Source organism: Cnephaeus nilssonii (assembly GCF_951640355.1).
Source record: "Cnephaeus nilssonii genome assembly, chromosome: 7".
Taxonomy (NCBI): Eukaryota; Metazoa; Chordata; class Mammalia; order Chiroptera; family Vespertilionidae; genus Cnephaeus; species Cnephaeus nilssonii.
Window position 1 is genome coordinate 30,675,350 of NC_137078.1, and position 72,089 is coordinate 30,747,438.

Sequence of the window (72,089 nt, forward strand, 5' to 3'; positions counted from 1 at the left end):
TGATGAGAGTCATTGATTGGCTGCCTCCTGCATGCCCCCTACTGGGGACCAGGACAACCCAGGACCAGAATTGAGCCCTGGGACCCTTCAGTCCGCAAGCCCAAACTCTATCCACTGAGCCAAACCAGCCAGTGCCTAATGTTACTTTTATCTCTAAAATTCTATTATTTTTCTAGCCAGTTTTCTTGTTCCCTTTAGTTAATTCTGCCATTATTATGACATAGATTTCTGATTTCCAGATTTGAACTTAATTCGTTAAAGTAGTTCTTGTACCCATAAATACTGACATAATTAAAGCTGGACCTGCAAAAGATGGGGTGATAGAGCAAAACTTACTTTTGCTGCTTCTACCTCCATTTCAGTGCCTTCTTTTCTATGAAAATTTTTCTCTTCTTCTCCTCCTTTAGGCATTTGTAACTTATTATCACCTCCATATTTTCCCCATAAACACTGAACTTTAAAAAGATCAGATATTATTAATATTACCATATATAATACCTTAATAAAAAAAATAGAAAAAAAATATTACCTATCTGTTGCAGAAGACCAGAGAAAAACGAAGCAACGCTTTAGAGAAAAGGAGTTACACTGTTTATTATGCCAGCGGACACAGTGGAATAACTTCCCAAATCCGAGTAAAGTAACTTTCAGGAGGCTTCTCTTTTATATCTTTCTGGGGTCTTTGTCCCTCAAATATGGATTATGCTTCTGGTCCCTTCGCAGGCTTTGCAAAAAAGGCCCCAGGTGTTGGGGGTCTTAAGACCATATCTGATGGTCTAGCCTGGTGCCAGCACTAATAACCCCCGCCCTCCAGGGTTGTGCATTGTTTAGTGTTTATGGCCTCTGTATTTAGGTAATAGGTTTTGCAAGGCCAGTTTCTGGGAAAGAGGCAGTGACTTAATTATAGGTTATCAAGAATGTACACTGGGCTTGCTGGCACAGATTCAGATTGCTACCCCCCCCCCCCCAAATATCAGGGTTATGTTGGAATTAGCCTTTTTAGCCTTCTCATATCTATTTACTTATCTATCATCTATCATCTATCTAATCTACTTATTCTCTACTGAATCCAAAAATGATTAAGCTGAACAAATAAAGCAAATAAATGTAAATCATTCCAGGGTTTTTTATTTTATTTTAACCCTAATATCTAACTGAAGGAAATGCCTGTTTTTCATGGATATAAGTAACAATTGATGAAGTAAGAATGTTTTTAGATATTTTGGGAGAGGCAGAAATTTCAGGAATCACTCAGTTAAGCAGTAGGCTGTTCTCTCCTCAATTTAAACAAAAAATCAGTCTTGGTATCTCCCTCACACTTCTGATTTTACCACATGGTAATTATGCCTATGCAGCCTCCCCTTAATATAGATCTTCTGTGTGTGTGTGTGTGTGTGTGTGTGTGTGTGTATCAGTGGCTGGTGTTGGAGTAGTTGTTTTCCCTCTGTAGAAAGCTGCAAGCTGCAGGTTTAAGTTCAATCCTCACTCTATTATAGGTAAGAAGAGATAATGAATTGGTGTTTCTAACAAAGAAGATTATTCAGAAGGTTTTTGGAACAGACAGAGAAGTGGGGCAGTAAGCTAGTCTTTTATTAAACACATCATATCCAGGATATCCCTGAAAAATATCTTCCCTAGCTTCTGTAAATTTAAGGAGAAAATATCTAAAATCTGGGAAGTCTGAAAATCCTATTGTTTTCAAGTTAAGGAACAGATCACTAGAAGCTATGAATACAATCTCTCTGCCACAAAAATATCACATGCTTTATTTGCTTAAAAACACATAGGAGGGGTTGGGTGAGAGGGTAAAAGGCAAGGCAGGAGGAAAACCATGCCAGGCAGAGTGTTGCCAATGACCTTAACAGATGCCAAGTTAATTTGGGGGCCAATTTGTCAAACATTCCCTTTGAACTGCAAATTTAAAAAACACAAGAATATCACACTGTCTCCAGGAAACATTCCTCTGATAATCACGGTTATAATTACAGTGGAGGTGATGAAACATGTTCTTTAATCTATACTCTGGCTGATGCTGTCTATTTAATTCAGCTAACATTTTTTTCTCTTTGCCCCATTATCTTTCTAAATTTTCTATAAATGTCCTGCACAAGTCAGTTATGCCATGTTGCACATGCTACTGTATAAAAGAATACTAGTGCCAAGGTCTAAAGAAAATTTGTTATCAGGGGCTGGCAGCCTACAAATCACTATGACTGGTAGAAACATTCTTGCTGTTGTTAACAAATTGTGTCAAAAGCACATACAGTGAAATTCAAATATGCTAATGCTACAAATGCAATTTGACATTTCAGAGCAGATTCATGTTTGGACCCAGAACCAGCACTGGAGTATACAGAGCTATTTATCTGTTATTTTAGTCATTTATTGGCCTAAGATGTTTTATTGGAAAGCTACCTATTAAGGTAGAGACGGGAATATGGGAGTCAGGGAGTGGGAGTGAGGCTCAACTTAAGATGAAACTATTAGTCATTCCTAAGGCACTATCTTTAGCTGAAAATATGTTCAGGGTTGTTAAAAATTGCAGTGTTTCCATGGCAGAGTTTGATAAACAATTTTGAATTAATCAGAAGACTGACTCCCTGCACAAACACTCTGTTCTCTACAATCAATCCTACTTTAAAATAAGAAACAGAATGCTGATCTTTCAAATCTGGGATAATTCCTTCTAATTCTTCAAGCCAGGATTGTACATAGATGGTTCTGTTTGTCCGAAATGTGGTCTGTACTAGGTGCAGACAGAATTGTAGACTTTGTACCCAAATAATATTTTGTACCTAAAATAATCAGGTTTTTGGAACAGGCAGAGAAGTGGGGCAGCAAGCTAGAATTTAAACACATCATATCCAGCATCTCCCTGAAAAATATCTTCCCTAGTTTCTGTAAATTTAAGAAGAAAATATCTAAGATCTAGGAAGTCTGAAAACCGTATTATTTTTAAGTTAAGGAACAGATAACAAGAAGCTATGAAAAAATTTCTCTTTGTACCTAGATAATCTGTATAAGGCATAACATAGACAATAAAATATTTCCAGGGAGTAAATAGGAAGATAATGGATAAAAGGAAATAAATATTTACTTATTCAGAACTTGTTGCATGCAAGACACTTCATGTATGAAATGCGTACCTTAGATTTATTTTAATTGTTCTTTCCTATCTCAGCCCCTGTTCTAAGTGCTTGCAATACAATGCTGAGATAAACTGTTAAAAGAAAAAAAATAATACAATGCTGAGATAAACTGTTAAAAGAAAAAAATATGAACCTGATGGAGTTTATATTTCATAATGAGAAGATAGGCCATGCAATAAATATAATAAATAACTAATTTAAATAGGATATTAGAAACCAAAATGTGCTATAGGAAAAGAAACAAACGCTAGAATAGCCTGAGAGGTGTCAAGGTAGAGAAACTGTAGTTGAAATAGGGTGTCAACGTAGCATTTGAGCCACGGCATGAAGAGATAATGCACTAGCATATGCTGTTAAGGGAAAGAGTGTTCCAGAGGGGCAGTTAGTATAAAGGTCCTAAGGGGTGTTGTGCCTAAGAATATTAAAGGGAGTCTGGGCTGGGTTGGGTGGAGTTGGGGGAGGGACGGGTGAGATCAGAAGGAAACAGGAGCCAGGCCACATGAGACTGTGTGGACCACTCTGAGAATGGTAGGGTTTATTCTGAAAAAAAAATATGGAAATGTTAGAGGGTTTTCAGTAGAGGAGTCTCGTGATCTGTTGGATAGAACCACATCATTCAGAAGGTTTTGAACACATTCAGGTAAGGATTTATGGTGACTTCAACCAGTTACCGGGGTATTTCTGTTTGGAGAAATATAAAGTGGTTGGATTTGGATTCTTTGTGGAAGATAGAGACAGCAGAATTTCCTGATTAAATCCACGTGAGATGGGAGATAAAAGGAGAAGCTCAGAATGACTCTCAAGTTTGTGTCCTGAGCAATTGGAGTTTTTATTATTTACTGAGATATGGAAACAAGTCTGACAAGAACTGAGGGTCTAATTTTTTAGTGTATTTATTTGATATACTAAACATTATCTTGGAGATTTCAAGCAAGTTGTTGGATACATACCCTGGAATGCAGGAGTATGGTCTGGACTGAATTTATGAACACACACACACACACACACACACACACACACACACACACAAATAAAATGGTACCATGAACCTGAGTGAGATAGCCAAGGAGGGAGTATTCCTACAAAAGAGAACAAAACCATGAATCAAGCCTTGAACCATTCTGAAGATAAGAGATGGAGGAAAAGAGGAGGATTCAGCAAGAGACTAAAATAAACCACTAGTAAGATAAGAGGAAATGAAATAGAGTGCATCACCTAGGACACCAAGATAAGTATTTCAAGAAGAAGAATGTGATGAACTATGTGAAACGGTGCTGATAGTTTAATAAGAGTATATTTGAATATTGGATTAAGTGAGGTAGAGACCATCAGTGACATTTACGAAATAAATTGTATAGGACAGGAGAGAAAAATCTTTGGTGTAAGCTTAAGAAAAAATGGGAAGAGAGAATTGGTAATAGCAAATAATGACTACAATTTTGAAGAACATTTTTACAAAATGGTTCAAAATGAGAGTTACGTAGAGGAATAAGTAAGATCAAAGGAAAGGTTTTTTAGAATGTTTTTAATATAGGAGAAATAATATTTTTGTGCCAGGGTGAATAATCTAATACATAAGACAAAATGATGAGGTAGGAATGAAAGGAAGAACGATGGCTGGAATGATGTCCTGGAGTAGAAGGGCAGGGTAGGATTTGGTGAACAAGTAGAGAGATTGACTGTAGACAGAAGCACAAGGAGTTCATTTTTGTTCACTGAAGCGAACACACCTTTTGTGGGTGTACATGTCAGCAGTTTGGTCCATGTTGTGTTGAAAGTCTGTGGAAGTTCTCTTCTGGGTACCTTAATTTAATAGTAAATAAGGAGCAAGATCATCAGCTGAAAATGAGGATGAGGGAGGAGTTTCAGGCAAAAGGAGAAAGTGTAAAATAGTCATTTAGAAGAGTCTAAGGGTAAACCAATTTGGGAAATACAGAATGATCATAATGAGCAATAAAGTTCATCTGAGATTGTTGGTCATGAACTAAAGGTTCAACCAGCCAGCAAGGTTGGTTTGTTTCTGGTCATGTGCAAACACAGAATAAACAAAATGTGCAGAGAATATTGTTATCCTCCTGTGTCCAATGTTTAATCTGGCCTTTTGATAGAGCCCATACTTACTTCTTAGAGCAAGGGGGGAAATATAATATTTTTTAAAAATCCAGTTTATATTGTTCTGTACTTTCCAAATATTTAGCAATCTCTTTAGGTGAGGTCTGCCTGGAATAAAAATGCCTTATCCATGGCCTTCTACCCTGCATCTCTCTCTAAAATAGCTTGGTAAATGGGGTGTGGTTTATTTGACCTCAGGACATTAGAGAAAATGTGTGCTCTTTGATAGTTCTCTGTTCTCCCTCCTGTGTTGCCCATGATCCCCTGTGTTGTCACATGCCCTGAATGGAATATTGCCATGCACTGAGTAAGGACATTTTGGTCAATGACATACTTCATATATGACAGTGGTTCCATAAGATTATAATGAAACTGAAAATTTTCTATCACCTACTGATGCTGGTATGGGTGAGGCATTACTGTGTTTGTAGTAAAACTGGTATAAACTAATTACTCTGTTGCCAGTTATATAAAAGTATAGCACATACAATTATGTACAGTAACTAATACATGAGAATGATAAATAAATGACTATGTTAATGATTTATGAATTTACTACACTATATTTTATCATTATTTTATCTTCTTTTTTAAATACATCTTTAATGATTTCAGAGAGGAAGGGAGAGGGAGAGAGAGATAGAAACATCAATGATGTGAGAGAATCATTGATTGACTGCCTCCTGCATGCCCCACACTGGGGATCGAACTGCAACCCAGGCATATGCCCGGACCAGGAATTGAACCAAGACCTCCTGGTTCTTAGGGCAACACTCAACCACTGAGCCACGCTAGCCACGCTACTCTTTCTTCTTATAAAAAGAAAGTTTTGGGGTCCTAAGTTCAATTCCGGTAGGGGGCGTGCAAGAAGCAGCTGATCAATGATTCTCTCTCATCATTGATTCTCTCTCATCATTGATGTTTCTATAATTCTCCCCCTCTCCCTTTCTCCCTGAAATCAATAAAAATATTTTTTAAAAAAGGAAAGTTTTCTCTAAAACAATGTGCTGTGTTATGTATACCAGCAGCAGCCTCACACCTCTTGAATTAACTGTGACTCTTGATTGCATCATTTCATCTTCTGTTTGATTTAGTCTCATGCTGTTTTTTACAGAAACATGCTGTACACCCTTGTAGCCTGGGAGCAATAAGCTGTAACATGTAGCCTAGTTGAGTAGTAGGCTATACCATCTAGGTTTGTGTAAGGGCTCTCTACGATGTTTGCACAATGATGAGACCACCTTAGGATGCATTTCTCAGATTGCATCCCTGTCATTAAGCAATACCTGACTCTAATAACCTTGGCCCATATGCATATACAAGTTGGAATGACCATGGAAGGGCAGTCCAAACTTACCTGCATTACGCCATTGAATGTCATACTGGTACTGGGGACATGCTTGCTCAGCTGGGAGTGTATATGTTTCATTAGCCTTCCTTAGTCACTGTAGGGGTCCTCTTGGCATGAGCACTTATTTGGGGACAAGTGGGCCAACCACATGACCATGTGGCAGTGGAAGGGGATTTTATAGTAGAGGATGATGGGCACTGGCCAATGGACTGAATGATGGACTAAGCAGAGGGTCTCCGGTGAGCCAGCAGGAGCCTAGGTGAGACTGACTCAGCTGGGAGCACTGCTAGTATCTGACCAAGCATAGGGAAAAGGAAGGCTACTCTCAGCTTCAAATGGCAGCATTCACCAGTTATTTCCAAGGACAATCTGTGAAGTAAATACATTTCTGAGGGAGAGGCATAAAAGGGAAAAAGGATGAAGTGTACAAAACTGATTAATGATACTAATAATTATAACCTACATTTGAATAGCACTTAACTATTTTTGGAGATCTTTAAATCATGTCCCCCCTTCCTACCCTTTATCTTTATGCTAATTTCACTAAAAAAGCACTGCTTTCAAGGAGCTTTTAGTCTAGTGTAAATATAGGCAGAGCTTAATACATGTTGATTAAGTAAATGAACAGGAAGACAAATGCTGCAGGAAAGATATAATGAAAAAGTCAGAATTTTGAGCGAGACTATAAAGGATAATAAATAACAATTAATGGAACACATTCATAGCAGCAGCAAAATCACAGGAGCTAGAAAATATAGAACATGTTGGAATAATATCAAGTAGTCTACTTTTTTAATCATGCAAGAAAAAGATCATAGGACTACTCAGCAGATTTTGGTTCAAATCCAACTTCTGTCATTTATTTTCTGTGTGAATCTACAAGAGATAGTTCATCTTTATGCTCCTCAGTTTTCTAAGTAAAGAAATGGAAATAAATTTATATTATCTTTCAATATTGTTGGAAAGTCTAAATGTCACAATTTAGATATATCATTTAGCATCGAGCAAATCTTCATTATCGCTACATGAGAAATAGGAAGGAAAATAAGGTTTGATTAAAGTTCAGGATGAAATTCAAAGTTACTATAAATATCCAGACTAGATGCTATGCCACGGATGGTGGTGACTTGGTGAAAACTTATGAAATGCAAATGTTACTACTGATTCAATGGTGCATATTACCCCTGATCATAGCTTTGGGTTTTTCTTCATTGCAGCAAGGGAGGAATGGGGAGTGTCACTTAGAGAATGTAAGTCCTTATTATAGAATTTGGGTTGGGTAATGTAATTTTGGGGAGGAAGTTGGGCTTTTCTCTGGATTGAATGATGTCAGGAAGTGAGGTTAAGATTGGGTATTATCTTAATGAGTATCTTAAGGAGAGAAGATAAGAACAAGGACAAATCTATAAAGCAGCAACAGTCACACATATGAACCAATACATGGGCCATTTGTTCATTTTTGTTGTTTGCACTATGCTCATGTTTTTCTCTATGTTCAGAGGAGATTGCCAAGTGGTCTTGATTTTGTCTTGTTCCATCATGGTCCAGATTAGCCTTGTGAGATGTTTTGTGGTGGTTGTGTATGTTCAATAGAATATTAAGGCCTAGCTGTGAGTGTCAGACCAGCTTCTAGCAACACCAAGACCTAAGGACTAGCATCTGGCCAGCTCCCAGGTGTCTGGGCTGTTAGTTTGTTTTTTTCCTTCTCCTTGGTAAGGTCAAAGATATGTGCTTTAGGAGATATATGCAAAATTGATGAAAGAAAGCAGAACTGGATCCTCTTACATAAAATGAATGAAAATGAGAAATTGAACTAGAGATGCATGGAAGGGTGGTGATTCACCCCCAAAATTGGATTATTTATTCATTAGAAATAGTTTAAATGGGATTCCTGGGATGTGTGGTTAGTTGGACAGGAGTTCTAAATCCTCTTTAATGCTTATGTTTCCTAACTCTATACTTTTATTAGACATATTCTATCAACGAAGGTTGTTGTTTGTTTATTGTGATGGTGGTTTTGACTACCTGGTGTCACTTAAATTGTCAATTTAGTATAAAACTTATCAAGTCTCTTTCTCCAAAGCACTGGCATCTTGCAAAACTTCCTGAGATGCCACCTCAGGCCAGCAGAGAAGAACCAGATATGGACAATCTCTTTTTCTTTCTATCATATATTATGTGTTTGTTTGTTTTATAAAACTTTACTTTAAAAATGGGCCACTGCTTACTGACATTTCATTGCATGTTGTTATCTAAAAATCGGCATCCTGGACAGGAATAATTGTAGGCAGGTCTGGCTGTTTCTTCCTAGCAGACTGTTTGAAATGTAAATGTTTGTCCTGACTCAATCTTTGCCTATGGTTATAGCAAGCCCTTGCTGAAAAGCAAATAATTTTTCAATCTCAGCATTCTTGGCAACAATCACTTTGATAGCTTTTTGCCTCATTATGCTCCCAGTACACTCCATTATTAAGCAGAATGGCTTAAATGAATAAATGATTACAGCAAGGGAAATGGCTTTTCAATAGTATTTGCTTTATAAGTTCATTGGTCTTCTAGCTTGTTACTAATATTTTATCTATTAAAAGATATATTGGGCCAAGCAGACTTCTTAAGCAGTTTAAAAATGGAACTATTATGTTGTTTTTCATGCTTTTACATTACTAACACTGAAAATGCACATAGATAAATTTTGTGCAAAAGGAATTCATTCTCTCTACTTCTGCTCCAAAGTGCCACTCATACAAAGCTTGATTGTACATTCTAGACCAGTGGTCGGCAAACTCATTAGTCAACAGAGCCAAATATCAACAGTACAACGATTGAAATTTCTTTTGAGAGCCAAATTTTTTAAACTTAAACTATATAGGTAGGTACATTGTTATTAACTTAATTAGGGTACTCCTAAGCTGGCCTTTGCTAAAAACATCCTCAATCTGATTGAGGCATGTGGCTCGCGAGCCATGGTTTGCTGACCACTGCCCTAGGTTAATCTAGCCTAGAAATGTATAGAATCAGGCTTACAAAGGTGTAGAGAGGATTAGACACACATTTTAAGGGATTAAATATGGTCAATGTTAGATTGAGTCTTGTCATGTTTGGATATTAGTCCAATACTTTGGATATTTATCTAATCCTGTAGTTTATAGGATGTTGATTCTACATGTTGGCCCTTGTGTTTTGGTAGATATAAAATGTTGGTCAAGGCTAATGCTGTATATTTAGGAACCGAGTCTATATTCCAGGAAGAAAAAATGGTGAAAGGGTGATGGACAAAGGACAAATAGAGCAGGTTTGTCCATTCTGTCTTCTTTTAAAACCTCTTGGAGCTCCAACCCTGAAACATGCACATATATCTCTTTAGCCAGAGCTAGGTCTCTTGGTCAGTATTTCTGTGAGAGAGTCTGGGCGGTAAGTAGTTTAACAAAAATTTAGGTTTTGTTAATAAGTAAAATGGGATTAATGGATACTGTGTCGAATAAAAAATTGTGTGAACAATCAATGCTTTTAGTAATATCCGGACTCATTGCAAATCTCTCATGATGGATCACAAGACAAAGAAATGTCAGGGCAAGAAGGCAAAAAGAAAGAAAATGAAAAAAATAAGGAGACACTCAGATCTAGCAAAAAATGCCAGTCCTGCATGAGATCAAAAGTAGATCTGTCTAAAATCCAACTGTGCTTTCCTTTAGTAGTGAGGCTTCTATCAAGGAAATAGACTAGTGGAGACATCTCATTGCATAAAAAGTATGTACCAAAAAAAAAAAAATTATTCTCAAAACCCCAAACATTAAATAAAATTAAGTAAAGATAGTGTCTTATCAGATCTCTAGGTACAAGTGTTTTATGTCCATCAACATCAGATTCCTTTAAGTAAGCTGCTAAGGATAATTCTCCAACTGCAGGACTTGAGCAACTCTGCCTTGGAAGCCTAAATCAATCTACACTAATAAAAGAGAAAGATGCAAATTGACCATACCTCCATGACACCCACCAGCCAATCAGAAGTGAGTATGCAAATTAACCCAACAAATATGGTGGGTTAACTTGCATACACAGGCGCCAAGCCCGCAGCCTCCCAGGACCATCCCTGCCCTAGGAGGTGAGGGCAGCTGCGCAGCTTGACAGCAGACAGCAGGGCCTGCTTGGCAGTAGCTGCAGTGTGAGCAGGCAAGCGAGCCCACAGGCAGCACCCAGGAGGGCCTTCTTGGCCATTGCCAGGGCAACCCAGCAGCAGGCAAGCGCAGCCTGCAGGCAGCACCCAGCAGGGCCTGCTTGGCTGTCACTGCAGTGACCCAGGAGCAGGCAAGCATGGCCCATAGACAGCACCCAGCAGGGCCTGCTTGCTGATCGCTGTGGTGTGTAGCAGGCAGGCCCCACAGAGAGCAGAGAACCATGGGGAGCGGGCCTAAGCCATCAGTAGGACATTCCCTGAGGGCTCCCGGATTGGAGGGGGTGCAGGTAGGGCTGAGGGACCACCCCACCCCCCATGCACGAATTTCGTGCACTGGGCCTCTAGTGATATCGTAAGAATAAATGCATGCAAGAAGCTATAATGGAACTGGAGTAAAAATGTCTCCAAGTCACGAAAGTAGGTGCTGGGAAGTGGTGAGAATTTGCTACCACATATATTCCACGCTCACTGTAGCACCAGGGCACTGGTTACTCAACGTTCAAAGAGAAACTAGAAATAAAGATATTTTGAATGTGCTAGATGAAAATAAACCCTGAAGAATGGGACTACTGCCACTGCAAATTTTTAACTCCCCACAATAGAAAGCTTATTCGAATGCTACACATGGGAGAGACTTCTTTCTCTAAGACAGAGCATTTAAATAACAACATAATTAATTCCATAGTGAGATATTTCTCCATACTGAATGTTAATTCACAAGTCTTGAAGGCTAAACCCCCCTGCAACAAAATGATTGGCAAACTGCTGAGCCTGAAACCAGGATTTTCTTGATTTTATCTATTCTCCATTGTTCAGCTATCAGGAAATCTTAGGAAGAGTAATGTGGATCTCATTTAATTGTGGTTTTGGAGCCTTCCTTTTGCTTTGGGTAACTGCTATTAGGCCTGATTTTGGGTCATTGTCTTCATATTGTGAGTGTTTGACTTGTTCCTTGTTTTCAATGTAGACTTTGGACTTTTACAAATAGGGGCATGTGAAAAGACTTGGCAGAAGTAATCCAATCTCAGAGGCATTGTAGAGCTACAGCTTCTCCAGTGAGAGGCAGATAGGGAAAGCTGCTGATATTCTTCAACCTCTCTTCAGGCATCTGATTTATCTTTTTCTTTAATTTTTAAATATATTTTTTATTGTTGATAGTATTACAGATAGCTCCCATTTTCCCCCTTTCACCCTCCTCTTCCCATCCTTTGTCCCCCCTAGGTCTTTATTATCCTATTGCCCATGTCCATGGGCTATGCATATCCTATATAATAAAAGCCTAATATGCTAAGTGTCTGGTCATCTAGTCGTCCATTCAACCAATCAAAGCATAATATGTTAATGATATGCTAAGGCCGCTCAATTACTCGCTATGATGTGCACTGACCACCAGGGGGCAGACAGTTGACCAGTTGACCAGTCACTATGACATGCACTGACCACCAGGGGGCAGATGCTCCAATCGGTAGCTTAGCTTGCTGCTGGGGTCCGGATGATTGAGATTGAGCAAGAAGGGCTGGACACACCCTGGAGCTCTCCTGTGGTCCCTCCCCAGCTAGCCAACCTCCCTGGCCCCAATCATGGACCAATGGGGTCCCTCAGCCTGGCCTGCACCCTCTTGCAATCTCGGACCTGTCGGGAGATGTCAGAGAGCCGGTTTTGGTCCGATCCCACAGGTCAAGCCGAGGGACCCCACTGGTGCACGAATTCGTGCACTGGGTCTCTAGTAAGTATATAAGTTCTTTGGTTTATCCCTTCTTGTCCCCACAACCCCACAGCGAGGTATGTCACTCTGTTAATTGATCAACAAAATAAGACATCTGATTTAGAGTTCTGCAGTCTAGTTGAGAATTAAAAACAAAACAATTGACAATGATAATTTGTGGGCTTCAACTTGAAGATTTTGGATTTTCTTTGAATTTAATATTTAAAGGCATGATACTTTTGTTTTGAAGTTTACTTTTTTGAGATATTAACCCGAATGTTTTAATTTTTATTTCTGTGAACATAGATTAGTAGGATATTTATTATTGGCCTTTATTTTTTCTTTGGGTGTATGATAATGAGAGGTGTTTATATTTAAATTTGGGATAGCTCTATGTTTCTGACATCTTGTTATTAGAATGTTTTAATGATGTCATTTGATTTAACATATAACTTATGGTGAAAGTATCTTACACAAGGTGGCTGGGTGTATTTTGAGAATAAGTGAAAAGAGAAATACTTTTTTGTCCTAGGGAACAGCAGTCTCTTCATTTGATATATGGTACTGAGCCATTTCAGATCACTGTGGTGGAAAATGCAAAACTCCTCCTAGGGGTAGAAGAAAGCCCAAACAGCAATAGTGAGTATTTGGGGGATGGACTCAGGAAAGGTGAGTAAAATGGTCTTCATAGAATGGTGCCTGCCTCCTCTTGAGGGATAGCCACACAGCCAATGGAATGCAGAACCAAAAGTTAAGTACAATGAATTTAGGAAACAACAAGATGAAATGTACATGAAGAAAAAAATTATAGGTTTCTGTCCTTTTTCTATTGGGGAGGGCTTCCACTAGCGTAACACACCTGGTTTCTCTCCCCACCTCTTACTCATTCTTCTGCATTAGAAAAATTAACTATATATTGAGGAGGCATTAGAATAAATAGATGGGCATGGCTAGCCAGCTTCTAGTGAATTGAATAGTACTCTTCCTCCCAAGTTCATGTCCACTCAGAATCTAAGAATGTGACTATTTTTGGAAATAGGTTCAGATATAATCAACTTAAGATGTTTCTCTTTTGCTCTCCCTTCCTCTATTTCTAAAATCAATTTAAAAATTAAAAAGCATGATTAAACTATACACAGATCATATAATACTAAAAGATACATATAAAATACATATTTTATATACATATAATATTCATAAATATATTATAAAATATATAATGAAACTTTATGTATATTATCTTTGTAAATTATTGCATGATATTACTTGAGTCAAAAGTTAAATTCCATCTTGCATTTTGCTTTACTAGATCTATTCAAATTAAAACTCAAGCATGACATTTGGTTCATGAAATTCTGAATAAAGTTCCTCAGTAGTAAATAACACCAAGAACAGTTCTGCCTCTTACTATAGGACCATCATATCCTATATAATAAAGAGGTAATATGCAAATTGACCACCACACCCTCGCACAAGATGGCCGCTTCCATGTGGTCACAAGATGGCCAGCAGGGGCGAGCAGTTGGTGGCAATCGGGCTGGCAGGGAGCAGTTAGGCGTTGATCAGGCTGGCAGGGGAGTGGTTAGGGGGTGATCAGGCTGGCAGGCAGATGCGGTTAGGGGAAATCAGGCCGGCAGGCAGGTGAGTGATTGGGAGCCAGCAGTCCCAGATTGTGAAAGAGATGTCTGACTGCCGGTTTAGGCCCAATCAAGGGGTCCCAGATTGGAGAGGGTGCAGGCTGGGCTGAGGGGATTCCCCCCTCCATGCATAAATTTCATGCACCAGGCCTAGTTATATTATAATTATTTAATCATTTGGTTTCCCCCTATTAAGTAAAAGAATGGATAGTGTCTCATCTTTATAATTTAGCATTATACCTTAAAGCCTACTGCAAACTAGATGTTGAATAAACATTTTGTAAATTTTGGGGTAAAACAATTAATGAATGATCTCAGCAATTCTATTTCAAATGTCTTGATTGTTTCCAGACCAGTTGATTTTAAACAGCTTTAAAATCATTGAGATGGAATCTGATAGTCTCTTCCACTGTCCACTAAGTCCAAAATTTAAATACTAAATACCAACACAGAATAAGACATTCACCATTTCACTGATGTTTACAGGCAATATCCATTTATATACATCACAAATTCTACCTAATATTTACTAAGTTTACTGTAAGATGTTTAATCCTGATTAAACATCAGGGAGAAGAATTACAAGTTGTTGTCCCATTAATGTTATTGTTGTCCATTTGTTTTGACCTAAAATATTCCATTTCTGAGGGATCAACGGGGAAGGTTAATACTAAAATAATACCTAGGTAGATGCTCTACTTAAAGCAAAGTCATTGCTTATAATCTTCATAAGATACAATTGAGGAAAAATGATCTCTGTAAAGAAAATCCATTTCCAAAACAGATTTTCATTTAAACATGAGTATTATCTGCTAAAGGGAGGCATCATCATAAGCCTTGCTAAAACTCATAACAAACAAGGATGGACTGCCAGTGCCCTAACAGGGTTGACTGGTCCATGTCTTCTAAGAGAAGACCCAGGAATGTGCACTAAGAGAATGACAGGAATAATGAGGTAAGTAGGTTGTTTGGAGATCTGAAAGCAGGAGAACTTTCTTAGGTCTGGAGTAGAACAGTACATAAGATATCAAAATGAAGAATATTAGCTGACCATGGACAAACCAACTAGGAACACCATAGGAAATAAGAACTTCTAATTGCTAATGAAAACACATACACAAAGAGCTTAAGGTGATGTTTGTGAAAGAAAGCTGAAAACAGTATAAGATAGTGGCTAAGCTCTAAGAATTAAAGTCAGCAGTCAGACTTTAAAGTTTTGCTATTTTAATGATAATATTTGAGATGTACATTATAACCTTGTGTCTTCTTCTAAACAATGGAGAAAGTTATATATGTACAAAATTATAGTCATAGTTATTGATATTGAAACTAAATGAGATAATGAATGTCAAACACTTTACATCATATCTAGTACATATCAATAGAAACATCTATATCTATATATCTGTATCTATCTATATCTATATATCTATCTATATATATATATATCTACATTGTCTATCTACATCATCTATATCTATTTATATCTATATCTATATTACTATTATATTACCATACAGTCTTAAGTCAGGAAGCTACTTGGACACCAGATTGACAAATATAAAAAAAACTAGAGGCCCGGTGTATGGAATTTGTGCATGGGGGGGGGGGGTCCCTCAGCCCAGCCTGCACCCTCTACAATCCAGGACTGCTGGCTCCCAACTGCTCACCTGCCTGTCTGCCTGATAGCCCCTAACCGCTTCTGCCTGCCAGCCTGATCACCCCCTAACCACTCCCCTTCCAGCCTGGTCACCCCTCACTGCCTTCCCCTGCTGGCCCAATTGCCCCTCACTGCCCTCCCCTGCCAGCCTACTCGCCCCCAACTTCCCTCCCCTGCTGGCCCGGTCACCCCTAACTTCCCTCCCTTGCCAGTCTGGTCTCCCCTAACTGCATCCCCTGCTGGCCTGGTCACCCCAACTGCCCTCCCCTACAGGCCGGATTCCCCCCAGCTGCTCTCCCCTGCAGGGCTGGTCCCTTCCCAACTGCCCTCCCTTGCAGGCCTGGTCCCCCCCAAACTGCCCTCCCCTGCAGGCCTGGTTCCCCCTAACTGCCCTTCCCTGCAGGCCTGGTCCTCCCCAACTGCCCTCCCCTGCAGGCCTGGTTCCCCCCAACTGCTATCCCCCACAGGGCTGGTCACCCCCCCAACTGCCCTCCCCTGCAGGCCTGGTCCCCCCTAACTGCCCTCACCTGCTGGTCTGATTGCCCACAACTGCCCTCCCTTGCCAGCCATCTTGTGTACACATGGGGGAGGCCATCTTGTATGTTGGAGTTCAATTTGCATATTACCTTTTTATTTTATAGGATAGAATAGAATTTTGCTTTCCTGTGACTAAGAGAGCCATACAGTAAGATTCTATATAGAATTGAGAGAGAAGCGAAGAGGCAGATTGAGATTTTTTAAATGTCATTAAATCCTGGACCAAATGTAAACATCTATCAGGTTAGAATGAGGAGACTGTGTTCTGTCATTCACCAATTGCAATATAACCCTTGCTTCTGTGGCCTTAATGTGAGTTCAATTGTTATGCATTCTAAGTCATGGGTCACATGCTATATAGAACAGTTCAAAAAACCTAAGTGAAATGGACAAAATTCTACCATCATATGTTTTGTTATTAAAATCCCTAAACCTTTGTAGCCACATAAGTGCAAGATAACATTATCTCTTAGCCACATATCAGTTATATTCCATTCTATTCAACCTATAGTATTTCAAGGATAAATATTACCTAACTAGAGGCCCAGCGCATGAAATTCATGCATGGGGGGAGGGTGTCCCTCAGCCCAGCCTGCACCCTCTCCAATCTGGGACCCCTTGAGGGATGTCCGACTACTGGGATTGGGCCTAAACGGGCAGTCAGACATCCCTCTCACAATCCAGGACAGCTGGCTCCCAACTGCTCACCTGCCTTCCTGATTGCCCCTAACCGCTTCTGCCTGCCAGCCTGATCACCCCCTAACCACTCTCCTGCCAGCCTGATTGATGCCTAACTGCTCCCCTGCCAGCCTGTTTGCCCCTAACTGCCCTCCCCTGTAGGCCTGGTCCCCCCTAAGTGCTCTCCCCTGCAGGCCTGGGTCCCCCTCAACTGCCCTTCCCGGCAAGCCTGGTCGCCCCCAACTTCCCTCCTCTGCTGGCCTGGTCACCCCTAACTGCCCTCTCCTGCAGGCTTGATCACCCCTAACTGCCCTCCCTTGCAGGCCTGGTCCCTCCCAACTGACCTCCCCTGCTGGCCATCTTGTGGTGGCCATCTTGTGTCCACTTGGGGGCAGCCATCTTGTGTGTTGGAGTGATGGTCAGTTTGCATATTACTCTTTTATTAGATAGGTAGAGGCCTGGTTTTCCCTGAAGGGTATCCCAGATCAGGGTGAGGGTTCCCTTTGGGCATGGGGCGGCCTGGGTGAGGGGCCTGTGGTGGTTTGCAGGCTGGTCACGACCCCCGGCAACCCAAGTGGAGGCCCTGGGATCTGGGATTTATTTATCTTCTATAATTGAAACTTTGTAGCCTGGAGTGGAGGCCTGGGCCAGCCAGAGTGTGTGGAAAGCTTGGCTTCCTCCATTGCTGGGGAAACCCAAGCCTCCCTCCTGTTCTCTGTGGCCACAGCCATCTTGGTTGGGGTTAATTTGCATACTCGCTCCTGATTGGCTGATGGGCATGGCTTGTGGGTGTAGCGGAGTGATGGTTAATTTGCATATTACGCTCTTATTAGATAGGATTCTTTGTATCCTGGTTATTTTTGTTGTTAGAAAAAAGTTGTTATCAATCTTTACCTATAAAAATATAAATAAAAGTTATTAAAATCAGGGTAAAATAATTTTGAGATTCTTATGTGTTATACCCACCACTTCCAGGTTCTGAAGAAGTGTCACACTTAGTTTTGTCTCAACCAGCAGAGTAACTTCCTCCCAACACCCTATAAAACATGGCCACTGATTCTCTCCCTTTGTTCCTACTTCGAGTCCTTACTCTGACCCAAATTCCCTCTGACTTATTGATCTTTTGCTCATGTTTCTCATGACTCCCTTTCCAATTATAGCCTATTTGTTCCCAGATTTAACCTCAGCATCAATGCCAGGGCTGTCCTTTGTTTTGTCCTGTACCAGGAGGTGTTTTTTTCTTTGTTTCAGCTGCCCTGAGTTACTCTTTGTAAACAACCTAACTGACCAGCCAGGATTAGAGACCTTATACCTCACCACCTATTCTGAAAGGCAGATGTGCATGACATTTTCAGAAGAATCAGATTATAAGGGAACCCTCAAATCAGAGACAATTTCTGGGTATAAGTTTTAACCTCAAACCTGTGTCAAACATTTATTATAGTCATAAGGCTATTATAAAGACTCCCTTTTAACACTTTTCCTTTGGTTTGGTAAAAGCCCCACATTTCTGCTATCACAGAAAGGTCCAAAATCCTCTTAACTCTTCAAATTAATGCATAATTCATAATAATTTTGTTCCTTTTACTCAAGCTGGAACCTATTGTTCCCTTGTTTGCCGTATCTGGATGGGAGAGATGTTTGAATAAACACGGATGTTTCTGGTTGTTTGTCTCTCTCAAGACCATAGGAAAGGGTGCTCTTCTACTACAGCCCAGTCTTTTCCTGGTATCGCTATCAATCATTTTTGGATTCCTCGAGTTTATATTCTTAGAACTTCCTGGAATTTCTTCTGAGAATTTTGGGTGAGAGCCAAAAGTTAAGTGTGGGGAAATCAAGTAATATCTCAGACAAAATGGTTGTGTCAATACCATCATGATGTCATTTCTGCATCATTTGATTTTATATCATCCAGCAAAGGTACTGTTTTCTTCCAGATTCCTGCCAGCCAGGTCTTCCAACCTCTGATGTTACTTATAACTATCATTTTCCTCGATTTGTATTAGTCCTCCTCATTAGCTATGGAAGTGTGGGAGCCCTAATCAGAGTACGTCGGGTGCTCAAGGCCAATTTGCCATACGCAGGTGCAAAAGCAAGGACGCAGATTGTACTGTATGCAATGCGCAGGTGTGCCTTTCTGTAGTCCAAGTATTGATGTCACTATTTGGCAAGAAGTCTCTTCTGTCTAAGTAAGTGTAAGATGTGTTACTGGCCAGCTAAGCGAGGCTGCTTTTATGTAGGGCGCGGCTGCTTAGTCTGGCTCCCGTATTTGCTACTATATTAGCAAGGGCTACTTGGTGTGCGGCTACTATGTGAGGCCACTTTGAAGAACTGTTTTGTCTGATAGCTCCCTGGTGGCAATGGCTACTGGGTCTGTAATAAACACTCTTTTCTATGCCTATGACTACTCATGTCTTCTCTGTCTAATACCCGGTGTCCATGAAGGTCCAGTTCCTAGCAGAGAAGGACCTGTGCTCCCACAGGAGACAATTATGGAAGGCAGGGACTGGAATGATGATAATGCTTCAATTCTGAAACATTACTAGTCATAAGAAGGTGAGAGTGAGAAGCCTCAGTGATTCGAAAGTAGTTTCATGGGGAAAGTACCTATGACACATTGCTACCACAGATGTTTTAAATGTGAAAAATATCTAATAATGAATAAAATGTAACATCTGTAGATTATTATGTTTTACTGGGTCAGGCACCGTGCTCGGCACATATGACATGCATTAATGCCTTTATTCTTCTACTAGTCCTCTGTTGCAATTTTATCCATTTTGCAAATGAGGAAATTAAGTTTCTTATGCTTAATAAACTTGCTCAAGTTTACTGAGTTGGTAAGTGAAAGAAAGGCCTATGTTTTTAAAGCTCAAATACAAAGTTTATGCCGATGAAATGTCCTTCCTCTCAGTATGAAGGATCACTGGATTAGACGGACATTTAGATTATTTTTTTACAACCCAATCACCTTCCCCCACAAACTCTAAGTAACTCGCTCTCAAGATTACACATTCCCACTGCCTGAAATAATTTAATCCTCAAAGCTTTTTTAATCTAAAGCCCTACTCAAACCACAGCATTGTATGTATTTACGTCTCATGTTTTCTTAATTTTACTACATAGTTTACTGATCTCCCAGGCCCCTGAGGCCCTTTGCTTTCTTCCTATGTGTCCCACGTGTGTATGCACTGTCTTTTCTTCTGAACTTAAATCCACTGACCCATCTCCACATGTGCTCTTTCACCAATAAACTTTGCTCCTCTAACCCTCTGTCCCTTGCCAATTCAACTCCTAATTTAGAATAAGTGTAATCATTTTTTTGCTCTGTCAAGCACTGTGTTCAGAAAACCATGCAACCATTCAGATTGTATCCATTAAAAATATATATTTAGTGTCCAACAACCTAACTAGACCTCCAGCACTGCTAAGAATGTATTGTGTACTGTCCCTGGTTACCTTCCTCTCACATGTCTTATCGTGGTTTTTCCTATCTCTAATTCTTCTCATTAATTCCTTACTGTAGCCTGCCTTTTTAAAAATCATTTAAAGTATTAGATATGTCTCCTTTTTCCCCCATTGAGCCCTCCCCGGCCTCTCCCACCCCCAAACCCCACTGCCCCAGTGTCCCTGTCCATTGGTTATGCTAATATGCATGCATATAAATCTTTGGTTGATCTCTTACCTCCTCTCCCCTCCACACTCCTCTGCCTTCCCTCTGAGGTTTGACGGTCTGTTTGGTGTTTCTCTGTCTCTGGATCTATTTTTATTCAGCAGTTTATGTTGTTCATTATATTCCGCAAATGAGTGAGATCATGTGATATCTATATTTCTCTGACTGGCTTATTTCCCTTAGCATAATGCTCTCCAGGTCCATGCATGCTGTTGCAAATGGTTAAAGTTCCTTCTTTTTTATAGCAGCATAGTATTCCATTGTGTAGATGTACCACAGTTTTTTAATCCACTCATCTGCTGATGGGCACTTAGGTTGTTGCCAAATCTTAGCTATTGTAAATTGTGCTGCTAAGAACATAGGGGTGCATATTTCATTTCTGATTGGTATTTCTGATTTCTTGGGATATAGTCCTAGAAGTGGGATCACTGGGTCAAATGGGAGTTCCATTTTTAACTTTTTGAGGAAACTCCATACTGTTTTCCACAGTGGCTGCAACAGTCTGCAGTACTAGCATAAGAACAGCCATATAGACCAATGGAACAGTACAGAGAGCCCAGACATCGAACCAAGCCATTATGCTCAATTAATATTTGACAAAGGAGTCAAGAGCACACAATGGAGTCAAGACAGTCTCTTCAATAAATGTTGTTGGGAAAATTGGACGGATACATGAAAAAAAATAAAACTAGATCACCAACTTACACCATACACAAAAACAAACTCAAAGTGGATAAAGGACTTAAATGTAACACAGGAAACCATAAAAATCTTAGAAGAATCCATAGGCAGCAAAATATCAGACATATATCATAGCAATCTTTACCAATACAGTTCCTAGGGCAATGGAAAGTAAGGAGAAAATAAAGAAATGGGACTACATCAAAATAAAAAGCTTCTGCACAACAAAAGAAACCATCAACAAAACAACAAGAAAGCCCACTTCATGGGAGTACATATTTGCCAATGTTATCTCCAATAAGCGTTTAATATCCAACATTTACAGGGAACTCATACAACTTAACAAAAGGAAGATAAACAATCCAATCAAAAAAATGGGCAAAGGACCTAAATAGACACTTTTGGAAAGAGGACATTCAGAAGGCCAAGAGACATATGAAAACATGCTCAAAGTTATTAATCATCCGAGAGATGCAAATCAAATCGACAATGAGGTACCATCTCACACCTGTCAGAATGGCTATCATCAACAAATCAACAAACGACAAGTGCTGGCAAGGATGTGGAGAAAAAGGAACCCTAGCTTTCCTTTTTAAAATAGATGACCTTGCTTCCTGCTTTGCAGAGAAGGTAGAAAATTGAAGTCCCTCTTTTTCAAAGCTCATTCTCCCTCATGTACTTACATCAACTTCCCTAGCTATCTATAGGACTCATTCCATCAAGTCTTTCAAGACTTGGCTTGTGTGTGTGTGTGTGTGTGTGTGTGTGTGTGTGTGTGTGTTTCAATTCCAACCACCTTATTTAATTAAAAGCATCCCTTCCTCTGCTGACTTGGTCCTACTGATTCTTCTTAAAGCAGTCACTTTCTAGTATACTCTCTAATTTATTTATAACATTTACTAGAGGCCCGAGGCATGAAATTCATGTACTTGGGGTGGGGGTGGGGGGTGTCCCTCAGTCTGGCCTGTGCCCTCTCGCAGTCCAGGAGCCCTTGGGGGATGTCCGACTGACGGCTTAGGCCCACTCCCCATGGTGAGCCGGCCTAAACCGTCAGTCGGACATCATTAGTTCTGCCCTGGAGGCAGGAGAGGCTCCCACCACCACTGCTGTGCTCGCCAGCCATGAGCCCGGCTCAGGGTGTCTGGCTGAGCAGCAAGCGTGTGCCCCCTGGTGGTCAGTGTGCATCATAGCGACCAGTCATTCTACTGTTCAGTCAATTTGCATATTAGCCTTTTATTATATAGAATTATTATTGCTTATCTCACCCAAGTAGAGTGTAAGCTCCACAAGGAGCTTTGTCTGTTTTTAACACTGATGTATTCCAAGCACCTAAAACAGTACTTGGCTCATGGTAGGTACCAATACATATATGTTGAAAAAATGAATAAACATGCACAATTGTTTTGATTGTTTGCTCTCTTCCCTGTCCTCCCAGAGAGAGGGGTTACTTAACCCCTCTCCAGCTAACACTGATCATAACTGCTACTCCAGGAGAGATCAGGAAGATTGACTCATTTGCTTGTTTACATCTGAGTTATGACATTGCAAAATGGTGTTAAGTTTGCATACTTGACACCCAGTATGAGAAAGTTTTCCTTGTCGCTCTTCTTCTACTTAAGGGCAGAGAATGCACTTGCTGATTCCCTCACCTGTGACTACCTTTCAATAAATCTGGACAGAACACATATCACTATTCTCCTTGATTTCTGTCATTAAATGCTCCCCAAATAACTGGCCTCCAGGTTGACACAAAGGGATTGACTTCTGCTGTATTTCATTTTCTTTGATAGCTTTGGCCAAGAACTTTTGTCACTGAAACTAATTTTCTGCAGATTATAGTCTACCAGAGACTTCATTGACATCAACCAGTATATGTCTCTTTGGAACACAAGATGAACTTAAGTCACAGTCCTCAGTGAATAAGAATAGTCAAGTGTAGAGCAGTAACATATATAATTGACTATCCCCCATGGCTAAACATTTTCCTGGAGTTCACAACCTATTGGAAAGTGCAATGGAAACACCAGCTATTTATGAATTTCCTGCAATAAAATATGGTTGCAAGAAATACTTTATTAGATATATAATATTTTTAAATGTTTAATTTCCAGGTTTTATCAAGAAACTCTTCTTAGAAGATCCATTGTGTCTATACTGAGTGCCTAAGTCAAACAGAACAAATGCATTTTTTCTTAATGTTTAAAAATGCTATTATTGCCTGTCTTTTTATTCTCCTTTTGATGAAGAATAAAAAAGCACTTGTAAAAAGGTACATGATTTTATTATATTTACTATTCTGGTTTCTTTAATTCTTGCATTGACTCATACCCTTACCTGGGGTTGACTTCAATTTGTCTATGTCAAAACATATTTTTCATTTGTTAAATAAAATATTGCATGAAATAGAAACTTGATTGTGGTTTCTATAATATTCTATTTTTTAAAAAAAGAAGTGATGATTCAGTCTGTAATATTTATTTTTTAAAGGAATGACTGCCATCTGTCTGTTTGCTATGGGGGTAGGGGATCAAAAAAATCTGTAGTTAAATAAATTAGTTATGAAATTGCTGTTTTAATTGTTTTCACTGAAGAAGTCCTTTCTAGCTCTGCTTTTCCCTCTTTAAATAAACGATTGGATTAGAGATCCCACTTCATTTAGGCTATGACAAGGCTGAACAAGCTGCCGGTCTCCAAATTACAAATGCATTGTGTCACTAAAATGTGTTTATCTGCTTTAGGTTTTGTGAATTCCCTAATAACTTTTCTTTTATGAAGAAATGATATGAGTTAATGTAAGCCTCCTATCATGGTATTTTTGTGTGAGAAAAGTGTAGTAGGAAATATTTCAGGGTTTTTGCTCTTTCCTAACTCTTACCTTTCAATTTTGCTCTTCTGTTTTCATTATACTTTTTTTTTAACCTTTCGGAGGCTTTTTGTCTTTTAATTCCTCCAATTTATTATTTTTTATATATTTTTATTGATTTCAGAGAGGAAGAGATAGGGAGAGAGAAACAGAAACATCAATGATGAGAAAGGATCCTAGATTGGCTGCCTCCTGCACACACATACCCCTTCTACCACCACCCCTCCCCTCTGAGATCAAGCCCGCAACCTGGGCATGTGCCCTTGACCAGAATCGAACCCTTTGGTCCACAGGCTGATGCTCTATCCACTGAGCCAAACCAGCTAAGGTCCTCCAATTTATTCTTAATCTCTGAGCCCTCTAATGTGGCTTCACTTCCTTTCTTAACAAAGGTCATCCCACTTGTCCATCAACTTCACACTCATCAGCAATTTCAGTTTCTTTGCCTAGTTCAATAAACATTTATCAATTTATCATTCCTATTCATCTATCCTGACATGTTTGTGGTTTGGACCTTCATTTGAATATGCAACACAGTTTGACCATCTCCTTTGAAAATTACATAATTTTCTTTACGTCTTTGGCTTTATTCCCATTCTTTCACTCTCAGCAAGAAATTTCTGTGTTCCTTATAGAGAAATTAATGGCCCGGTGCACGGATTTGTGTACATTGCAAGGAAAATAATTAGAAGAAATATTTTAATATTGCTATTTGCCTTTTCTCCCTCAGGGCCTGGGAGCCTGGCCCTGCCACCCACCACCCACCACTCCATCCGGTCGCCGCCTGCAGGGGCCCAATTGCCCCGCCAATTGCCCTGCCGCCATCGGCTCCCAGGCACTGAGGGAGCCAGGTGGCACCACCACTGCTGGTCGCCCTGGGATCAGCGGGACATCAGTTCCTCACCCAGCTCCCTCAGCACCTGGGAGCCCAGCAGCGCTGGGGCTATAGGGTCCCCAGCCGGTGACCAGTGGCTCACACCTGCCCTGGCCTGGCACCATCCACTCACCTGCTCCACCATCCTGCCCTGGGTCCCACTCTAATTGGGGCCCATCAGGACCTCCACTGCCATCCGCTGCCAGCATGGCAACACCAATGTCCACCATGTTCCGTGCAGCCCCCTGGAGGTCAGTGCACGTCATAGCAAGTGGTCTAACTCCCAACAGGACTCCCAGTCGAGGGGACAATTTGCATATTAGGCTTTTGTTATGTAGGATTAGAAGCCACTAAGTATGCATTCCCTAAGCTTGTCACCATTATAAGCATTTGCTCTTTTCCTCTTTTCATTTCTTTCAAAGGAAAAGTTACTCTACTCAAGTTTAATTCTTCCACCTATTCTTTTGTATTTTTCCTTCTTTTTTAAACATCTTTCTCCATTGTTGTTGAATTCAACTCATAATTTTCATCCATTTATTTTCTACAAGACACTTTTTGAACGTGTATTTGAAAGTAATCTGTGTAAAAATAAAGTCGTAAAAATAAATACATAAAAACAATTTCTAAATTTTCCTCACATTTTCTCATTTTTTTGGTCCATCCCAACCAAGCTTCTGAAAGATTAGTCCGGTGGTAGAAGAGTTTCAAAAGAAGCCAAGTTCTGGGATGTGACTGTGGGGATCAGAATGTAAAATACAGTGGAGGTGAATGGACAGGATAAGAAAGGTAAAAAAAACCCAAAAAACCCAAGAGGCTATTTTGGTAGACAGGTGGCCAAAGTGAAGTTCAAGGTCAACTAAAATAAAGGTCCAACTTAACCAGGAGAAAAAGACTCTGACCAGGTACTGCAATATTAGTAAATGAGCAAGAGTGAGCAGAAAAGTCTGTGGATAATTTATGAGGTGGATGAGTAGGGGTTGGCATAAGCATCCAAGGAGCAGGAATTTTATTCCATGGAAAAGGAAAATAGTGTAGGTTCCAGAATGGAGGTCAGAAGGATGCTGACTCTAATTCCCAGAAGTGAGTCCATGGAAATGTCAGTAAAAGAGTAGAATACAAATGAAAGAGCTACAAGGGAAAACTGGCTTTTCATGGTAGAGTCACCTTCTAGTAAAAGTAGAGAAGAGTGGGAATGCTCAATGAAGAATTGACAAATGAGGGAGAAATTAGTAGCTGTGGATCAGGGTCTCTCCCAAGGCACATTGAGGATGAGTACTGAGCAGTGAGGTCAGACCAAGTGAAATGAGCCTGAAGCAGTTATATGTATAAGAATCTAGATTGCAGATGAGTAGAAACACTCAGATATTGGGCAATGAGAAAGGGCGACAGACTAAACTGGACACAGACTTCCATGATTTGCTGTAACAGTTTCCTATTCATTTGGGAGAAATTGGCCATGGCTTCAGTAACTATAGTAATTCTGAAGGGAAAGTTACTTAATGAGGAAATTCTGACTTGAGGTCATTACACTGGCTCTGATAACAGGCTTTGGGTCTGAGGTTCTTACTACACAGAGGCTTTCTCCATTGCAGGGAGTGTCCTGACCAGTGAGGGTGGAGATGTTATCGTCAGATGAGGCCTGGTCAGAGAAGCGGAGAGAAGTTCATTATTAATCCAAGATTTATAAATCCTCATGAGCAGCCCCACTGACAATGAGCATCTCCAGTAATTGTCCCAGTCTTCTACTAATTGACATGTCATACAGTGGGTGTATTACCCAGTATTCTGTTCATAAATCCCAGAAGTCATGATTGCCACACATGCAAGTATAGAAACACTCACCATCCTTTCACCTTTGGTTTTACCCAAGTATATATATACATTACTTTTGTTTAAAATGTAGCCATTCCATGAACTTATTTGGATCTGTTCCTGGTGCATTTACTGATGGAAAACAGAATTAAGCCAGCTTTATTTCTGGGTCCGATGTGCTTTCCAGATTTGTTAGGCTTAGCTGGAAGTAATCTTACTCCCCGTAGTGTGAGATGTTTAAAAGTGCTTTACTACACCTACGGACCAAAGCTTTTCACTGTGGCTAAGTGGAAATAAGCAAAGGGGCAGATTTAAAGCTGGAAAGATGGTGAATAGAAACAAAAAAGCTTTACTTAGCTAACCTAAATGTAGAAATAAAGTAAATTAAAACCAGGATGCATGGTAGGGCTACCTGTGTTAAAATTTCCAGTTTCCATCCAGATATTGTACAACAGGTAGACCCAACATATTAAAGTCTCCTCATCTGCAAATTATGTTCATTCAGATGTTATGTGTCTTATAATGAAAACACATCCAAAGGGGGAAAGTGGTTTTCTTCAGGTCAAATGTAATAAATCCAAACCAGGTAAGTCAGTTTTGCAGCCTGGAATCCTATTTGTTTGCATTAAGTTGACTTTTCTCATATATCTTTTACCAGTAATATCAGACTGTATATCCATTCTGATGATGTATAAATGGAAAATGTTCCGTGTAAAATCACATGGGAATGTCCTCAAGATCACTCTGACATGCTTTTTCTCTTTATTTTTATCCTGCTGTGATTCTGGAAGGCTGTACTTTTCTCCTGTTAAAATGATTAGTGCTTTAAGTGAATGAGATCACTTACTGAAATAAAAGTCCAGCCAAGCCATATTCTCATATTGTGATCTCATATAGGCTGAGCCTCAAGAGAGGCCCCTTGAGAGATTTTGCAAAATTGTTCATCCAATTGTTGTATGTGGCCTCTGTTCAGAAAGGAAACGTGGTTGACAAAATCTAGTAAAAAGGGCCTCTGGATGCCAAAAACAATATAAACACATGTGTGCCTTAATATAGGCTGTTATCTTGCAAAAATAATCTTCCTCTGTTGTACATATGAAGCCCATGGTGTGTGAAACACCTGAGTACTTATGTAATCCCCACTCTCTGCCTAGTGCGAGATCCAGGATGCTGAGCTTTATATGTAGCCCTGTGCCCACGAATGGTCCATGGATCATCTGGGGATGCAGAGACATAGCCTGCAAGCTTCACTTGGTTCCAGAGCTTTTGAATTGCTGTTCCTCTGATGTATTTTTCAATTACTAAACACAACTTGGGGCAGCGGTCATTGAACACATCTTAGAATCTAAGTAGTTCCAAAATGATCATGTAAACGTGATGTAAAGTAACAGAAGTTGATTTATCTGCAGGATTAACCTAGAGAACATGACAAATCATTGCCCACTACTTCACTGAGCTCTCTTTCTTGTGGTCACCTCTCCTCCCCATTCCTTCCTTCCTTGTCAGTTTTTCTCTTCCCTCTCTAACTCCTCTTTCCATGTTTATAAGTGATATTGGTCTATAGATCCACTTTCTTGTAATGTGTTTGGTTTTGGTATCAGAGTAACCTTGGCTTCATAAAATGAACTGGGAAGAATTCTCTTTTCTCCAATACAGTCATGTGCTGCTTAATGGCGGGATGCATTCTGAGAAATGCATTGTTAGGCAATTTTATCATTGTGTGAACACACAGAGTGCACTCACAGAAACCTAGATGTTATAACCTACTACATACTTAAGCTGTATGGTACAGTCTATTGCTGCTCCTAGGCTACAGACCTGTACAGCATATTACTATGCAAAACAACACGAGACTAAATCAAGCACAAGAGAAAATGATGCACTTAGGAGACACAGTAACCCTAGCCGATTTGGCTCAGTGGATAGAGCGCTGGCCTGGAGAATGAAGGGTCCTGGGTTCAATTCTGGTCAAGGGCACATGCCCGGGTTGTGGGCTTGATCCCCAGTGGGGGGCATGCAATGATTCTCTCTCATCATTGATGTTTCTATCTCTCTCTCCCTTTCACTTTCTCTCTGAAATCAATAAAAATATATTTTTAAAAAAGAGACACAGCCCTGGCTGGTTTGGCTCAGTGGATAAAGCGTTGGCCTGTGGACTGAAGGGTCCCAGGTTCAATTCCAGTCAAGGGCACATGCCTGGGTTGCAAGCTTGATCCCCAGTGGGGGGCATGCAGGACGTAGCCGATCAATGATTCTCTCTCATCATTGTTGTTTCTATCTCTCTCCCTCTCCTTTCCTCTCTGAAATCAATAAAAATATATTAAAAAAAAAGAGACACAGTAAATACAAAATATTATACATGAGGCTTCTTCCAGTGTAACAAGACATACAGTTTTACAGCAAACATCTACACTAATAAAAGAGAAACATGCAAATTGACCATCCCTCTGCTATGCCCACCAGCCAATCAGGAGTGAGTATGCAAATTAACCCAACAAAGATGGCTGCGGCCATGGAGCTGGAGCAAGCAGGAGGCTTGGGTTGCCCTGGCAATGGAGGAAGCCAAGCTTCCCGCCTGCCCTGGCCGCCACTGAAGGAGTGGCTGGGGGCCTGGGACTACTGGCTCCTAACCGCTCACTTGCCTGCCTGCCTGATTACCCCTAACTGCCTCTGCCTGCTGGCCTGATCGCCCCCAACTGCCTTCCCTTGCCAGCCTGATCACCCCCTAACTGCCCTACCCTGCTGGCCTGATCGCCCCCTAGCTGCTTGCTCCCCCATGCCAGCCTGATCTTGCCCCTAACTGCTTGCTCCCCCATGCTGGCCTGATCATGCCCCTAACTGCTTGCTCCTCCGCCAGCCTGATTGCCCCTAACTGCTTGCTCCCCTGTTGGCATGATCGCCTCTAACTGCCTCTACTTCAGCCCCCACCACCGTGGCTTTGTCCAGAAGCAAGTCAGAAGTCCAGAAGATGTCCAGTTGACCCGGTCTAATTAGCATATTACCCTTTTATTAGTATAGATACTTTTTCTTTGAAATTCATATTCTAGTATTTGAATTAAATTAGCATAGTATATCTTATTTTGGTACTTTATCTTTAACCATTGGCATATCTTTATTTGAAGTATTTTTTTAGATGGCTTATAGTCAGATCTTGTTTTCTATATCCAGTTTTACAATCTCTGCCATTAGTTATAGTGTTTAGAGCTAAGAATTGAACCTAATCATTGATATGGTTGGGTTTAAATCTTGCAGCATGCTTTTTGTTTTTGTTTTTAATTTTTTTCCATTTTCTGCATTTTTTGGAATAAATATTAATCATAATTTTTTTCCTTTGCTGGCCATTAGCTATGACTATTGTTTATTTTAGTGTTTGCTCTAGGGATTATAGTATACATCTTTAGTTTTTCACTATCTACTTTAAAGTGATATTTTGCTACTTCTGCATAAAATGAGACACAACAGTATACTTCAAAATCTTTGCTTCCAAACTTTGTATTATTATTGTTATACATTATACTTCTTCATATATTATCAACTTCATAATTTATTGTTATTACTTTTGAAATTTGCACTACAATGTTAAAGAAAAAGTGTTAAATAGCTGTTGAAGAATATTTTCCAAGTAGAAGAAAAATTATACCAGATGGAAATTTGAATATACACAAAAGATTAAGAGTCATGAAAATGGCAAAGAGAATGGCGAATGGAAATTTTCCTCATTTTTAGATATCTGTAGAAGACAAGGATAGTTTAAATCAAAATAATAAGCATACATAAAAATAATCACACAGTGAATAGTGGGTAAATGAAAATATTCCAATTTAAGTCAATCATACTATATGTTACCATATGTAATAAAATAATAGTATATTATTTAAATTTTGACCATTAAAATTAAATATTTATATTGTAAAGTCTAAAACAACTATAAAAATAAAAATAAAGGAGTACAAATACAATGGTCAAGTAAAAATGTAATGATACAATATGTCAAAGCAAAAGTAGACAAAATGGAAAAATGAAAAAAGAAAGCGTCTGCAGAGAACAAACAAAAAATATATAGCAAGAAGGAATATATAAAGGAAGAATAGTGATAATTATATAAACAATGAAAAGGTAAATTCAATTATACATATATATCAAGCCCCTAATCTATTTTATATGCAAAAAGCAAATATTATTGGGAATTAAGTAAAATATTTATAATCATAATAAGTTACTTCCTCAAAATGCAGCACCTAATAACAGGGCTTCAAAATACATGAAACCAAAATTGATAGAATGGAAAGAAGAAATCTATATTTATCGTTAGATTTATCAACATTCAGCTCAAAGTAATTGATAGCAAAATTAACAGAGAAAACATAAAAAATCAATAAAAATGCTTGAATAACACTATTGATGAAATTGATATAATTGATAATTATAAAAGTATTCCACCTATCAATAGCTAAAGATTAATTATTAAGTAGACATAGAATATTGGCAATCACACATATTTTGGGTGGTAAGTCTCAATAACTTTAACATATTTGAAACTATAAATCATATATATATATATATATATATATATATATATATATGTAAATAAATATATATATACCAAACAGAATTAAAGTAGAATTCAATAACAGAAAAATATTTTAAAATCTCAAAATATTTTAATTAAACAATAGTTAACATATGAAACTACATGACAAGTTAGAAAATATTTTGAACCACATGAAAGTTAGACAGAACATATTAAAATTTATTGTGTGTATCTAAAGTTAACTTATGAGGAGGGAAGGTCTTAAATGAATATTCTAAATATCTACCTTATGAACATGAAAAAGGAAGAGAAAATTAACAAAGAGGCAAAAAATGAATAAATAATCAATGATGTAGAAAATAGAAACACAATCAAGAAAACCAATGAGTTTATTCTTGTGTATGGTGTAAGTTGGTGGTCTAGTTTCATTTTTTTTGCAGGTATCTGTCCAATTTTCCCAACACCATTTATTGAAGAGACTGTCTTGACTCCATTGTATGCTCTTGCCTCCTTTGTCAAATATTAATTGAGCATAATGGCTTTGGTTGATTTCTGGGTTCTCTGTTCTGTTCCATTGGTCTATGTGTCTGTTCTTGTAAACTCAAAATGGATAAAGGACTTAAATGTAAGAAGGAAAACATAAAAATCTTAGAAGAATCCATAGGCAGCAAAATATCAGACATATGTCATAACAATATCTTCACCGATACAGCTCCAAGAGCAATGGAAACTAAGCAGAAAATTTTTTAAAAAATGGAACTACATCAAAATAAAAAGCTTCTGCACAGCAAAAGAAACCATCAACAAAATAACAAGAAAGCCCACTGCTTGGGAAAACATATTTGCCAATGCTATTTCTAATAAGGGTTTAATCTCCAAAATTTATAGGGACTCATACAACTTAACAAAAGGAAGTTGAATACAAATTACCAATATAAGCAATGAAATAATGGAAATTACTCAAGATTCCATTGACATAAAATGATAATAATGGATTATTATAATCAATTTTATGCCAATACATTCTACAACTTAGATGAAAGAAGCAAATTCCTTGAAGACACAAATTACCAAAACTCACTCAGGTTGTAATAGATAACCTTGAACAGCCTTATATCTATTGAGGAAATTAAATATATAGTTAAAAATATTCTCCTCAAAAAATAGGTGACATAGTGGTGATCTCTTCGAAATTTAAAAAGGATAAAATACCAATTTTACATGACATTTTCCAGAAAAAATAGACAAGGAAAAAAAACCCTGTCCATTTCTAAATTTAGTAAGGTCTACAGTTTGATTATTCAAATATAAGAAAAACGTATCAAGAAAAGAAAATCACAAGCCAAGATCATTAATGAATATAGATGTAAACATCCTTTATAAAGTATTAAGCAAATTGAGTTATGTAATGTAGAAACAAAACATATTATGAACAAATGCAGTTTATCCTAGAAAGTTAGTTAGTTTAATTTTTAAATGTCAATCACCATTATTCACCACATTAACAAACTCAAAAATAAATAGATGTAGTAAAAGCATTTGACAAAACTGACTCCTATTCATGATAAAAGCTTTCACTAAACTAGGAATAAAACAAAAATTCAACTTTAAATCTAACATCACTTTTAAGGTGAAAGAGTAAAGTTTTTCTCTTAACAGCAGAAACAAGGCATTAATATCAAATTTCACCACTTCTATTTTATGTTGCTCTTAAATTCCTAGACAATACTCTAAGGAAAGAAAAAAGGTATATGTAGTTGAAGGGGAGAAAAAATATTGATAAATGGCACGATTGTTTATATAAAAAACTAGCGGCCGAGTGCACGAAATTCATGCACTGGAGGGTTGGGGGGTCTCTCAGCCCAGCCTGTGCCCTCTCTCAGTCCGGGATCCCTCGGGGGATGTCTGACTGCCAGTTTGTGGCTGGATGGCCTTCTGCTGCTGCACAGCCTGCTGCTTGAGCTTCAGCAGCTGCTGCACATACACATGCTGGGCCACCACAGTCTGTCCTGTGAACACCATCAAGTGGGTGAGTCAAGCATGGTGGCAGGCTCACCCTGAGTTCCCTGTGCTTCCCTGAGTCACTGAGATGTTCAGACTGACTGCCTTCTACAGAGAACATCACCAGGATCAGGCCTAAGCTGGCAGTCAGACATTCCTCTCGCAGTCTGGGACCCCTTGAGATGTAGCAATGCTCCATGCAGCCAGGGAGGAGCCCAAATTGGGGCTGGGTGCCACACTGCTCACACTCATTCTGGCCCGCTGCTGCCACCTGGTAGCGTTGCCATGGAGTCAGGAGAGGCTCCCGCCATGGCAGTTGCACTTGCCAGCCATGAGCCCAGCTTCTGGCTGCACCAGGGGCAGCTCCTGCGTTGAGCATCTGCCTCCTGGTGGTCAGTGTGCATCATAGTGACTGGTCGTTCTGCAGTAACAGTCACTTAGGCTTTTATATATATAGATTCTAAAGACTCTATAAAAAACAAATGCTCCAAGAAATATCTGAGTTCGGTGAGGTCTCAGCATATAATATCAATACACAGGAATCAATTGTATTTGTATATATTATAAATGAACCATTGGAAGTTGAAACAAATAAACTTTAAATTATTTGTAGCAACATAAAAATATGAAATACTTGGAGTATAATTTTTAAATATGTGCAAAATATGTAACTAAAACTAAAAAAAAAAAGACATTGCTGATAAAAATAAAGAAGACCTAAGTTAATGGAGATATAGGCCATATTTATAAATCAAAAGCTAAATTTTGATACAGTATACATTTTCAAAAATTGATCTATACAACTCTCTCAAAATTTAGCAATGAAAAGACACAAGCTACAGATATTATGTGACTGAGTGGATGTATCTTGAAAGGATAATGCTAAGAGAAAGAAGCCAGACACAAGAGATTACAGGGTCAATGATTGCATTGAGTGAAAATCCTAGAAAATACTATACTGACAGAAAGTAGATACATTCGCAAGTGGCTGAAGGTCGGAGTAGCAGATTGACTCTAAGGAATCACAGGGTACCTTTTGTTGTGCTGAAAATACTCAATATTATTATATTACTCATGGCCCGGTGCACAAAATTCATGCACTGCTGAAGGGTGTCCCTCAACCCGGCCTGCACCTTCTCTAATCTGGGACCCCTCAGGGGATAACCAGCAGTAGGACATCCCTCTCACAATCCAGAACTGCTGGCTCCTAACCACTCGCCTGCCTGCCTGATTGCCCCTAACTGCTTCTGCCTGCCAGCCTGATTGTTCCTAACTGCTCCCCTGCTGGCTTGATTGCCTCTAACCACCTCTGCCTGGGCCCCACATCCGGGACCCAGGATTCCCTCCTCCAGCCGACCACAGGCACCCGAGATCCAGGCTTCCCTCCCTCTGGTCAGCCGTAGGCGCCCAGGCCGGCTGCAGCCATAGGGGATGGTGGGCAGGTGGCTTTGCCTGGGCTGCAGCCGCAAGTGCTGGCGCCTGGGACCGCAGGGTGGGAGGCTTCTCCATCTCTCAGGCCACAGCCAGACACAGGTACTGGTGCTCGGGATTGCGGGGTGGACGGCTTCTCCATCTACCAGGCTGTAGCCAGCCGCAGGTGCTGGCGCCTGGACTGCAGGTGGGCGGCTTCTCCCTCTTCCCTGGGATGCAGTGTGGGCGACATATCCAGCTGGCTGTGGCCTGGCATCACGGGGCAGGTGGCTTCTTCATCTCCCGGGCTGCAGCCAGCCTCAGGCGCTGGGGCCCAGTTTCTCTATCTCCCCCAGGACGTGGGGCAGGCGGACATGAGGCTTCTGCTGCTGGCTACAGCCTGGGATCACAGGGCAGGCAGCCTCTTCTTCTTCGGGGCCGCAGCCAGCCTCAGGCGCTGGGGCCTGGTTTCTCCATCTCCCCCAGGACGTGAGGCAGGCAGCTTCTGAGGCTGGCTGTGGCCTGGGATCATGGGGCAGGGGGCTTCTTGGTCTCCCTGGCTGCAGGCAGCCTCAGGCACTGGTGCCCGACTTCTCTGACTCCCACAGGCCCGAAGCAGCTGGGAGGTGGGGCTACCGCCATCTTTTCAGGTTAATTTGCATACTCACTCTGATTGGCTGTTGGGCATAGCAGAGTGATGGTAATTTGCATGTTTCTCTTTTATTTTTATATTATTCTAGTGTTGGTTAATTGATTATATGCATTTATCAAACTCATTTAATTATACCTTTAAGATTGGTGAATGTCATTATATATAAATCATCTCTCTATATATATATCTAAAGAGGGAATATGCAAATTGCCAGGGACACTGTAACATCGCAACCACTCAGGAGAAGGCTGCACTGCAGGTGGGTGGGATGGGACTGCGTGCGAGGTGAGGCAAGCCAAGGATGCCGTGGCGGCCTGAGCAGGCCTGGAGCGGAGACAGGGCCCGGCTCTGCACATGAGCTGCAGAGGAAACACCTTTTCTGACTGCTCATTGGCTAATCTCCTGGTATGCCACTTTCAGTGTTCGTGGTAACTTGGGTTGTAAAAATCCAAGAAAGTGATCTAGGTTTTTCTACCACACTACTGGAGGAAAAACGAAGGTCCACTGCTAGAGGGGCTGAGAATTGTCATATCCTGCCATAGCTGGTTTGCCTCAGTGGATAGAGCCTCGACCTGTGGACCAGAGGGTCTGGGTTTGATTCTGGTCAAGGGCATGTACCTAGGTTGCAGGCTTCTCCCTGGCCGGGGCCCAGGTCAGGGCTCATGCAGGAGGCAACCAATCGAAGTGTCCCTCTTACACTGATGTTTCTCTCTGTCTTTCCCTCTCTCTTTCACACTCTAAAAACCAAAGGAAAAATATCCTCAGGTGAAGATAAGAAAAATAAAGAAAGAAAAAAAGATCATGTCCTATGAAAGAGACATTTTGAAAATGCCTAAAGAAAGTTGTCATTTTTTCGTGGTGAAGGGACTGGAGTTCGTGTTGATAAAAACACCTTGGTGGCTGTGGCAGCCAACAGTGGCAGCAGCAGCGGGGTGATGGGGGTGGTGCCTTCCCTTGATCATCCTGGTTGCCTCCTGTAGAGGGAGGACAGACTGTGGCTTAGGCCCGCTCCTGGGGAGTGGACCTAAGCTGTCAGTAGGACATCCCCTGAGGGCTCCCGGACTGTAAGAGGGAGCAGGCTGCGCTGAGGGCCCCCCACCACCACCCAGTGCACAAATTTTGTGCACAGGGCCTCTAGTACTACAATAATGCTGATTAAAAGGAATAGTTTCAAAATGGTAGAAGAAATACCCTAAGGTATTAATTGGCAAAACAATACAAAATATAAAGGAAAGAGAATTTCTGTAGAGTGATCCAACACCTGAATTGTATCTCCAGAGATCAATGATTTAGAATGGTCTCAAGAACTAACCATTTTAAAATTATGTGGCCCTGGCCTGGTAGCTCAGCTGATTGAAGCATCATACTGATACGCCAAGGTTGAGGGTTCAATCCCTGGTCAGGGGACATACAAGAATCAACAATGAATGCATAAATAAGTGGAACAACAAATTGATGAAAAAATATTTAAATAATGATGTGAATTTTAATAGATCTGTATTTAAAATTCACATAAAGTTTTTGTGTGTGAGCAAGTGTATGCACATGTTTGGGCTGCCGAACCGGTGATGAAAAGATTGAGATATCAATAGAGAGAGGCTGAACTTGACTTGGGCCCTAGAAAGAACAGTGAAAAGGAGCTGACCAGGTAGGCTCTTGTGAAGGCTGCACAGATCTGCAGCATTGTTTTGAAAACTCTTTTCTGATAAATGCTCCTGTTTACATGCAGTAATGTATTTTCCTAGGTAACATATCCTGTGTGTAAGCATTTTTCCTCAGGAATAAAGGGGGTCCAGATTTGCAGTTAATAGGCAAAGTATTTCATTAAGCGATGTCTTTCAGTAGGCTCATTTAAAGCTCTCCTACTGCTATTGTAATAGATCGGATCTATAAATTGTTTCTTAGCAGTCAATGTTTTCACTAAACACAATCAAATGGGAACTTACCTCCAAGATAAACAAATTAGTTTTTATTCTGTTCTATTTTCTCCAAACAAAATTAATTTTACCACTGCTTCTTGCTGCCAGGTGTCTAGTGATGATATTTTCTTCTAGTCTTCTTGGAGGCTTTCTGAGAACACCAGCAGCCCCTTGTATTCCCTCTTTGTCCCTTGATGCCTTAGCATGGAGGGAGTTATCACAGTAGGGACAAATATACAGAAAAGACTGTATCTACACTTTCTCTTATAGCAGTCCTTGCTTGCTCCATGATTCTGACCATCCATACTTTGTTCCTGAAAACAAGCAGTGGTCTTTATTATTTTCCTTCAAAACTCTGGGCCCAAAAGATAAACAGAAGTGGGGAAGGCAGAGCAATGAAAAATAATTGGCTTGGGGAATGTTTGTTGATTTCCCATGAACATTGACTTACTCATTCACATTCATTTGCCAGATCGATCACAGAGGCAAGTAAGTGGTGGAATGATTTAAGACTTGTTGAAAGCAGTTGAGATACAAAATGACTGATGTTTGCCTTATTCCTTTCCATTCCACAGCAGAAAGCAGGATACACACATGGCTTTGTGTGGCAACCTAGGATTTGTACATATTTGCATTTCATCTCATTACTATTTCCTACAAATATGTCCTAAATTCTCCAGCGTAGATGATGTCCTACATCAACATCTATCCTCTCTCACCCAAAAACTGAACAAATAACCAAAAATAAAAACATTTTGACCTAGTAAGCCAACAAAAAAAAAGTTTTCACTGCATGAATAAATATATTCCATATGTAGTTAAATCTAGTTAATTATATTAGAGAGGGTTAAACTAGAGCATGCTGGTATTTATGTTAGTATGACAGAATTTACCTAAACACATTCAATTACCTTTCAGTCAGCGATTTTCAACTGGTGTGTCAGGGCATATTGGTGTACCTCAAGAATTTTTAAAACATGCAATACCTGACTATTTAGTCGGGGGCACTGACCTATTATCTCTTAGATTGTAAAAAAAAACAAAACAAAACAAAAAAATGACAACAGCCAAAACAAAAGCCATCCAGTGTGAATGAATCAAAATTATACCTATTTTTTTGTCAGCTGAGCAAAAAAATATTTTTTTGTGTGTGCCACAGAATTTTAGTAGTTGATGTTTGCCATGAGATGAAAAAGGTTGAAAACCACTGCTTTAGGTAACTATTGTCTTCTGTCACATGACTGTCCCTTGTTCCTTGACTCCCATTGATGTGTATGCAACAAAAAAAGAGACAAAATATAAAAACAAAACAAAAACATTTATGGTGATCTAAACATGATTAGTATGAATATTTATTTCTCTTTAAAAACCTAGGAGAACTACATGGCCAGCAGTAGTTCTTTGTCTGTTTTATCTTGTAATGAAATCTGGTATCTTCTGAAAACTTCCATGCTAAATGATCATTGTTTAGGAGGAAAATAAATTCTTCCTAAAATGATGAAATTACAGAATTGAATCATTGACTTTTACAGTGTTTAGGGACCATCAAGAACAAGTTGAACTCCAAACAACAGATATTTAAGAGAGTTCTAATGACTTTGCCCTTGAGTATGTAGCTTGTGTCAGAGTTGGGATTAAATTCTAGAACGTTTATTCTCAGTACCATGTTTGTCCCACTGCACTAAATAGTGGAAAGTATGGCAATGAAAACACTGGCTACAAGTATTGATTTCATATATATATATTTTTTTTCTACTGTATCTAGTCAGAGACTTTGTGAAAAACAACCTATTTCCACGTGGGCATTGAAAGTAAATCCAAACATAGATTCTTCATCATGTCCCCAACCCACATCAGTAAGAGAATTGTCTTACTCAAAATAACATCACAAAATGACCTGTCCTTGATAATTCACTGGATTTTCTTTCCACTCCATATCCTCTATTGTGGTTTAAATGTGTCCTTGGAGTCTTTATCTTCACAGTCTCTTTTTACCTTTTTGTCATAACCTATGGAATTTAAATGGAATGTTTGCTCCAAATTCAACAAATGCTTATGAGGATGTAGCCTACAACCTGCTTCTTGCTGAGTGCTGGCCACACAGCACTGAACAGACCAGAACTTGTCCCTGCCTTCATGTTCCTTACAATCAAGATTTCCAGGAAAATCAGCAGATAATGCAGTGTAAGTTCTGGGACCCCCATCTTCGTGCTTCTAATTGAATCAATTCTTGTTAGGCCCAGGATTCGGCATTTTTCAAGTATCAGGTGATGTTTAAATGTTTTCCAAAGGACTTGCTTGAAGAAAAACATGTACTTGGACAGCTTGACATATACACTGAGTGGCCAGATTATTATGATCTCTGAATGCATAATAATCTGGCCACTCAAAAAATATATATATACTAGAAGCCCGGTGCACGAAATTCGTGCACGGCGGGGGGTTGTCCCTCAGCCCAGCCTGTACCCTCTCCACTCTGGGACTCCTGGAGGGATTTCCGACTGCCCATTTAGGCCCGATCCCACCAGGATCGGGCCTAAATGGGCAGTCGGACATCCCTCTCACAATCCAGGACTGCTGGCTCCCAACTGCTTGCCTGCCTGCCTTCCTGATTGCCCCTAACCGCTTCTGCCTGCCAGCCTGATCACCCCCTAACCACTCTGCTGCCAGCCTGGTTGATGCTTAACTGCTTCCCTGCCAGCCTGTTTGCCCCCAACTTCCCTCCTCTGCCAGCCTGGTCACCCCTAACTGCCCTCTCCTGCAGGGTTGATCACTTCCAACTGCCCTCCCTTGCAGGCCTGGTCCATCACAACTGCCCTCCCTTGCAGGCCGGGTGCCTCCCAACTGCCCTCCCTTGCAGGCCGGGTGCCTCCCAACTGCCCTCTCCTGCTGGCCATCTTGTGGTGGCCATCTTGTGTCCACATGGGGGCAGGATCTTTGACCACATGGGGGCAACTATATTGTGTGTTGCAGTGATGATCAATCTGCATAATACTCTTTTATTAGATAGGATAGAGGCCTGGTACAGGGGTGGGGGCCAGCTGGTTTGCCCTGAAGGGTGTCCCGGATCAGGGTGGGGTTCCCTTGGGGCGTGGGGCGGCCTGAGCGAGGGGCCTGTGGTGGTTTGCAGGCTGGCCACGGGGAGGCCCTGGTATGTGGAATTTATTTTCCTTCTACAATTGAAACTTTGTAGCCTGGAGCGGAGCCAAGCCTGGGGCTCCGGCAGCCATTTCTGTGGCAGTTAATTCACCTTCTACAATTGAAACTTTGTAGCCTAAAGCGGGTGAGCCCGGCCAGGGTGTGCGAGAAGCTTTGCTTCCCCTGTTGCCGCCGGCAACCCTGGCCTGCTCTCTCAAGCTCCATTCTGCTGCCATTTGTTTGAATTTGTTTACCTTCTATAATTGAAATTTTGTAGCTTGAGTGGAGGCTTAGGCCTGCAACGGCTATGGAAAGCTTGGCTTCCTCTGTTACCTGGGAAACCTTGCTCTCTGTGGCTGTAGCCATCTTGGATTGGGGTTAATTTGCATACTCGCCCTGATTGGCTGGTGGGCGTGGCTTATGTAGCAGAGTGATGGTTAATTTGCATATTACCATTTTATTAGAGAGGATATATTGAGTGGCCAGATATATATTAGAGGATTAGAGGCCCGATGCATGACTTCATGCATGGGTGGGTCCAGCCAGTCTGGGGGAGGGGACATGGGCAGTTGGCTGGCCTGCCTGCTGGTCGAACTCCTGGTCGAGGGGACAATTTGCATATTAGCCTTTTATTATCTAGGATATACACTGAGTGGCCAGATTATTATGCGTTCAGAGATCATAATACTCTGGCCACTCAGTGTAAGTCATGAGAGGCATTATGTTATCAATGCAGACAAAATACCATAGAAACTTATTTCTCACAATTCTAGAGACTGGAAGTCTAAGATCAAGGTGTCAGTTTTGTCAGTTGTTTTGTTTGTTTGTTTGTTGTTTTAGTAATTTTAAAAGTGAATTTTAAGTGTGCAATACTGAATTAACTATGGGCATTATGTTATACAAAAGATTCCTAAAACTTGTTAGTCATGTATATCTGAAACGTGCATAGAATGTTGTAAGAAATTCTTGTGTAAAGAGCAAAACAAACAAAAGTTTTGCCTTCTTTGTATTGAAACATTACGTAGTGTGATGCAAAAAAGATGGCTCTATTACTGGTCTCTGTGCTCTTTCTGGCTTCAGATCTTTATTCAGCTGCCACCTGACTCCTCACTCTGATTTTTTTTGTTAATCCTTACCTGAGGAAAATTTTCCATTGATTTTTAGAAAGAGTGGAAGGGAGAGGGAGAAATGGAGAGAAACATGTATGTGTTGATTGGCCTCCTGCATGCACCCAACCAGGGCCAGGGTACCTGCAACCAAGATATGTGTCCTTGATCAGAATCGAACCTGGGATCCTTCAGTCTGTGAGCTGATGCCCTATCCACTGAGCCAAACTGGCTAGGGCTCACTCTGACTTTTACTCTGTCCCCTTATCCTGATCATATAGATTCAGTCAATGCTGCCTCTTTATTCCCTATTATCTCACTCAGCAGATTTCACAGTTTAGTGTTTGCTTTTTGGTTAACTACTAACACAAGGTGTGCATTCCCCTTTGCATGGTAAGTTTAGACTTCTGGCACACAGTAGGTGCTCAACAATATACTTGCCTAGTGCATACATTTATGGATCAATAGGCATTCATGACAGATGCATTGGGCATGGTTAAGAGATTCATAAGCATTTTTGCTTAGTTGTGTGTATTTTTCTCCCTTGGAAATGCAATACATGAAAGTATATTAATCCTTCCCATTAAGAACACCTTATGGCAAGTCACACTTCAGTATAGTTTATATGTCATGTTTAGTAAAATTAATTTGTTTTTAATCAGATTTTGAATCTTGCACAGTTGCCTGTGTTTATGAGAGAGAAAGAAGCAATGGACTTGATCTTCCTGAGGTTGCTTTTTATTTCCCACATGTCTCTCTAAATGAAGCTAAATGAAAGAAAGAGGCTGTTGCAATATTTTGCAGGTAGCCACCATATGAGAGAGTTACAGACATTTTTCATTCCTTTCGGTCTCAACACATAGCAGCTAAATTTATTGCAAGACAAACCCTTTGATACAAATAGAAAATATTTTAAAACATACTGGTTCAAAATTTAGCTCAATGTGCTCCTCATCCTTTCACAAGTCATCCCATCCTAATGTGCTTAGGCATGTAGGCATTATATAATTTCACTACAAGGAAAAAATGAAATGGAGACAATATAACAGAACTAATCCAACATAACATCATGGGTCTTTACAGATAAGCACATAATGATATGAAGGCAGACAATTATTTCTAAAAACAAACAAATAGAAATGTGGTCAATGCTCCTTACAATTATGGTGAACATACTCCAGTTTGCCTGTCCTGGCACATTATTTAAGGGACTAAAATATTTTCCCTGCACATTTTACAGAGCTATCCATTTCAAATAAAAAATATGTAAAAAAAACTGTCCATGCTGTTATTTTCATTCTATTCCATTTTAAGGCAGGTCCTGATAGCACTGCAACTGAGAAAATAGACAACTGTGAAGTGCATGAGATTCAGAATGTGATTGGGCAGCTAGAGGACCAGGTTTACAAGGTACCTTATGTTGGGCAAGTTATTTAGTTTTCGTAATTCTTAGTTTGTTCATGTGCAAAATAGGGATAATAACAGTGTTGACTTACATTCTCATGCTTGTGAGATAATGCAAAATATCTCATAAATAAATATTAGCTTTGAAAGTTCAGAGCAGGGTTGCTGTGATGATGGTTCCTTGCAGCACAAAATAGGTTGTAGAACCTCCAGCACTTCTACGAATTTGAATGTGTCTACACACATCTGAGAGATTCAACAAAATGGTGGGAGGGACATGAATTCAAAGTACTTTGGAAACAAAAGTAGTGGCAAACTTCAGAGATTCTATGTGTTAGAAGGTTGGGTTACTAATTAGTTCCTTCTATTCTCCTATATCTCATTATAGCTTATATCTCATTATATGAAAAATTAGTTTATAATATATCTCAACAGAGATATTAAGGCTGAAAGAAATTTAATATAAAAGTGTCACCAAAATGAAGAAAGGAGAGTGGTCATCATTATAGAACATTACTGGCTGGATTAAAGCTGATGGAATGAGACCTGGGATATGATCTTCAGAGATTTAGTGTGATCAGGAGAAAAATAAAGTGGCAAGTTGTTTTCCAGAAGCACCATCTTCAACAGTTGTCACTGTGGTAGAGATTGATAACTATAGCTGAAAACCCTAATAAAACCCTACCAAGTTACCTGGTGTAGCTTGTTTCTCACCTTAGAACACAGACTTTTCATAGCATTTTTCATAGATGGGAAATGGTTGCAGATTTTTACATTTCTGAGTAAGGTAATTGTGGGAGAATTGAAGAGAGGAAGGACAAAATATGCTCTGTCAACTTTTTTTCTGAAAATGTAACTTGTTTTGTAGCTTTTTTAAAAAATTTTGTTTAGCTCTTTGTTAAAAAAGATTTGATAAAAATTTATGTAAAATTTTATGTAATTTTATGTATTATGTGTAAAACATTGGAACTTTGATAATTTACTTTTCTATGATCTTGGAAGGGGAAGAAGAAAGACATGATAGTGAAAGGGGTAAGTCATTAAGTTTTAGCTCCGCAGATTGAGAATTGTTCTGAGCATATTCATAAATTGAAAGTTGATTAATCAGCATTGGCAATTTTTTAAAAATATATATTTTATTGATTTTGTACAGAGAGGAAGGGAGAGGGATAGAGAGTCAGAAACATCGATGAGAGAGAAACATCGATCAGCTGCCTCCTGCATACCCCCTACTGGGGATGTGCCTGCAACAAAGGTACATGCCCTTGACTGGAATCGAACCTGGGACCCTTCAGTCCTCAGGCCCACGCTCTATCCACTGAGCCAAACCAGTCAGGGCAGCATTGGCAATTTTTTATTGACATTCTCTATTTTGCCTTCTTGAATAATTGCTACTATTGATACCTCCCCTAAGATGGGCAGAAATGAGAAGAAACTCAACCTGAGAAGAAAACAAAAATAATTAAGGGGAAAAATCATCCTCAAGTGTAAAACCTTATAAATTGTGAAAAGACTACTAGTAATCAATGTGTCTTACTTTCTCTTTATGCAAATAGTATCGAGAATTATACATATGCAAATAAAGATGCTTCTTTATGACAGAGATTAAACACATACAGCACAGTGATTAGTATTCTTTGTATACATTCAAATACTGCAAGATTGATATACAAGCAAAATGAATTACAATCAGGAATAACACTCTATTATTATCATATCACTCAAAACCAGTAGCAAGTAGGCAATATAGCCTTCAGGGAAATGTGGAAATCTGGCAAGACATTAGCAAGAGAGAGGATGATTTCTCTCTTAGGAATATTATTTTATATCACTCATGTATACTAATAAAAGGGAAATATGTTAATTAGACCAGACATCTTCCAGACGTCCTTCCAGACAAAGCTACAGTGCCAGGGGCCGAGGCAAAGGCTGTTAGGGGTGATCAGGCAGGCAGGCAGGTGAGCGGTTAGGAGCCAGTGGTCTCAGATTGTGAGAATGATGTCCCAGATTGGAGAGGGTGCAGGCTGGGTTGAGGGACCACCCCCTCCTGTGCACGAATTTTATGTACCGGGCCTCTGGTGACAAAATAAAGTACAACAGAAATTATATAACAGTGTAACTATTTATGAAACAGAAATATCTTAGATACACTTAAAGACATTAGGTTAGATCAATCTTCAAAATCATAAAGATCAATCCACTTTTCATAACATTTTTTATTACTGAAGGAAACTATCACTGACTCTATTATTTTAGGGGGAAAAGCTAACAAATCCAAATTAGACATTCAATTTGAATGGTGTTTGGAGCAACCTACTCTTTCATTAGGTCAGTGATGTTTAAGAAAGGGATATGTATGTTAAGATAGAGCATTTACTCAGAACTTTCAATCACAAATTGTAACACATGCAATGATTAACACAAAATGTTTTCATGTACTATTTCCTTGAAAAAGTGAACCACAATAGCAAGTAATAATAATCTAAACTACAGGTTTATAAAGTATCCTATTATAAGTTTGATTTAGAATTTTGCTGAGGAAGAATAAATATGGTATTTCTGAAATCCATTTTTTAAAATGAATTAGTTTAAAATGTGGAAAGTAAATGGTTTAGTTCATATCCATTGCCAAATAATTTAAAATCACCAAGCCTCCCTATAATGTAGTCTAAACGGTGCTTGAATTACTGCAGTTACTTTTAAGTAATGACAGATGTGTTATCTAAACTAATCTCTAGTTTACATCTGACTTGGGATTTGGAAATGAAATGGCACATGAAAAGGTGAGAGTGCAATAGAATTTTTTTCTTCATCCTTTACTCTCTTCTGGAGTTTAAAAAAAAAATAGTTTCCAAACAATTATTGTATGAGCTTAAAAACCAGGTAATAAAGATAAAAAAAGAGAGACTGTGGAAGTTTAATACTAAAAAAAAAAATAAGCATCTTAAATCAAACGTATATTACTGAGAACCTAGTTTTTTTTTAATTCTGCATTGTCTCTGGAAAAATTTCAGATTAAGAACTGCCTAATCTGGTCAACAGATTAATATTGCCATTTTCCTATTGCTACTATTCAGAAAGGCATTATTTGCCCTTCCCAAACACTATAAATAATCAGTACTTAACTTCTTACTTGTATGATGATGATGACTACAAGGACACTAGCAAGACCACCAACAACATAGTTGTATAGAGCTATATCGTCTTCCTGAGTTCTCTTATTTGATCTTCACAACATTGAAAGGGACAAGGGCAGATTTTACCATTAACCTTAGTTATCTAGGGAGGAAGCAGTGATAAATGACTCACCAAGGCTACACTTCAAGGCCACATAGCTGAGGGAAGTGAGTGGAATCTGGGTGTGAAAACTCCACACCCAGTACTCTATGGTAGATATCATATAGCCTCTCTCTTCCTATCTCATTTTACAATAAACACTTCCTCAGTACTAAACTTTATGTACAAATAGATAAATTAATGTTTTGAATGAAGAATATCAGCTCATATTTCCTATATTATGTTCAGTTTATAACCTGTTTCAAAACTGAAGTTTGTTTGCATTTAAGTCGAAATATTCTATTTCTATGAGTATCACTAACAAATGATTGCTTTGTTTTGTTTTGTTTTTACCACATTAATATTTTTTGCAACTCACACTAAGGGCAAAATATCCATCACTTTCTTAGAGATCTCAAATCAAGCTTTAAATCTCTACTAAAATATGAACTTCAAATTTTGTTCTTGTCAACAATGGCACTGCCCAATTAATTTAATTTGTTTATTTTTATATTTATCAGTTTCATTGAGATATAATTAACAAATAACATTATATATATATTAAAGTACACAATGCAATGATTTGATATATGTAAAATGATTACCATAATCAAGTTAATTAAAATAAATTTTAATAAGTAATTATTTTTCTGTGATGAGAACACATAATATCTACTCATTTATCAAATTCCAAGTACTAGTATATATAAAGTATTATTAACTACAGTCACAATTCTGTACATTAGAATATCAGAACTTATTCCATTAGTGTACAAAAGGCTCATCCCAGACCAAGAATTTCAGCTTTTCCTTCCTGAGGATCTACCCTAGGAATCTGAACTTGTCTGGAAAGCCCCACTATTGTGTGTGTATAACCTCCTCCAGTTACTTTGAGTGTTGGTTTCCAAAGCTCACAGCTGCACCTTATGAGAATCACCCTCCACAGACTGAAGCTATCTAATACACTAAGAGATTGATTCAGCAAGGGGGAGCTTTTTGCCCATCACTCTACCCATACAGATTCTTGTGATTACATTGGACCTATGCAGTTAATCCAGAATAATCTTTGTTTTTTCAGTTAAATCATCTAAATTTGAGAGAGGTTGGTAAAGGGTAAAAGCTTTCAGCTATATAATGAATAAGATCTGAGGAATCTAATGTAAGTATCTTGATTACAGTTGATAACACAGTATTCTACATTGAAATTTGCTGAGAAAGTAGGGCTTAAAAAAGATATATACATGAAGTGATGAATGTGCTAATTAACTTAATGAGAGGATTATTTCACAATGTATATGTATATCAAGTTAACAATGTACACTTTAAATATCTTAAATTTTGTATGTCATTTATACTTCAATTAAGCTAAAATAAACAAACAAAAAATTCTAGTCAAAGTACTATATAATAGTTTTCCAAAGTGCACTCATCTTTTAAATAAAATTTTGTATTTTTTGACCAACATCCACTCATTTCTCCCACCCCACCTCCCATACCATAGCAACCACCATTCTGTTCTGTTTCCATGAGTTTTCCCTTTTTCATTATAGGTTCCACCTAAGTGAAAACCTACTTTGTCATTTTCTCTGCCTTAATTTCCTTAATATAATGTCCTTCAGTTTCATCCATGTTGCTGCAAATAGAAAATTTTCTTTCTTTTACAATTTGGAATAATATTTCATTGTGTGTGTGTGTGTGTGTGTGTGTGTGTGTGTGTGTGTGTGTGTGTGTATACACCACATTTTTTAAAAAAATCATCCACCAATAGACACTTAGGTTGTTTCCATATCTTGGCTTTTGAAATACTGTTTCAATGAACATAGGAATGAAAATATCTTTTTAAAACACTGATTTCATTTTCTTTGTATATATACTCTGAAGTGGATTGATGGATCATGGGATAGTTCTGTTTTTAATTTATTGAGAAATTTCCATACTGTATACCATAAGGGCTATACCAATTTACAATTCCACCAACAGTGCACAAGGGTTCCTTTTTCTCCATGTCCTCACAATAAATGAAAGACAATGAATGTGGATTCAGAGCTGTTTTACTCACCTAATTTTCTTAAGTTTTTCACCAGGCACATGTATGGGAGGCAAAACTTTACCGTACACCCTTCTAATATCTTCAGCTTGACTCAAAAATTAAATTGTCTTAAGCCAGTCTCAGGCAATCATGGGCACATACATTGAAGTCCTTCCTACATTCACCAGGCACATCTGAAATAATAGCCTGCAAAGACTGTCCTTACTGAACACTGAAATGTCTCTAATGAGAAAAACTGTTCTCCAAAATAGAGTGGCCTTGAACATTATTATTGCCTTGTAAGGAGGAACCCATGCTATTAATCAAACAGAATGCTATGTGTTTATGAGTCTGCTAATGTGTAATCTTTATTAAATTAAATGAGGACACAAGTGAACGCCTTTGAGTAATCCAACCTCCAGGAGGGGACTTAATAAATCAGTGGTTTGGATCATGAGGCTGTTGGTATAAAAAAAATTGTTACTTATTTTGGAAAGAATGATCTTAATCTCTGTTTTCTGTTGCATTGCCTACATTTTTGCTATAGTCTCAGTCTCCAGTGTAGCCAGAGAGTCACCCAACAAGCCCTCTCCATACTAATGAAACCCCTTGCTGATCGCTCAAGGCACATAGTGAAAGAGGGGGACGCGTAAGACTAAGAGCCAGTCATAAGGAATGAAGTATTGAAGAAGGCCATTGAGACGATATCATCACAGGTTGACCCACAAGCTGGACCTGGGCAATAGGAGGCACCTTATCTCCTGCCCCTCTCACTGGACTGTACATTCTACCCACCATTCTCAAGCCTAACTGGTATGGCTCAGTGGATTAAGCATCGCTCCATGGACTAAAAGGTCTGGGTTTTGACTCCCAGTCAGAGCAAATGACCAGGTTGTGGTCTCGATCCCCAGTAGGGGGTGTGCAGGAGGCAGTCAATTGATGTGTCTCACTGATGTTTCTATCTCTCTCCATCTCTTTTTTAAAAAGAAAGAGAGAAAAAGAGAGAGAGAGAGAGAGAGAGAGAGAGAGAGAGAGAGAAGGAAGGAAGGAAGGAAGGAAGGAAGGAAGGAAGGAAGGAAGGAAGGAAGGAAGGAAGGAAGGAAGGAAGGAAAATGAATTGTTTATAAAAAGAAATTGTTTTTAAAAATGTAGCCCTGAGAAAGCAATATATTATTGAGTCCATCTGGACAGTATAGGTGACTGAACCCAGGTAAGGCTTCTATGAAACACTTAGGATTCTGGTGACCAGGTGCATACATAAATCTACTCATATTTTGGTCACCCAAGACAAGCCTCTTAAGTAACTTCTCTTGCGTTTTAAACCTGCCACCTACCAGTTTGAAGTGGTCTGCCTCTTTTTTTCCCTATCATGTTGTCCTTGTTTGGGGGATCATTTTGGGAACCAACACACAAATGAAAACTTTTTACTTAGCATAATATCCACTACATTCACCCATGCTATAGCAAATGGTAAGATTTCATTCTTTTTATAGCCAAGTGATATTCCATTATATCTATATCTATATATAGATATAGATATATAGATATATATCTATAGATAGATAGATATAGATAGATAGATACATATATATCACAGCTCTTTTATCCACTCATAAAAAGTCATTCAGATAAAAATAAATAATATATGATTTCACTTACATGTGGAATCTAAAGAACAAATTAAAAGAAAAAAATAAATAGACTCATAGATGGAATAGATTGATGGTTGCCAAGAGAGAGGGGTGGGTGATTGGGTGAAAAATGTGAAGGGATTAAGAAGAGTTGGTAGTTACAAAATAGTCATAGGGATGTAAAGTACAGCATAGAAAATATAGCCAATAGTATTGTAATAACTATGTATGATATCAGGTGGGTACTGAAAATATCAGAGGAATACATTGTAAAGTATGTAATTGTTTAACTACTATGCTGTGCACCTGAAACTGATATAAAATAATATTGAATGTAAACGCTAAGTGAAAAATAAAATTTTAAAAAAATGAGAGAACTTTTGAGTTCATCAACATGAAGAAAAACTGAATACCATTAATTTATAAAAGGTATATTTAATTATTTAACCGTATAGAAGCTATACCTTAATAGTCTGATGTTTCTATCACAGTGAATCATTTCCTCAAAAGAAAAAGGAAGAAAGTAAGTGTAAAAGCCTGTTGTAGAGATTGGAACAATTGGTGGGAGGGTGCTGCAAAGTTGGGAGAGTGCAATTGTTCTGCAAGAAAAGAAACTGAAATTAGCTATGAATAAGAGTAAATTGAGACTCTGTGGCTCCTTGGAAGTTGTTTTGTGGTGTATGAGTATTTGAACTTATGATTTCAAAATCAGTTACATGAGTGAGCAAGGATAAAATGGAAGAAGTGGATAAATTAATAGTTAAATTGAATCTTTAGCTTTGTCTTAAAATGAATAATTGAATTTCTTGATAAGAATAAGTTTTTATTATTCATGTGATGGCACGTTTTCATTATGTCACATCTTAACTAATTTGGTGTTAGGTCTCTAAATATTTACTAGGAAAGTATTGATTTGCTCTTTGTACTTTGCTAAAACCTGTACAACTTTTGATGAAACAACAAATGAGCAGTTTATTTTATTATTTTATTTTGGTATTGTTCTAATTCCAAAGATTGTCAGCTCTTAGGAAATGCTAAAATATTTGAACATAGTATATTATGCCAAGAGTTACCACTGATTATACAGCAGCAACAACTAGGAAGCACGGGAAAAGTAATAGAAAAAACTAAACAATCTTCTTTTGACATGTCAGAAAACCTTGCACCTTTATTGGTAAATAAAACATCCCAAGGAAGAAGTATCATAAATCAGCGAAGGACAAGGCCAAATATTACATGTTTGATTTTAGACCCTACATATGGGTACATTTTAGCACATTATAAAATATGATCTCAAAACACAGGTAATCTGTAAAAAAAGTTAACCATTTCTATTACTATTTAACAGGCTGTTGTGTTAAAAGATCCATAAAAACTTGAAGAAGTTTTAAGAATCCTATAGTGATAAATATAACTGAATTAAGACCTGGGATTGATAGTTCAGCAAAAAGAAATTACTCCTGTGATTACCAGGTATATCACTTTTACAAGTGTATTTTTACTCCGTTATAGTTCCTGGCCTTATCTTTAAAATTTATTGGAGTAGATTATTATTTTTAACAGCTCTGCAAAGAGAGAAATCAAGTAGAGTTTTATGATTTAAAAATTATTTTGCTCAAGCAGCTTTATATCTGTAAGAAAGTAAAATTTCTGAAATCCAATGATGAAAATGGGCTTTCTGATTTTCTTAAATTAATGTATAAGAAATCTATATACTTTCAAATAATTTAAATAATCATTATCTGTACTTTTCCTCAGATTTTAAAATGGAAATGATGACACACTCGCTGTACCCACTTATTTGAATGTGATAAAGATTAATTCAGTATTTTCAATTAGAATACATAAAATGTTTAAAGAGTTGGGGTATGAAAAAATATGAACCAGGTTATTAGGTAAAAACATATTATTCACTGTGATGTGGTAGGTTTTTGTCTTGATGCAGTATTTTCTGTAAATTTCTTTAAGGCTGTAGGTTGCAATAATCTACTTAGAAACTTTAGTTGTGGGTCATTTGACATATGTCAAATTCCATCTCCTTTAACAGATTATCTCTATAATATAAGTCTAAGTGATTGTTATGACAGAACTACCAGAACCACCAGTCACTATAATGCGCACTGACTACCAGGGAGCAGACGCTCAACACAGGAGCTGAGCACGGACCACCAGTGCACTCCCACAGGTGGAGCACTGCTCAGCCAGAGGCCAGGCTCATGCTGATGAGCGGCGGTGGCAGGAGCCTCTCCCACCTCTGTGGCAGCACTGAGGAGAAGCGAGCCGAGCGGTAAGGAGCAGCAAGCAGGCAGGCAGTAAGGAGCAAGGGGTCCTGGTCTGTGAGAGGGCGCAGGCCCGGCTGAGGGACACCACCCTCAGTGCATAAATTTTGTGTACCGGGCCTCTAGTCTTTAATATAAAAAACATTCTGAAGCTTTCAATTTAATTGGCTGATTAATAGAACCTTAAAATATCCCCATCCTATATAATAAATAGCTAATATGCAAATGGTCCTCACGACTTAACAGCTCAGACACTCAACACTGGATAGAGAGGAATGGGGACCAGCCAGGCACAAATGAGCTCACCAGAGAGGAATGGGGACCAGCCAGGCACAAATCAGCTTGTGAGAAAGGAATGGGGACCAGCCAGGCTGCAGACTGGGAGAGGGACAATCTGCCTACCCCATGGTCCCGGGCGCCAGCAGCTGCACCTGCACCTGCACCTGTGCCTATGGCCCGGGAGAGGGACAAGCCTCCCACCCCATGGTCCTGGGTGCCTGCGGCTGTGGCCGTGGCCCAGGCGAAGTTGCCTGCCCACGGTCCCCTGTGTCTGTGGTCGGTGGAGGAAAAGCCAGCCCGTGTCCTGGGTGCCTGCAACTGGCCAGAGGAGGGAATCCTGGTCCTGGGGGCGGGGCAGAGACAAAGGTGATCAGGTGTTCAATTAATTTCTAGGAAGTCACATCTTATATTTATTGGGATAAGTACTAACTGTCTCCTCAAACAAGCTTTTATATAAACTCACAGCCTGTTGTTAAGGAATCAGAAGCAATGACCAAATGGCTAATTCTTAGAGGTCTTAGATTTGAAGGTGTTTTAATAGAGCCACCTGTAACATTCAGCCTATACATTTTATATAGACTTATATTTTTACAGTCAAGGTCATGAAATAAATAATTTAGGCTGATGTTTTGCTAACTTATAGAGAACATGAGGCACTAAAGAATGGTAAGCAATAGACATAGAAATATTTTAAAATTTATAAAAACAAGAGTCAGTCTGATTGTTGAAGATGCGCCACAAAGAAAATAATTATTTGGAGAGAAACTAAAAAAAATAGTTTAAATTTTTTAAAAGACCAAACATAAAAGAAAATATAAGATAAAGGAGGAAGAAAGAATTATCCAGCCCGAATGTCATGGTTCAATGGTTGAGCATCTACCCATGAACCAGGAGGTCAGGTTCGATTCCCAGCCAGAGTACATGCTGGGTTGCTGGCTGGATCCCCAGTGTGGGGCCTGCAGGAGGCACCCAGTCAATGATTCTCTATCATCATTGATGTTCCTATCTCTCTCTCCCTCTCCCTTCCTCTCTGAAATCAATGAAAATATATTTACAAAAAAAGAACTACCCAGAGGTGAAGAGTAAAATAAATAAAGTACAGGAGGTAGCTTGAAAAATAAATGAGTTTTAGAATGGTGCAGGCTGCCAATGAGTTGATAAGGAGAGAGGAATTCAATAAAGAACAGTAGAGGTTACTGAGGCAGAAAGAATGTCTACTTTAAAAAAACATACTCTTTGCAATAAAGATGTTTAGATTAACTTAAAATAATGCGTATAGTCCAGTCGGTGTGGCTCCTGGTTGAGCACTGGCCTGTGAACCAGGAGGTCATGGTTTGATTCACGGTCAGTAGGGGCATATGTCCAGGATGCAGACCTGATCCCCAATAGGGGCATTTAGGAGGCAGTTACTCAATGATTCTCTCTCATCATTGATGTTTCTATGTCTCTCTCCCTCTCCCTTCCTTTCTGACATCAATAAAATATATTAAAAAATAAATGCTGCAAATACCGGTGAAGAATATTTTGACTTTCTATGGCTTTGCATACTGAGTTGGACATGAAACTTGATTCATCTGAATTATACATTTGAAGTGAACACCTTGATGCTTAATTTATTATTTTTTAAATGAAGACTAAATCACAGATTCATAACAAGTCAATAACCCAATCCTAATTATTGTTTTAAGTTACTCATTGCGAATGTAACTGAATTGATTTACTCATTAGCCATAGCTCCTGTATAGTTATTGGAAATAAAACATGCAAATAATTTTCTCTCATAATTTTTGAGGCCAGAGGAAAATAGCAAAGGTACTACTGAAGTTTTTTAAAAGTAACCAAACATTGATTATTCATTAAATGTTTAGTGTTCATTATTTCTTAAAAAAAAAAAATTAGGAGGTAGCTTGCCATGAAAGCTACAAATACAGGACAAAGATTTAAGAAATAACAATAACACAAAGTGAAAAATATCTTTCCTAAAACCTAAGGCTAAATATAGATTTAATGCAAGACTTATATTTGACTTTGCTGGAGATCAGGAACAATGGGTAATATTAGTTGTTTTACAGATTTCATCTAAGGACTAGATATCAAGCCACAAGGAGAGAAAAAAAAACTCTCCGTAACATTCAACTATAAGGGGAATCAAACCCCTGCTTGTTTAAAAAGAAAAACACAACAAACTACAGAAAATGAATGAGGCAATGCACAATGTTTGTAATAACATTTTAGAAATAATTTTAAAGAGTCTTCGCTTTCCATAGCATTGTTCTTATTGGAGACAGTAATCATCCTATAATCTACATCAGATTGTGTCATTTCACTAATTAAATATTTCAATGGCTTCACATTGCCTATAACAGTCCTGACTGGAGCTAATTATTAGATGCAGATTCCTAGGTCCCCATTTAGATCTTTTGAATGCAAATATCTGAAGACAAAACCAAATAATTTGCATTGCAACAACTCCGTGGATGAATTTATGACACTAAAGTTTGAAAGCCTTTAGTCTCTAAGTTAAAGATTTTTCCATTTAGCAAATTTTTTTCTCCACTGATAACTGTACCTTACGGGCTATCTGTATCTAGAACCTTGTGTATCAGAGCCTCCAACTGCTTCCCTTGCAGTCCGTGTCCATCCTGCCTTTGACTAGGCTGAATCTTCTGCCTGGAGGGAGTGCCCTTTTTCCTTTTGATGCTGAAGAATTTTTGTCTTATAAGATTCTGGGCTGAAGATTTTCTCTCTATCTCTCTGATGCTTTTCCTAATCATTCAAGGTAGAAACAATGGTTTTGTATTTTTATCTCTATGACCCATTATATATTTACAAATTTCTTGGAGCTCTTAGAACTCATATCGAATTACTATACTCTTAGTTGCTAATATTCTCCACTTATTTTTTAGTATCTCAATGATAGAGATCTGCATTATCAACAAATATTCAAAATAAATTGGTAAGAATGTGAAAAAGTGTCAGAATTGATAACTAAAGGCAGTTTCCTGATAACTATTTATTTCAATTTTAAATATGCTTTCTTAAAGTTATTTGTTAAAGATATACCCCATGAAATGTACATTTGACAAGTGATTTGTAGCTACATGTAATAAATGACTAAATGAACATCTAAGTAACTTTCAGTGCTATTGTCATTGTTGGTTTACTTGCTAAATGGAAGATCACAATTGAAAATCTATTTACTCTTAATCAGAAATATCTATTCTAGGAGAAGAAGATGTTAAATAAGTAAAGAAAATAAGTAGAAGAACATACAATACAATATGACAGACACTGTAAAAATTTTAAAAAATAAACATATTCTACATGACTTTTTAAATCCTTTAGAACACCAAATGGGTTAATTTAATAATGATAATGATAATGATAATAATAATAGTAATAATAATAATAAGTAAAGAATGGAAGAACATGTCTGAAAAAGGGAGAAGAGCCCCTTGGATGAAAGCAAGTGATTTTTGCTTAAAAGCCTTATAAATACCACCTTCCTGATATAGAGCAGGTGCTTATACCACAGTCCCCAAGTCTTTTGTTCTGATGATGATAGTGATATTGAATTAACCTATGGTCCAGGAAACTGATTAGCAGTGGAGATATTTTAATGCACCAAGTATTTGGTGGAACTTTTGACCAAAGTTGCACTTCACATAAATAAATATGCATTGAAGTCTGAGCATCAATTTCTAAGGTTTCTGTGACCTACAGAAATCTGAACTTCTAACTTGTATAAAATCTAAACAAATAACTAGTTGTATAAAATCTGAACATGTAACTTTCCACTCTAAAATAAGATTATATGATTTACAACCCTTGATTTTCTTTCTTCCCCTATTCCCCACTCCAGATTTCTGTCTGGGACCCTGTATTTGAATCTTATTAATTCCCTTCTTTTTTGTTATCTCTAATTATAGACCTGTCACTATCAAAACCCACAAAAGAGGGAAATTTGAAAACATTCTGGATTTGTATTATACTATTGAATGCATTGTGGTTTTTTTATATACTAGAGAGAGACAGCTTTAAATGAACTTTTCACAGGGGGGAAAAATAGGTGAGTGTTTAATAGGAAAAAGAGGAATTGACAGATATGTAATTATTTTAGTGTCACCACTTTTTTTCTTTCTCCTCCTTTGTCAGCTGCCTTCTCTCTTGATTCACCAACATATCCCCCAAAAGTTATTTTGTTCTGGACTCTTTCATCACATGTACAAAGCAGACTGAAAAGACATCTGCTTAGGTTTTCTTCTTTAGGTGAAGCATGCAGAGTTGACCTCCAGGGATTTAGGGATTGAAATCTTCAGAATCCTGAAGGTTTTGGCCCAAAGCAAGAGAAAGAGAACTGCCCTGGAATTAGCAGTTTCAACACAAAAACTCTTCATGTGGGAACAATCCAGGAGGATCCATAAAAAATCCACAGAATACTTTTAATTTCAAAGGAGCCAAAAATGTTGAATTCCAACAATTTGTTTTACTACATGTGCATGTCAATATCCTTGTAATCCTACTGGTATCAATAATAATCACGATTCAGGTGAAGGAAATGGAAAAAAGTCAGAGGTAATATACAAAAATGTTTTTTACAAAATGCAAGGAAAAAGACAGGACAAAAATTCAGCTAGGCAATTACACTAATTTTATACATTGTAACTTATCTCTATGTATGGTAGCTGTTTCCATTAACTTGATTTCACATAGAGGTGTCATTCAAATTTAATAGATCTTATAAAACATATTCATGTTTCAAATACTTAGAAGGCTATAATTTGTTTTAAGGTGATGCCCCAATACATGCTTTGATATCTCATTGTCAAAAATGTTTTTATTCTTTTCTAAAATTTCTAAACTGAAAGACAAAAACAAAACACAACTTGTTATATATATTTTTTATTTTTGAAATTAAATTATTTATAGATTTTATATCAATAAAAGTATATAAAATAAATTCTACATAATGCTAAATTATGACTTGTTTATAACTGAATTATATTATCACAGCTATTTGAAACTGTATTTTGGATACATTGTATAAAAAAAGGAGAATGATGAACTAGAAAATTGCATTAGGAATAGTACAATATTTTTTCACGAATTCTTATCTGACATTATCCTTTGACCTTTCACATTCATCCTATAAATATATATTTATATAAGTTCATATTTGATTACTTTCATAAAACCTTGTTGGTGGATTGCTGAGTTTTCATTATATACTGGCTGATATTGGACATTATATCATGACACATTATATAATTCACTGGAGACCCAGCCCGGTGCACGAACTTCGTGCACGGGGGTGAGGGGGTGTCCCTAAGCCTGGCCTGCACCCTCTCCAATCTGAGACCCCTCGGGGATGTCCGACTGCTGGTTTAGGGCCAATCTCGTGGCCCTAAACCAGCAGTCGGACATCCCTCTCACAATCCAGGACTGTTGGCTCCTACCCACTCGCCTGCCTGCCAGCATGATTGCCCCCTAACCATTCCCCTGCCAGCCTGATTGACACCTAACTGCTCCCCTGCTGGACTGATTGCCCCCAACTGCCCTCCCTTACCAGCCTGATGGCCCCCAACTGCCCTCCCCAACCAGCATTATGGCCCCCAACTGCCCTCCCCTGCAGGCCTGGTCACCCCCAACTTCCCTCCCCTGCCAGCCTGGTCACCCCTAACTGCTCTCCCCTGCAGGCCTGGTCCCCCCAACTGCCCTCCCCTGCAGGCCTGGTCACCCCCAACTGCCCTCCCCTGCTGACCATCTTGTGGCGGCAATCTTGTGGTGGCCATCTTGTGGCAGCCATCTTGTGATGATGTGGGATGGCCATCTTGTGATAACGTGAGGGCATTGCGCAAGGGTGCGAGGGCCACCTAGGCTTTTATTAGTAGAGATTATAATTACTACAACTGTGAAATTTTACTCTGAAATCAGAAGAAGATGAACTAATTATTTTCCGTAAGAATTATAATAGTATCAGTTATTCTTAATGTAGATAGACTTGAGCCTCTGGAAGCCAGAATTTGGCTTAAGGAAACATTTCTTTTCTTCATAGGCATTGTGATAATATTTTTTATCCCATCCTACTTTTAAAGGTTGCTGAATTCCCTTCTCTTAATATACTGTAATTATTTTTAAAGTATGCAAAGTAGGGATTATATTTAAGGATTGCTTAATTATTGTAACTCTAATACCATCACACAATTATTTTAAGACATAGAAAGTTATACATCACAATATATAAGAGGTGTTTTTATTTGTTTTTTCAAAATAACTGGAAAATGTCAGATTTATCTAAGGGAAAAATATTATTCCTACTTTATATAAATTTCTTCTCTCCCTAAAATGCAAATTAGTTCACTATTTGGTAGTGACTAACGATAGTAATAAATGACTCATGATTGCTGGTCTAGTGATAATGTTGAAGTACATTCTTCTATAACAAATAACTCAATTAATCAAATTATCAGCAAATACATGTGATTAGGAAAATTGTATCTCTTCCAGCTTTAAAATTCCAAATTTTATTTTACTGTGGACAAGACTCATGTGCTCTAATGGTTCCACAGTTCTTAAGGTTAAGCACAATGAAAAAAGAAAACAAGAACTCACATTAAAAATACTTGTGCTAATTTTAGCTGAGGTAGTTTATTTTTATTTATTTCATTAGTTTAGTTGGTATGCAATATTATGTTAGTTTTAGGTGTACAATATAGTGATTCGACATTTATATAGCTTATCATGTGATTACCACACTTAGTGTCAACATGAAAATGTATCACAATATCATTGACTACACACCTTTCACCATTTTCACCATCCCCCCACTCCCCTCTCTCCTGGCAACAATCAGTTTGATGTCTGTTTCTATGAGTCTGTTTTTTATTTTGTTGTTAATTTGTTTTGCTTTTTTAGATTCCATGTATAAGTGAAACCATGTGGTATTTGTCTTTCTCTGACTTATTTCATTTAGCATAATATTCTCTAGGTCCATCCATGTTGTCACAAATTGCATGATTTATGATTTCATTCTTATTATTGATGAGCAATTTTCCATTATATATAATGCATCTCCTTTATCCATGCATCTGTCTATGCACACCTAGGACATCTAGGCTATTTCCATATCTTGGCCACTGTAAATAATGCAGCATTGAACATAGATGATTTATTTATTTATTTTTTTGAATTGGTGTTTTTATTTTCTTCTAATAAATGCCCAGAAGATAATAGCCCTTCTGACTGGTGAGATGGTATCTCACTGAGGTTTTGATTTGCATTTCCCTGATAATAAGTAGTTAAATTTTTGTTCAAAATTATTCAGTGCCATTCCCCCCTTCACTTTCATGGAAGAATATATTTCCCTGCTCCTTACTTTTGGGCTTAGCCATATAAATTGCTTGGCTAATAGAATATTAGCAGTCATAATGCAAGCAGGAACTTGAAATGTTTCCGGTTTGGTTGTGCATGCCCCTTTTGCCTCTTCTAACCACAATCATAGCTAACAAGCTTATTCTTTAAAAATATTCAAAAAGGAGGGAACCGAAAGCAAAGGAATGTAAATATAGAAATAATGCTAGCCTTTCTACTCAACCACTTATTAGAACTCCTGGGAGGAAAAATAAAGGCCAAACTGATTTGTCAGCATATAGGGCAATTAATTGGGCCACTGTTATTGATAAGCTGCTTTTTAGAAGGAAGTAGCTCAGACCCACTATCCTCCTTTTTCTTTCTCTCTCTTCTACTCTATAACAACCAGGTGCAATCCTATATAATAATCCTATATAATAAAGAGGTAATATGCTAATTGACCATCACAGCCTCGCACAAGATGGCCACCCCTATGTGGTCACAAGATGGCTGCTCCAATGTGGTCACAAGATGGCTGCCACAAGATGGCCGGTAGGGGAGGGCAGTTAGGAGCAACCAGGCCAGTAGAGAGCAGTTTGGGGTGACCAGGCCTGCAGGGGAGAGCAGTTAGGGGTGACCAGGCCTGCAGGGGAGGGAAGGCATTTGGGGGGGAACCAGACCTGCAGGGGAAGGCAGTTAGGGGCGACCAGGCTGGCAGGGGAGGGCAGTTAGGGGCAACTGGGCCAGCAGGGGAGGGCAGTTGAGGACAATTGGGCTGGCAGGGGAGCAGTTAGACATCAATCAGGCTGGCAGAAAAATGGCTAGGGAGTGATCAGGATGGCAGGCAGAAGCGGTTAGGGGCAATCAGGCAGGCAGGCAGGCAAGCAGTTAGGAGCCAGCAGTCCCAGATTGTGAGAGGGGTCCCAGATTGGAAAGGGTGCAGGCTGGGTTGAGGGACACCCCCCTGCCCAGTGCACGAATTTTTTGCACTGGGCCTCTAGTTGAATCATAAATATTTTAGGTATTTTTTTTTCTACCGTATTTTCTCCATATCTGTGTGATGACTCCTTTGTTTCATCTATGATCTCCTTTTCTTCAGATGTTTCACACTCTTATTTCTTAACAGTTTCATATCCTTATATTGAGCTTCTTTATATATATATATATATTGGGCACAACATTCACTTTTCAAATCAAACATTCCAAAATTGTTCTCACCATATGTTTTGGAAATTTGCTCCATCCTCATTATTACTTTTACCATACAACAGCCACCTATATGGAAATTTGGAAGTCTTTTCAGAATCCTTAATTTCTTTTATCTTTCACATCCAAATGGACACCAAAAACTGTATGTGACTCCTATGAAATATCCCTGAAATTCCTACTTTCCTAGTGATCATTTTCATTGACTTCATTTTGTTCTATCTCTTACCTAAATGAATACACAGGCTTGTTAACTGATCTCCCCACCACTAGTTTCTTTCTTTTTATTTTAAGTAAGTAGCTCTGTTTAACTACTTTTAATCATGAACTTCTCAAGTGAATCTGATTCTCCAGAAAAACATGTATAAGTGCATGTACATCGAAAATCATACCTGTAATTAACGGGGTCTGTGGATCTCTGAAGACCTAAGGGTTGTGGACCCAGTAAACCCTAAAGGGTTTAGTTGCTCTAAATCCTCTTACTCAATGAGGCAGGTATTTTTTTTCTAAAATGCAGATATAATCATCTCTTTCCTCTAATTAAAGCTCTTCAATAACTGCAAATCTTTTTTAAGATAAAATCCTAATATTTCAGTTTGAAACTTAATGGCTCATTATCATTAACCTCACTATACTTCTTTATTTTACCCCCTTTTTAAAGTCTTCAACTTATACCATCGGATTCAGTCATATTTAAAGCTTCTCAAAAGTCCTAAACTGCTTATTCCACCCTCTTCATCAGTTTTCCCTATGTCAGCACACTCTTTCCCACATGTTTTTCTGTGAACTCCTGACCCAGTTCCTCTGCCACTTTCTCAATCAGAGCACTCATCCCTTCTTGGCATAATTGATTTATCATATGTCAAAGGCAAGGAGTCCATGAACTCTTTGGAAACCAGAATGTGTCACTCATATTAGTGACATCCATTATCTTGCAGAGTATCCAGCTGTTAGTAAGCTCTCAATGAGAGTTTCTGTAAAGGAGACAGAGAGAGAGAGAGAAGAAAGAGGAGGAGAAGGAGGAGGAGGAGGAGGAGGAGAGAGGAGAGAAGGAAAGAAGGAAGGAAGGAAGGAAGGAAGGAAGGAAGGAAGGAAGGAAGGAAGGAAGGAAGGAAGGAAGGAAGGAAGGAAGGAAGGAAAGAAGTGAATATGGCTATAACACTTCTTGAACTGAAGATCTTACATGGGGGTGGTGTAAGGGAAATTATATTCATGAAAAGGGAGAAAATTAATATATACTGATTATGTATTAAGTAGATATCACATAGGAAATAGTCCCACTCCCACTGCTATTTAATTCTTATAGCAACTCTATTTGCTAAAGTTTATAGCTGAATTCAATGACAGCCAGAGAGGTCAGACAATTCACAGCACCCATGGGCTGGGAAGTGATGCCGCTGAGACCCTGTCTGAATCAAAACCCTACTCTATCACACCCATTAGTCCTCACAGCAAAAGTAAACTAGAATTTTGTCTTTCACTCATTTACATGTAATTTTACATGGATCTTATGGAACTGTGATTATGAAAATCTAAAAATGCATGCAGATTATATACCTACTTTCCAAAAATGCTAATTTTTGTTTTTCTAAGCAAAGTGAGCTCACTTAAAACAAAGTGATTATTGAGCAGATACCTATGCAAGTGTTCCAAACTTTCCTTATGGATATACACGTTTAGGACGAGGCCTTGTAAATTATTCTTAACTTACCTCCCAGTTAATATTTGCTTTTGCCTGACACACAAAATTAAGTTCCAATCAGAGCTAATATAAAATGTAAGAAAAGTAAGCCTGTTGCTTTCCATTTATTTTTCAAAAAATATCAACATAAAGAAACCAAGTTTACTTATTAGTGGTTCATGAAAAATAAAGACCCAAGTAAAACTAATGCTGCCAAAATTCAGGATCAGAAGCACCTAAAATAAGCTTCTACATCCACAAGCATCTTATAGGACAGAGCAAATAGCTGCCTTTGTTAATTTTACAGGAATATAGATGAGAAATGGCTACAGGAATATTTTTTAGTACAAATCACATTATTCTTCTGAATGAGGTTGCCTAAAGCACTGTATGTTTTTTTGCATCTATTCTCCAGCTGGCTGGTGCCTCCTTCCCTCATCCAGCACCCTCTAGCCCCGCCCTGTGTAGTGGGCTGGGCTGGGATTGCTTGAGTATAGGGTGAATGTGCTCTTCTTCTGGCAAAGATACCAGAAACTGACATCTTTTCTGAATTCTGGCTTATAAAGAGGGTGATTATTTTTGCAGCTGCTTTTGCTCTTTACCGCAAAAGTGTTTGTTTCTCAAATGTCCATTTTTAAATCATGGGGTGGTCTCTATTTTGGGCAGTAGAAGTGTTTCTCTTCAGTCATTTCTCTGCTCATTTTTTTTTTAGTGATCTTTTGATGGTTATCTTCCAAATGTTTTAATTCAACTTTTTGCTAACATCTTAAATGCTTTTTAAATACTTAATGATTCTTATCCAGTAGCTACCAAATACAGTCCTGAATTCTAAGCTTCTCCAGGTCATAAAAAAAACTAGCAATCCAATGGCCCCACTTTTTTTCTGATAGAACAACAACAAAAATAGAATTGTTATAAACAGCATACACAATACTGAATGTACTGTAGGGGTACTTTTTATTGTAGTGCTAGGTTTGTTTATTATAATGTGAATAAAGGAATTGTGAGCAACATTTAAGAAGTCTTCATGTTTAACATAAAACCTACTGGTTTGTTATCTATCGCCTCAGCAGTCAGACCTTGGCTAACTAGTTTCAGGATGCCTCCTTCCCTAAGAAATACAGCTAATTCAGCCAAACCTCTTTCGATCAGTAGTAGTCGTAGCTTTTGAAAAGTTTAGAATCTCAGGTTGTTAAGAGATGGACCTGAATAGTGATCAAGTTTAATCCTCTTTATTTTACTTAAATGCAAACTTAGACACAGAGACTGCAGGGTCAATTCTGAAATTTTAGTGTACTTCAGAACCTGGAGGCCTTGCAAATACACAGGTTGCTGGACCCCATGCCTAGGGTGTTTATTTCAGGAGGCCTGGATAGTCTTAGAGAATATTTACTTATAAGAAGCTGCCAGGTGATGCTGATGCTGTTGGTCATTGTGAGAACCACTGACCTAAAGGGTTATCCCAAGGGACCACCAGGATGGAAACTTGTACCTCCTCATTCCTAAAGCATTGTTTGGCCATGTGACTGAATGTCTTTTGCTGAGGTACAAGTTATTATTTATCATGCTTGGAATTTAATTCCAAGCATGATAAATAATAACCCCAAATGTCTTCTAAGCTGTATCACTCCATCTTGGAAGTTAAATGACCATGAAAATGAGATTGGGCTAAAACAGTATTAGCATCAGGTTTAGCAAAACCTAAAGTATCTCCAAAAAGGAAGAAAAGAAGGTAAAATGTGTGGGAGATCTTTACCTAAATTGGACACTGTCCACTTTTTTTTTTTTGTTTTAAAGAAGGAATATTTGAAATTCATGTTGGAGCGTCTCTTTTTAATGTAAGATGATGTAAGTTGAATAATCGTATATTAATATTATTAATATAAAACAGTATGTTACAATTTTGTTTTTTTCTAGACTGCTAGAGGATTTAAATACCAGGTAAACAGCCATGTCTAGTCTTTTCCAATTAGATTGCTGTTTGAAAACCATCCTAAGCCTAGCTTTATCTCTAAGTTGCAGGTGTAACTACAACACAGGCCTCCAACCCTCTATCTGCTGAGATAAGCGGGTCTTCAGCACCACTCAGTAGGCATTGCCACTTCCCATGGCTGCCAGTTTATGGGAAACTGGAACAGCTCATGGAGGTAGGCGCGCCTTCATTTGAGAAGGACCCACAAACAGCGATATCTGCCTATTTTAGAGTTATACTCCTTCATCACATCTCTGTTCCCCAGCCCCTTACTCCAATTTACCAAACATAAAAGTATCCATTGAAGAAAATTCATTATGGTATGAAAGAAAACTAAAGAAAAAGAAAGGCTACTTATTCTATAATCTGCAATTTGTATAATTTAAGGCTTCATTGTACCTTCTTTGTAAGTGAATTATAAATAGATTTATTAAGGTTAATAGTCAACATGAAAAAGTCACAAAACTTGGGAAAAATTGAGAAGTTACCTTAGAAATAGATATATACCCACTCTTGAAAACATCTTCTAGGGTTCCTAAATGGAGCCACTTGACTCGTGAAAAATTATGAGCAATGCTAGATACATTCTGCTTAAGCCCCAAATACGTTACAATTATCTATCTCTACAAATGAAAACTTTGCACTTTCACAAGTAATTGCAAGTTTTCCGCCACGTATTGCATGTTTCTGGTTGTAGTGTACAAGATTCATCTTTATTTCCCCTCATGCTCAGCTCCAGGTATGGGACACCTCACAACCCAGGTGGATCATCATCACAACCACATTGTTCATCAGTTTCTTCTTTTTGGAATGCTCTATCTCTTTATCCTTGCCTATTTAAATGCTCCCAATATTTCAAAGCCTGGACAAACATCTGCCTCTTTTGTTCAGCTGCCCTTATTGATTTTTGTTGATACAGCATTCCTTGCCTCTCTGTATGGTCACAGCAATAATTAATTTTTTACATTGAAGTTCAGCACTGGAGCACTGGTCTCCTTGCTTTGTTCCCAAGTTTCAGGGAGTATCTCTTCTGTTGGTATAGTAGGGGAACATGAGAGCAGCTTAATAAGAGCCTAATTATGAGTAGTATTTGATTTTTTTAAAATGTAACATCGTTTCTAGCTAATAGTCTCCAATCCTACACATGGACCATGGCCTCATTGTTAAGAACAGAGGTTTGAAAGTCAGACTGCCTGGGTCTGAATTTCACTTCCAGCACTTAAAATCTGGTAAGTTAGTGGTGTTGTACCTCAGGTTCTTCCTGTATAAAATAAGGATGATTATAATATGTATTTCATAGGGTTGTTGTGAATGTTAAATGAATTAATAAGGCAATTAGAACAGAACCAGACCACGCAGGCACTCAACAAATATGAATTGTTATCATGATTACTATTTATGAAAACCTTTATTGTCATCCCTAAATAGATTTTAACAGGAGATAAGTAAATTACAGCAACTATACTATAATTATACATCACAGTACTGGATGAGGAGTTAGATGCCAAGCTAAGACATAACCCGGTTGGTGTGGCTCAGTAGTTGAGCATCAACCTATGAACCAGGAGGTCACGGTTCCATTCCTAGTCAAGGCAAAAGTCTGGGTTGCGGACTTAATCCCCAATAAGGGGCATACAGGAGGCAGCCAATCAATGATTTTCTCATCATTGATGTTTCTATCTCCCTCTTCTTTCCTCTCTGAAATCAATAAAAATGTGTTTTTTTAAAAAGACATAATAGTAAACGTGAACTCAACCTCTTTATTGACCTCGAGTTTTTAAAATGAGATAAGCAATGAGACCTTCATTGGCTTGGATACATTAAACATACTATAAAGCAATACAAAGCTTTCAATAGGTGTTTTGTGCAGCAGCCAAGATCAGTGGCCAGAAAATCCATATAAATCACCCAATTCCTTTAGGAAGAGAGAGGCAAAGGATTTCTGGCTAATTTAAGGGCCTTGCAAAGTCTAAAGTACTTGACGGTCTATTGCTTCTGGTGTTCACTAAGACTAGTAAATATTATGGGAAAGTGTATCACAAAAAATAAGAAATGGAGCCCTGCCCTTGCTGGTTTGGCTCAGTGGATAGAGCGTAGTCCTGTTGACTGAAGGATCCCGGGTTTGATTCCAGTCAAAGGCACATGCCTGGGTTACAGGTTCAATCCTCAATAGGGGGCATGCAGGAGGCAGCTGATCAATGATTCTCTCTCATCGTTGATGTTTCTATCTCTTTCTTCCTCTTCCTCCTCTGAAATTAATAAAAATATATTTTTTAAATGGAGCCCTGAGTAAAAATGTAAGCACTGCAAATATAATTAAAACAAGAATGAGATGATAAAAGTTACACCCTTAAATGTAGATTATTTAAAAAACATAATTATCTCAAAATCAACTTCCTATCTGGTTTTTAAGTCTTCTAGATCTCTTTACCTTTTGTTTCTATTTAGTGATTGTGTGTGAATGAGAAACCTGATTGTAAACTTGCCTTCATCTATGATGTTGCCTGGTGGAGGCTTTTTCATGACAACTACTCAGAAAGGATATGAAGACAATGACTGGAATTCCCCTGTAGTGGATTTCTTCTTTTGTAAATAAACAACCTCAGATTAAAGTCAATTTCAAGAAAACAGTTATGCCCTTAGAAAATAAAGGCTTATTATAATATTTTAGGAAGTAATTTTTAAGTATACTGTGACTTTTGTCAAATACACACACATCACATTATTTTTGCTATAACTTTATTTTATCATGTACACTTCTCTATATGAAGCAATCATAAAACTGAAAAGATAGAACTATTCTTAAAGTACCATTATGGAGTATAACTTATTAAATTTTTAAAAGATTAGTTTAACTAACTAATAGGTAGACCATGCCCTATAGGAATTTAGAATCCAAGATGAGAAATGCTGAGGTTGTTATAAAATAAATACAATATCTATAGAAAGCAAGCAAAAAGAAGGGAAGGGAAAAATCATTGCCTTAATTCCATTTCAAGGGAAAAGTCTTCAAAGATGAATAGAGAGTGATGGAGCACAGAGTTAGCTAAGAATAAGTCCCTCAACTACTAAGTGCTGTGAGAGAACCAGAGTAGGCACAGAAATAGAATACAGCCGGAAGGTGAAACAGTCTCTGGTTGGTATATGTCTGCTCAAATTAGTCCCTTTGCTAAGAATTCCCCACTCTTTTCTATCTCTACCTGCCTGGACATACATTAAAAAAATAAGCCCATTTAATTAAGTCCATTCATATCAATAAAGTACTCAAACTAGAAAATAATAATCTATAGTATTAGAAATCAGGATAATGGTGAGCTTTGGGAGGGAAGTTATTGAATGGGCAAGCAAGGTTTTCTGGGTCACAGTTATATTCTGCTTTCTGCTCTGTGGTTTTCACTTTGCTATACACATTCATTGAGCTGTGCAAGTATTATTTGCCCACTTTTCTCAATATATGTTTTATTTCATAACCTTTACATAATTCAAATATCAACTCACATCACCTCTTCTATGAAGCTTTCTCTGCAATACCTTTTCCATCTTAGGTGACTTCTTAGACTTCTTGAACCTATAATATAAAGTTAGTTAAAAGCAAAAGACCATATTATTTTCCTGTATTATCACTGGCAACTAGAAAAGGACTATAAGTCTACTAGAGGCCTGGTCCACGAAATTCATCCACGTGGGGCGGGTGGAGGGGCTGTCCCTCAGCCCAGCCTGACCCTCTCCAATCTGGGAACCCCTTCAGGGATGTCCGACTGCCCATTTAGGCCCAATCGCATGATTGGGCCTAAACGGGCAGTCGGACATCCCTCTCACAATCCAGGACTGCTGGTTCTCAACTGCTCGCCTGCCAGCCTGATCACACCCTAACCACTCCCCTGCCAGCCTGATCGACACCTTATTGCTCCCCTGCCAGCCTGATTGCCCCTAACTGCCCTCCCCTGCTGGACTGGTCACCCCTAACTGGCCTCCCCTGCCAGGCTGGTCACCCCTAACTGCCCTCCCCTGCAGGCCTGGGCTCCCCCCAACTATCATCCCCTACAGGCCTGGTCCCCTCCAACTGCCTCCCCTGCAGGCCTGGTCCCCCCCAACTGCCCTCCCCTGCAGCCCTGGTCCCCCCCAACTGCCCTCCCCTGCCTGCCATCTTGTGGTGGCCATCTTGTGTCCACATGGGAGCAGCCATCTTTGACCACATGGGGGCGGCCATCTTGTGTGTTGGAGTGATGGTCAATTTGCATATTAATCTTTTATTATATAGGATTTTTAATAAATGACTAATGATGTAATTAATAATTGAATAACAAATACATATTATTTACATGAACAAAAATATGAGTGCCAAGAAAGTAAGACATTTAAATATTGATGACAATCAAGAACTTGAAGAAAATGTTAAGGACAGTTCTTAACTTGGACAGAAATGGTTAGTTAGCAGGTAGATACCGATTAACAGTATTTTATACTCCACAAATTTTAAATTAATATGGAAGTTGAAAATTATGGATACTCTTGCCTATAACTTATTATAATTATCATATATATATATATATATATATATATATATATATATATATATACACACACACAAAATATATATATAGCCTTATTCCTATATTTTATTAAAAAGGGCTACTAGTCAAGGAGATGTGTTTAAACCATTATTAGTAATTTAATAATAGAAACTTCCTGATAATGGTAACCTTAGAGTTTTTGCTAATTAATACTTATTGAATCTCTTCTGTTTGACAGAATTTTACATATTCTGGAGAAACAAATATAAATAAATTCATTTTCTCAGGTTAGTTACAGGTTAGTGGGAAGAGAGAAATATAAATGTAATAAGCATTAACTAAAGATTAACACAGAATGTTGGAGAAAGTTGTTGAAGCTACACTTAAGATAAAAATGTCCAGACTTGAAACTTTTGTAGAATTTCAAGCTAAGCAGATCTCTTGACTGCAAAGATGTGTCTTAATGTGCATTGTGATGACATACACTCCAAGGTCTTGAGACTAGAGAGCTAATGGGATAAGCACAATTAGGGCCTGAGGATACAGGAGAGTTATAGGAGGTTCGTGGATGTCTCATATTTCCTGTGGAGCTGAAAGCAGAAATAGTGTCCTTAGTTCATGACTATCATTTATAGTAAATTTTTATATTCTAGCTACCCAATCATAATTGTTGATTTTTGAAACCAGAGATACAGTTATGAATTCTGGTTTAATCTTTAGCATATAAAAGATTCTGAAGTCATCATTCTCATCCTTACAAGAAAAAGCTGGATAAAGTGAAAACCAATGACTTTTCTTAAACCCATCTGAGAACTACAGTCCTAATATCTTGAAAGAGAGAGAAATGCATCCAGAAGTAAAGCTGAGATTTGCTTACCTATCAGAAGCTGCTGGAGCCATAAACTGGTAGGAACTCTAACATGGTAATTGTGATGAATTTCAGAAGATCTGACATGCAAATTTGCAATAATATAAGTGCTTACAGTCTTTTGGGGTGGTCCACATTTTCCCCCAAGAAGATACACAGAAAATCCCCTGGTGGCTCTGGCAGGGAAAGGGGAAGAGTAAACATTGTTAAATATACTCAGAATCTTCTCCATAACAAAAGCCTATTCTCCAGGGAAAAGGATTTTGCCAGAGCTGGAGGAAGGAAACTTTTTCCACTCCCTTCCACAACTCTCTCATGTCTTCTGTATCAACTAAAATGGAAAACAAAACAACAGTAACAGCAACAAATACAAACAAACAAAACACACAGAGTCAACAGGTCAGGACTTTAAGGAAATGAATTGAAAAAGATGCAGCCAGGCAAGGGAGTATAAGGCATTTGTGAATGTTATGGCCCTGAGACACAGGCCCACAAAAGACTGATATGAAATCATAAGATTGTAGATTACACTCCTACTTCACACCAGTCCTCACTCTAGCAGGTCACCAGTATAATAAAATGAATTCCAGCTGAAAGAGCTACAAGACAGAATCTCTCTGAGAAGTCTCTAACACCTACAGGAAATGTGAAACACAGCACAAACCATAGCCAGATTAACATAAATCTTTAAATTCTGGCTTGTCTACTTCAGTTCCCAGTATAAAAGGAAACAACATGTTCAAGCTGTTGATGTGAAAATACAAGGCATTCCAAAAAGCAAGGAAACACAGAGAAAGCAACCATCATACTCAAACTCAGATATGACACAGATTTTGGAATTATCAGAATGGAAAGTTAAAATAAGTATGATAAATATGTTAACAGTTATAACGGAAAAAGTAGTCAACATGTAAGAGCAGATGGGTAATATAAGAAGAGAGATGGAAGCTCTAGAAAGAATGAAAGAAAACACTAGAAATAAAAACTCTGAAATAAGGAGTACCTTCAATGGGTTCATCAGTAGATGACATAGCTGAAGAATCACTGAGCTTGGTTACAGAGCAATAGAAACTTCCTAATCAGAGTGCAAAAGAAAAATTATGAAAACAGGCCCCCCAAAAATCCAGAATACCTAATAATGTGGGACAATTTCAAAAGGTATAACATATGCAAAATTATAATAACAGGAGAAGAAAGACTAGAGCAGAAAAAATATTTGGAATACAATGGTCAAGGATTTTCCAAAAACTGTTGAGCATCAACAAACACGGGTCCAGGAAGATTAGGCAACAACAAGCAGGATAAATATCAAAGAGCAACTGTAAAATCTCATACACCTAAAACTAAGATACTCAAACTATAAACAAAAACAAACAAATAAAAACAAACAAACAAAGAAGGTAGAGTTCAGAAAAAACACCCTACCTATAGAGGAACAGAATAAGAATCACAGCCGATTTCTTGTCAGAAACCATACAAGTAAGAAAAGAGGGACGTGAGATCATTAAAGTGTTTCAAGAAATGTTGGTGTGGTCATAGAGCTTAAAATTTAATATTAACAATGATAACCTGAAAAGCTACTTATAAATACAGAAAACTCTCCCCAACCTCAGAAAATTCAGACTGAGGGGCTCTTATGTAGGATCTGTAGGGCTGAATTTCATCCAGTAACTCAAGGTGATTCTGGCCCAGGTACTTTACAATGAGTGGCCAGATTATTATGATCTCTGAACACATAATAATCTGGCCACTCAGTCTATATCCTATATAATAAAAAGCTAATATGCAAATTGTCCCCTCGACCAACAGGCAGGCCGGCCAACAGCCCCTGTCCCCTCCCCCTGGCCAGGCTGGCCGACCACACCCATGCGCGAATTCATGCACTCGGCCTCTAATAAATATATATATATATATATATATATATATATATATATATA